General features: G+C 34.5%; 6 protein-coding genes and 1 non-coding gene across 19 annotated transcripts; 3 read left to right on the top strand and 4 right to left on the bottom strand.

Moving 5' to 3' along the window:
• The first annotated feature begins 5,899 nt into the window (after positions 1 to 5,899).
• LOC121255679 (glutamine--tRNA ligase) lies at positions 5,900 to 17,559 on the top strand. Of its 13 annotated transcripts, none has more exons than XR_005938836.1 (23): positions 5,900 to 6,150; positions 6,430 to 6,480; positions 6,812 to 6,883; positions 6,958 to 7,057; positions 7,424 to 7,519; positions 7,891 to 7,952; positions 8,067 to 8,168; positions 8,263 to 8,355; positions 9,210 to 9,362; positions 9,451 to 9,506; positions 10,473 to 10,563; positions 10,645 to 10,731; positions 11,169 to 11,366; positions 11,449 to 11,547; positions 12,438 to 12,569; positions 12,670 to 12,806; positions 12,904 to 13,003; positions 13,078 to 13,173; positions 13,537 to 13,637; positions 13,721 to 13,852; positions 13,963 to 14,052; positions 14,185 to 14,314; positions 17,072 to 17,559. XR_005938836.1 is itself a non-coding variant. In XM_041156141.1 (23 exons), exons 1-23 carry the CDS (start codon positions 6,013 to 6,015, stop codon positions 17,164 to 17,166), a joined length of 2,385 nt encoding a protein of 794 aa, XP_041012075.1. In that variant the 5' UTR covers positions 5,900 to 6,012; the 3' UTR covers positions 17,167 to 17,559. The 13 variants fall into 13 exon arrangements, 11 of the variants coding, with proteins under 11 accessions (XP_041012075.1, XP_041012076.1, XP_041012082.1 ...); XM_041156141.1 differs by having other exon boundaries at positions 13,721 to 13,826; XM_041156144.1 differs by having other exon boundaries at positions 6,008 to 6,150; positions 7,004 to 7,057; positions 13,721 to 13,826.
• A 4,078-nt stretch (positions 17,560 to 21,637) lies between these two features.
• Positions 21,638 to 23,307, bottom strand: LOC121255681 (MYB-like transcription factor EOBI). The gene is made up of 3 exons (XM_041156153.1): positions 22,954 to 23,307; positions 22,734 to 22,863; positions 21,638 to 22,582 (listed from the first exon to the last, which is right to left on the bottom strand). Exons 1-3 carry the CDS (start codon positions 23,102 to 23,104, stop codon positions 21,946 to 21,948), a joined length of 918 nt encoding a protein of 305 aa, XP_041012087.1. The 5' UTR covers positions 23,105 to 23,307; the 3' UTR covers positions 21,638 to 21,945.
• A 4,947-nt stretch (positions 23,308 to 28,254) lies between these two features.
• Positions 28,255 to 31,293, top strand: LOC121254821 (acyl-acyl carrier protein thioesterase ATL3, chloroplastic-like). Its single transcript, XM_041154996.1, has 5 exons — positions 28,255 to 28,555; positions 28,714 to 28,814; positions 30,171 to 30,280; positions 30,833 to 30,928; positions 31,011 to 31,293. Exons 1-5 carry the CDS (start codon positions 28,305 to 28,307, stop codon positions 31,128 to 31,130), a joined length of 678 nt encoding a protein of 225 aa, XP_041010930.1. The 5' UTR covers positions 28,255 to 28,304; the 3' UTR covers positions 31,131 to 31,293.
• Positions 31,294 to 34,494: 3,201 nt separating this feature from the next.
• Positions 34,495 to 37,762, top strand: LOC121254822 (universal stress protein A-like protein). Its single transcript, XM_041154997.1, has 4 exons — positions 34,495 to 34,807; positions 34,978 to 35,069; positions 36,158 to 36,279; positions 37,452 to 37,762. Exons 1-4 carry the CDS (start codon positions 34,603 to 34,605, stop codon positions 37,528 to 37,530), a joined length of 498 nt encoding a protein of 165 aa, XP_041010931.1. The 5' UTR covers positions 34,495 to 34,602; the 3' UTR covers positions 37,531 to 37,762.
• Positions 37,763 to 37,833: 71 nt separating this feature from the next.
• Positions 37,834 to 41,263, bottom strand: LOC121254823. Its single transcript, XM_041154998.1, has 4 exons — positions 41,043 to 41,263; positions 39,671 to 39,737; positions 38,422 to 38,502; positions 37,834 to 38,050 (listed from the first exon to the last, which is right to left on the bottom strand). The coding sequence occupies exons 1-4, from the start codon at positions 41,202 to 41,204 to the stop codon at positions 37,980 to 37,982; spliced, it is 381 nt and encodes a 126-aa protein (XP_041010932.1). The 5' UTR covers positions 41,205 to 41,263; the 3' UTR covers positions 37,834 to 37,979.
• A 982-nt stretch (positions 41,264 to 42,245) lies between these two features.
• On the bottom strand, positions 42,246 to 50,403 carry LOC121255931 (D-xylose-proton symporter-like 2). Its single transcript, XM_041156493.1, has 15 exons — positions 50,151 to 50,403; positions 49,986 to 50,041; positions 49,317 to 49,414; positions 47,741 to 47,819; positions 47,406 to 47,465; positions 47,195 to 47,261; positions 46,977 to 47,101; positions 46,309 to 46,410; positions 45,750 to 46,118; positions 45,626 to 45,673; positions 45,364 to 45,426; positions 44,486 to 44,566; positions 44,061 to 44,159; positions 43,546 to 43,683; positions 42,246 to 42,616 (listed from the first exon to the last, which is right to left on the bottom strand). The coding sequence occupies exons 2-15, from the start codon at positions 50,028 to 50,030 to the stop codon at positions 42,485 to 42,487; spliced, it is 1,506 nt and encodes a 501-aa protein (XP_041012427.1). The 5' UTR covers positions 50,031 to 50,041; positions 50,151 to 50,403; the 3' UTR covers positions 42,246 to 42,484.
• Positions 48,698 to 48,911, bottom strand: LOC121256788. Its single transcript, XR_005939079.1, has one exon. It is a non-coding gene; the product is annotated as a small nucleolar RNA U3 (small nucleolar RNA).
• Positions 50,404 to 54,905: the final 4,502 nt, after the last annotated feature.

Raw genomic sequence — 54,905 nt, 5'->3', positions numbered from 1 at the left:
TTAACACTTTGGAGTTGTTATACAATTAGAGACAAACCCAACACCTTTAAATGTGAAAACATTTAAAATTTGGGGATGTGAACTTGTCCTTTGCCTTTGCCGGGTGGAATCACAAGGTAAAGGTTGATAATTGAGAGGCTAACAATTATGTGCCACGAGATGTAGGGTCCATTAAATAGTTCTCAATAATTTAGTGTAGATAAGTGTTAATGTTTGACTACGTATCTATCTATCTATCTATCTATTTATATGTATCTATCATTGATAAACATAGTGTCTCATCTTCAAGTAACTCTCCACAGACAAACAATGGCATCTAGCCATATATGACTGAATGCCTAAGTTTAGGCAACAAGCAAAGTTCAAAAATATGTCTCTAGGCATCATCACAAGGTGAATAGAATCCGACATTGTTTGGATTGATTGAGCTTGATGTGGAGTGACCTTTCACCTGATCCTTACAAAAAGGTTTTATAAATATTTTTCAATAATTTATGAAAATCGATGGATACTAATTTTTTGAGGTGTACTAGTTAAATTAGGAATTTGCTTGGCAACGTTGGATGTTACTTGCAGAAGAGCAAGACCTCGTGCAGATGCCTCTTTCCCTCATGAACTGCTGTTTTCCCAAGAATTTCATTATTGGTATGTGTGTGTGTATATATATAGATTCTACAAATAGATCTTATGAATTGATGTAGTCTAATGTGATACATTATAGAATAGATTTGACACGTCAATAATTTATAAATTATTTTTATAAAATCTCTTTAATAGATTTTCTACTTCTTGATGGATATATAGATCTTATGATTCTTTTAAGGAGATTGACAGGTGGGCATTGTGGACAAAATTTACTTAAAAGAAAAAATCTTGGGAGTTCTGGGAGGCACTAGTCTCTGTCAGGATGTCCTTGAGACTTCTGCCAGCATTATCATTCCTCGGCCGGCAGGGCACATGTTCAATGACCACTCCGGATCACATCGCCTGTGTTGGATGCATTTGGCATCCCCATGGAAGTTAGGAACAGCTTTTGTTTTTCTTTTACTGCAATGGAGAGGCAAAATTGGCATAGATCTATCTTTCTTTCTTTCTTTTTTTAATTTCTTGATAATCGGATCTCATTCTATTCATTAAAGAATAACATATAAAATTGACTTAAAAAACAAATCAATTATAAACGTTAGTAGTTTCTCAGTATACTTTCGTGATTGATATGGTCTAGTCTAGACGGCAAATCTCTAAAAATCGAAGTCTAAGAGATAGTACAACTCTATCTACAACAGAGGTTGCAGTAACCAAGTAACAAAACTCCATATCCGACTAATCGGAGTATGGAGAAAAACCAACCCCATCATCACCGCCTAAGTGGAAGGGGGACAACACCCTTCGAACCTTAGCCCGAAGGCACTACGTTTTTGAGTTTTTATTTTCTGGAAAATAAAGACAGGGCATAAAATAAACTACATTGTGAAAACAGTATAAAAAGGAAAAAATGGTGCATAAAAAGGCTGTTGGAGGGAAAACCGACGGTCAATTTTGGGAGATCCAAAGTCGCCGGTTCGAGAGCAACCGCGCATTGCAGCGACAGAGGGCTCCTTGGTGGCGCGTGAGGACCACACGCTGGCGAGCTCCGAATTTTTTGACCCGCGCGTGCAGGCTATGCTCCACTCCGGTTGGGGCCACATTTGGTGTCCGTGTAGATCGGTGGCTGGGCAACCTCCTAGTGGGGCGCGTGTTGGCAATTGGGTGCCGAAAAGTCTCGATCGACGATTCTCCATTTATTTGGCTTGAAAAAAAACAAAAAACAAAACAAAACCTAAACACTACACAAGAAGAAAACAGAGAAAGGGAGGGAAGGAGCCTAAGCTCCCTCCCCCTCGAGCCGATTCTGAAGTTTGGGGGAGTTTAGAGAGAGGGAGGAGGGTTTAGAGAGAGAGAGAGAGAGAGCCGTTTCGATCATTTCAAAATATAGGTATCAACACGCGCGGAAGAAAGGTAAAGTAAGGTTTAGATAGTGAGCTAAGATTATGACTGTTCATCCGGGTTGGATTTTTTTCAGTCTCGGGTTCTTGCCCGGAACAACCCGGTACCCATTTTTTTTCATTTCTTTGGATACTCATCATTATTCTCGAATTCCGTTATTCTGATGTCCATGGTTGAAGAATGTTGCCTCTTTTGTTGAGGGTACCAGTTGAATTCCAGGTTGCAATCACATTCATCACGACGTCTCTTACCGAATCTTTCATTCGGATTCTTATCATCATTCTCTAAGAATTCTCATCGTTATTCTCTAATTTCCAAATTGAGGAATGCCTATTTTCATAAAAATGGGGACCAAAACCTTTGAGAGAGGAAATGTGTAGAGCACACGTATCTGATTTACAAGCTCTTCATGCTTCTTTAGGAAATGGATCCCAACACTTTTAAAGACCACAAGCTCTGACTTACATTCAAATCTAAACCTTGAAATGCCCACTTTTTCATAATAACTCATCCAGTATATCTATACATGGTTTGAGTCCGTCTAATAAAAGTTCATAAATTGAGTATATAAGTCCTTCCAATCCGAGCCATCATGGATGCTAACACAAATATAAGCCTTCTCCATTCTTGGGTTAATGATCCCAACTTTAAATCCAAAACAACGTAGAAAACAATTTCATCTATGTCATTCCAATGATGCGGCTGATTAATATCTATTTCACACGAATTACTATCATGGGCCTCCTTGCGATAACTAGGGGTGTAAATTTTAACTGGAAAACTGGACCGGACCGAACCAAATTGGACTCGTTGGTCCAGTTTTGAACCGGTCCGGTTTGGAACCAGTTCCTATATTATGAAAACCGGCCAAACCCAGTCCGGTTTCGGTTCCGTAATTTTTGGGACCGGACCGGACCAAACCAATCCAGTTGGAAAAATATATATATATATATAAATTAATTTTATATATTATACAAAATATTTTTTATATATATGTTTTATATATAATATATAATTATATATTAAATTCATATTATAAATTATAAATTATAACATGAAATGTTAATCTTAAATATGAATATTTGTAATTTGTTTGATTATATATTATTAATATAATTATATATAAAATAATGTTATTATAATTTATAAAATAAAAGTTTAATCTTAAAGATGAAAATTTAATTGATTATATGCTTTAAACATAAATATATATTAAATTATTAATAACATTTTATTATAAGAAGTAACACTTTATTATATGTTTTTTACATTTTAAAAAAAAATAAAAAAATCGGGCCGGACCAGACTGGAAACCGGTAAAACCGAAAGTACCGGTTTAGGAGAGTAATCGGAGCGTAATCGGTTTTAAAAAATGTAATCTTAAATTTTGTCTAAAACCGGACCGGACTAGACCGGTTATACCCTTAGCGATAGCTGAACTAGCTTGGTGGAGTCCTCTTTCCTAAAAATGTAATGCCAATGTCTCTTACTTTAAATGGGTATGCCCGATTTTATTCCTTAGAATGTCTCTATTATACGAATATATATAAAATAAAATAAAATAAAAAGCTAAACAAAATTTTCAAATTAAAAAAGATTTAAAAAAAAATCGGGTATCGGGTTGTAAACCCGAGTTCCGAGTTTAAAACCTAATATCATCTGAGTTTCGGCTTGGGTTTGAAACTCGGGGTCTGGGTATACCTGAGTTCCTGGGCCGAAACCCTGATGAACAGTCCTATCTAAGATGATATAAGTTAAGATAAAAGTTGAAAGTTAAATAAAATATTATTAGAATATTATTTTTTAATATTATTATTGTTTTGAAATTTAAAAAAGTTGAATTGTTTATTATAATTTGTGTGAGAATTTAAAAAAAATTATAATGATTAGATGAGATGAGTTAAGATTAACTTTGAATCGAAACGAGACCGTAAAATATCTACGTGGATATTCTTCCACCATGCCCACGAAGCTATGAACTAGAGTCATGGTACACCCAAATTAATGTGAGCAGCTTATGTTATAAAAAATAAAAAATAAAAAATAAAAAATAAAAAAATAAATTAAGGGAGACAAGGGACATGTGTAGATTGTGGTAGATAGACAGATGACAACAATCATGCTTACTTTTAGTTCCTTTAAAACTCAAATGTTGTCTTCAATTTGAATTATTGGTATTTTGTTATATCACCATTTATCATAATTAAAAATGGTGAAGTATGCACTTTAGAATTTGAGAGATGTGTATGCAATTGCAAAAATGATTGTTAAGATCCGTATCTAAGCCCAAAACCAAAATCATTATAAATTGGTTTGTTTCATTGAAATTTATATGAGTAATGTTATATGCAGTCGTAGAATGTACAAATATCGTGAAATCGTTTTAAAAAATGGTGAGATTTACTATTAAAAAATTATTATTTTTTCATATGAGTCTAGTATTTATTTATTTTTTTTAAAGTGATTGTACAACGCTTATATATTCACGACTGTAACTATTATTTTTTAATTTATATTCATTAAATAATAAGCGAAGATGAAAGAAAATGAAAGTGAGACGACACGATAATGTGAGCATGAGAAGATAGAACAACATGGACGAGATACAAAAGAAGACATCAAAGAAAAGATAATGTAAAGAAGCGTTGATTGAAGAAGGAAGAGAGTGAGCCGTGAAAGAAATATGGCAAGTAGTGGTGAGTCGGGTTCCAGTGACTCGCCCTTGACACTAGATAGATATGTCAACCAATGAGATCCACATTAGTATTCTTATCCATTTCTATGTTCTTGGCAGTGAGACATATGTCTAATTTACAACTTGATCTATTTAGAGAGAATAATTATGAATGGCCATCAGGCCATATGCAATGTGTGGCTAATTATCTTTCGAATGAAAAATTTTACATACCACATTTTCATTTATCTTTTATCTTACTATATTGAGGTAATATTGCCTATCAATTTAATGTCGGCCTCTTTTATTTTTTAAATGAAATGGGATAAGTTGAAATAAAATATTATTAAAATATATTTTTTAATATTATTTTTGTTTTGAGATTTAAAAAAAATTGAATTGTTTATTTTATTTTATGTGAGAATTTAAAAAAATTATAATAATTAAATGAGATGAAATAAAAATAATTATGAAAACAAATGAGACCTAAATCCAAACGGGGCCTAATCTGTCTCACAGGCAAATCACGTGAATTATTTTAGTATTTAAACTAGATATAAATTTACATAACAGTATATATTATAAAGGTTTAATTGAGAAATGAAATGCAGACCGCGTTGACCTGCAGGCCCGTTGTGTTGGGAAGGAAATGGGTTTGCAAAAGAAAATGCAACAAGACGGGTGACCCAAGCCTGCTCAGTCCTGACTCCTCACAAATGTTCAAGCAAGCAACGATATTTCCTCCTACATTCCAAATTTCTCGAGGAAGAAGAAACTCCGAAATAAATTCCTCGCTCCGCCCATAGAATTTAGGATCTCATCTATACCATAACGGATATATAGATTTTGTTTGGATCTTAAATTACTCTTAATTCATTTCAACTCATTATTATAATTTTTTTAAATTTTAACACAAAATATAATAAACAATTCAACTTTTTTAAATTCTAAAATAATAATAATATTTAAAATTAATATTCTAATAATATTTTATCATCTCAACTCAATTCAACTCAACTCACTTCAACATCCAAACACACTCATAATAAAGTCAAGCAATTATATAAATTTAAATTATTCCATTTCGTATAATTATTATAATTTTTTTAAATTTTAGATATAATAAAAATTTTAAAGTAAAATAATATTAAAATTTTATATTATAATAATATTTTATTTCATTTCAATTCACTCATCTCATTTAACAGATAACCAAACGAATCCTTAACGCCCCTCTCAAGATTCTCTCTCTCACCTTTAGGGTTTTTCTGATTTTCCCAACACGCTACACTTTCAGAATTTAGACACGAGGTTTTGGACTGTCCCTAGGTCCGTTACTTTCTGCTAAGAAAATGCCGGTGAAGGACGAGAGCTCTGACAAGGAGAAGTACTTGGACTTGTTTCTGAAGATCGGATTGGACGAACGAACCGCGCGAAACACCGTCGCCAACAGCAAGGTTACGGCCAATCTGGTTTCTGTTATTCACGAGGTATTCGATCCTCCATTTCCACGCGCTTGGAAGTTATTTGCTTCTTGTTAAAAGCTTCTGTCTCCATCTGTTTTGGTTGCCGATAAAATCTGGGGAAATGATTACCGTCTTCCTGCCATTGTTTTCGACTTTAATATGTGTTATCTTAATGCGGTTTGTTCTCAATCAAACGGATCCTTCCATGTTTCGATTACTTCTGTTATTTTCTATTCCGGAATCTATTTGATCACTTTATCTATTCACGTCTTCTTCACAAACCATCGAATTTGTGGGTTTCAGGCTGCTGTCACCGAGGGATGCAGTCGGACGGTCGGAAATCTCCTATACACGGTAATATAAATGTTGAAGCAAGGATTTTCGCTCTGTATGTTTTGGTCAAAGACTCAAAATATATTTTCATGAAAAGTTTTTATCTTGGTTGCTGAATTATAATGTCTCGTAAAATGATAACTGTTTGCATGTGAAAATAATCTCTCTTTTTCCCCCCAATAAAAGTGGTCCTGAATTATGTTTCAGATTCCAATTTCCTTTTTGAAATATCAATTGTGTCAATTTAGTACTTATAGTTCTAAAAATTGGACTATGATTTGCCCCCAATTAACTTCCATCAACACCGGTGCTAGCAATCTTTGACTTATTGCTTTGATCCTATGCGTGACAGGTTGCTACAAAATATCCAGCAAATGCTCTTGTGCATCGCCCATCCTTGCTGCAATACATTGTTTCGTCAAAGGTTTGCCACTAAATTGTCTCTAAAACATCAATCACGAGTTTGAATTTTATTTTAACACTCTTTCTGTTTCACAGATTAAAACTACAGCTCAGTTAGAAGCGGGTCTTTCATTTTTTGCAGCTACTGCATCAGATGATTTTAAGTTGGATGCATTTGAAGAAGCATGTGGGGTTGGTATGACAAAAAAGAGCATCTTTTTGACATGTTTTCAATGTTTAGGATGTTCTATGCCTTGTTCTTAGTGTTTCTTTTTCCCAGATTCGATGCATCAAGTCTGAACATTGGGTTCATTTGCTTACTCTCCTGGGTGTCTCTCTCTGTTTTATTTTTTATAATTATTGTTTACCCTAAGTCAAGTGTGATAAGGTAGTTTAAATTTCTTACTTTTCAAAAAAAAAAATGTGATAAGGTAGTCTTTTTTATTTTTTTGATAACTGTGATAAGGTAGTCTTATCATCATCATCATTATTTTTATTTAGTGTCTGTGGGTTTTTGTTCCTTCTTTGTAGATGTTAATAACTTCATTGGTTTTTCAACCAGGTGTTGAGGTTTCAGCAGAAGAAATTGAACAAGCTGTTAATGAGGTTTTTGAAGAGAATAAGAATTTGATTTTGGAGAAACGATATCGAACTAATGGTGAGTGATTTATTCTCAGGAAACTGCGAGTAATTTATTTATGTACTTTGATAGTATGGTGTTATTATTACATAGATAGTTGTAAACAATGTAACAATTACTCTGGATCATTTTGTAAACATTTGGTTGGCTGTATGGGAGGACTGCAGGGGTGTCATTCTCCATATGCTTGTGTGCACATGCATTACTGGTAGCCTTTATTTATTTGTCCCACCCTCCAGTTCAAGCTTCGCCATTTTATTATTCCCTTCATCATGACATACTATATTCTATATGGTCATTCAAAATATGTGCTTACTTGTATTCATTGTTCTAAACTCTCGACCTATCCCATTTATGCTACACCATTACTATTTTTTTTTTGTCTCTAGTGGGTGAATTATTAGGTCACGTTCGGAAGAGGCACCCATGGGCTGATCCAAAGAGCGTCAAGGTATTATTCTTTTAATTCTATTAGAACTTTTGTAAGGGGTGGATGAAGTTTGAGAGGTTATCAAATTGAATGTCACTAAGACTATTTTTCTTGGCTTGTTTTCCCTCATTGCAGCAATTTGTTGATGCAAAATTATATGATCTACTTGGTGAAAGGACAGCAGCCGATAATGAAAAGACTTCCAAGAAGAAGAAAGATAAGCCCACTGAAGTAGAGGTGATGATGTTGGCAAGTTGTTCTTTTCTTTTTCAAATTTCCCGCTCCCTTTTGTGATGACTGATAGTTTTCTCTTTCCTACATGCTTATGTAGGTTAAAATGGTTGCCGTTGTTACTCCAGAACAGCAATCTGAAGAAGAACTTAATCCATTTTTGATATTTCCTCGACCAGAGGAAAATTTCAAGGTACATTATTGCTTGTTTTTTATTTTATCTTGTGATCCTTTTTTTCAATGTTCATATTTGCTTCTCATGACTTCTTTTTCTGACGATTTTTCAACTACTTAACATACATATCTGTTTAAAATACAAAGCCTTGTTGTTTCCCGGCCCGTAATGTTTTTGTTCATGCTGATCTCCTCCTTTACCCTTATTTGTCATCTTATTCTTCTTGGTGATTCGATCCCAAAGAGAAGGAAGAGATCTTCAGAAAGAGGGTTTTTATGATGGAAATATATAAAATCAGGATTTGGTGTAAAAGGGGCTTTTACACCCTCCAACCAAAAGCTGCCACATCAGGTTTTTCATCATAACTAAGATACTCACCCACATAATCAAAACTTTTATTTATTTTTTTCTTTCTAAAACAATTAATGGTGGCTGCCGACCAACTCCGGTGACCTTTAGGGGTGGCAGCCGGAATACTGATTAAAATTTGTCTTAAAAATAACTGGCATCGGGGTTTATAAGAGTGTTGGGCTCATATTTTAGGACTTATCAAAAAAGGGTTCATATTTTAGGGTTTTAGAATTTTGTTTTATAAAAATTTTAGTTGGTGTGGTTTAGTTCATTACAGAATTGGTATAATCATGATGTGGTGGTGTGTGATTGGAGGTTGTTAAAGCCATTTTTACACCACAACCTGACCAAAGATGCACCTATTTATGATCTGATATAGAATCAAACTTATTTAAATGTTCCCGCTATTCTATATTATCTTGAAAAGGGTGCTCGGTTTGCGGGATTTGATGCTACCTTTCTATATAAGCATATCTGCAGAAGAATTTTAGAAGATATATTATAATTTTCCTGCTTTTCAGGTGCACACTGAAGTATTTTTCAGTGATGGCTCTGTCCTTAGGTGTTGCAATACAAAGGAACTGCTTGAAAAACACTTGTACGCAACGGGAGGGAAAGTTTTAACTCGCTTTCCTCCTGAACCAAATGGGTATTTGCATATTGGTCATGCCAAGGTAAATAATGCAATTTTATATTTAAGTGGGATTAACTTTTTTGTCGACCATGGCCGTTCCTTATTCCAGTTATGTAATGGTTACTCAGGCAATGTTTATTGACTTTGGCCTCACAAAAGATAGAGCTGGAGGATGCTACCTTAGGTTAGAATTTCACATTTTTACTTCTTTGGTACTCCCTCTGTCCCGCAAAAATAGTCCATTTGTCAAAAGCACACGTTTTGAAGTAATTTCATTATTTGTAATTTGCAACAAAACAGAAGTCTCTCGTTAGAAAATATGTCCAAGTATATCTTTCACTTTTGAGCATGGAGAAAAAGAAAGTAAAAAAGTTATTGCCGACTTTTTTATGCGGTGGTGGTGCTTTAGATATTTTCCTTCTTTTTGTTTGTAGAATGTGCATGTTGAAGGCACCTTTGTGTTTTTAGTGTTTCCAATCCAGTTTTATGGCTAGATGTTTCTTGTGCACAATCTTGGTTTGCAACATCTGTGTTTTGTATATTTTATACCATATAATTTTATTTGACCGATCGAAAAAAAAAAAAAAATCGTGGTATAGGCATTGAGTGACATTCTGTCCTCCCATACTAGTGTCTAGCAAGTTTTGGTCGTGCAAATTATAGATGGTTCATTTTTCATTTATCAGAGGTTATAGTTTTATACAACTTCAAGCATTTGTGAAAGCTGCTAGTTGTTGTTATATGTAATCTGGGTTGGTTCACTTTTGGCATGGTAGAATAGGATTGACAAGATATGATTTTTCTGGCAGTCATGGCTGAATACTGGCTCCTCCTTTGAAGATTTTTGTGTCCGTATGTGCAGAGCATAATACCGATAGATGACTGAAAACCTATAATCTTGAACTGAAAAGAAATTCAATTGATTCCTTTAACAAACTAAAAAGATTGGTGTTCGTGCTTGTTAATATGTTAGAAGAGTATTTTTGGGCTTATTGTTTGTTACAATATAATTTAGTCTCCCTTGAATTTTTCATATGCTCTTTATCCACTGAAAAAAAGTAATGAAATTTCCTGCTAAAACATAGAAAAAAGAAAAAAAAAATCCTACTCCCCAAGTTTGAGATTGATACCTGATTTGTGGCACTATCAGGTATGATGACACAAATCCCCAAGCTGAGAAGAAAGAGTATATTAATCATATAGAAGAAATTGTCCATTGGATGGGTTGGGAGCCCTTGAAGGTATTGCAGCTGCTACATTGATAGCAAATCCTTCGATCTGGTGCTCTTGGTTTTCACACCATGTTTTTTCAATTTTTGCAGATAACTTACACCAGTGATTATTTCCAAGATTTGTACGATTTAGCCGTAGAGCTCATACGAAGGGGTCATGCATATGTTGATCATCAGGTTGCTGTTTGGTAATTGTAGAAAATATTATTCTAATTTTTGTTTGCTGCGAATTAGCTCCGTCTCAATGGTTTGATTCAGTGCTGCATCCCCATTACGATTTGACTCATTCAACCCCGCTATTGATTTTTTGGCAATGCGGATAGCATGACTTGATGTATGAAGTTATGGAGTTATGTATAGCAAGATGGGCTCTTGACTACCTTGCATTGGTGGTGGATGAAGAGTTGTAACCAAGGCTGTTTTTTATTTTTTATTTTTTTTATGGGCAGCCAATGCTGCTGTTGAGTTCTATTGTTTTGTGTTTCCTTTAATGGAATTTAATTAGGTAAACAACAAAAGCAGAATCTGACCTAGGCCTTTTTAGATTGCAATCAAGTGATTATTTTCTTAACCAATCTTGATAAAGGTACTTACTTTGTAAATATTTGTTTTAGACACCTGACGAGATCAAGGAGTACAGGGAAAAAAAGATGAACAGTCCTTGGAGGGACAGACCTGTTGCAGAATCATTGAAACTTTTTGATGATATGAGAAAAGGCCTTATTGAAGAAGGGAAAGCGACATTGAGGATGAAGCAAGACATGCAGAGTGATAATTATAATATGTATGATCTTATTGCTTATCGTATCAAGGCAAGTGTGTACAGCTAAATGTCTTTGATTATCAAATTCATAGAAATCATCGCATTCAGTGGTGCTTATTTTATTTCTTCAGTTTACTCCTCATCCACATGCTGGAGACAAGTGGTGTATCTATCCCAGTTATGATTATGCTCACTGCATTGTGGATTCTCTTGAGAATATTACACATTCGGTATGTTGTTTTTGCCTTTGATAGTTATTACTATCTGAATCCTTTATAGATCGAATTTAATATTTTTATCTGCTGGAAAATTTATGTAAGGAACTTGTCTTGCATTTTAAGATAGCTAAGAATTGTGAAACATCCTTCAGGGAGTTCGGTAAGAAATGATGGGTTAGTTTACAAATTAACCTCGATTTTGTATTAGTGATCCAAGAACAGATTTGATTGCTTGGTGTGCTTTGTTATTTATTTCTTGTGATACCCACCAGTTTCTGTAGCTTCCTTAATAATACCTGGATTGTCAACTGCTTGAGATGGATGCCAGAGGATTGTTAGATCTTTTGATAAAGGGTTGCCATATTTGTTCTGGGTTTTCATGGAGTGTGTACTGGATTTACTCAACCTAAGCAACTTTTGTTTTTTCTGACGTGGATAATTGCGGCACTGGAGGTCTTTATCTGCTCTCTAAAAAGAAGAAAATACTTGAAACTATGCCTACCGCACCATTATCCCACTTAGCTGATGTGGCAGAGTATAGTAGTCCATAGATCAATATTTGTTAAATAATATGAAAATCCAAGGGTTAGATCAACTCTTGTAGTCATGTTACTTTATGTGTTGGTAAGTGGGGTTTGTGCTGTTGATCTGAAAACACTGCTGTTTTTTTTTTTTTTAAACGAGAACAGGAAACATCATTAACAATAAAACAAGGGCGGGAAGCCATGCATAACTATTTTTTAAATTATGTTTTTTGCATTTTATCAATTCTGAATGTTTTCATGACTTGGATAGCATTTTATTCTTTTTTTGTAAGAATGGTACTTGATTTTCATTGAACTTTTTATTTATTATGTAAAGTGTATCAACTCTGTTAGTCAACTTGTCAATATTTTATGCAGCTTTGTACACTTGAATTTGAGACACGCCGTGCTTCATATTATTGGCTATTACATGCACTGGGCCTTTACCAGCCATATGTGTGGGAATATTCACGACTTAATGTTACTAACATGGTGATGTCTAAGCGGAAGGTGAGTGAAAACATATTTCTGTTGAAGCCTTAATGATGGGTTATCTTATTGTGCTTGATGAGTATTTCCTATAATAATTGAATATGGTATACTCTTGCAGCTAAATCGATTGGTGACAGACAAGTGGGTTGATGGTTGGGATGACCCTCGCCTTATGACTCTAGCTGGTTTGCGTCGTAGAGGCGTGACTTCAACGTCCATTAATGCTTTTGTTCGAGGAGTTGGGATCACTAGAAGGTTTGATATATGCTTTCTGGGTTTACTTTATATCATACAAAATTGTAATATTTAATGTGTCCTTATTATCATAAATATGCCTTTTCATGTACAACAGTGATAATAGTACAATAAATTTGGATCGCCTTGAGTATCACATAAGAGAAGAACTAAACAAAACGGTACCTCGTGCAATGGTCGTGCTATATCCGCTGAAGGTTTGTTTCTTGTTTTGCATGCTTTTCTGGAATGTCTTAGCTCAGGATACAACTGATCCTTTCTGTTTTTCAAGGTTGTTATCACAAACCTAGAAGCTGGCTCAATAATAGATCTTGATGCAAAGAAATGGCCCGAAGCTCAATCAGATGATGCATCTGCTTTTTACAAGGTGACCTTGTATTCTTTTAAGACGTAAAATTATAGTTCTGTTTTCAGAGAGTAGTACGCTTCTATATAATATTTGAACAATCAGCAAGGCAACTTAACATTATTTGCTGTTAATCAGCTTTGGTACAAGAGTATTTGGCTCATTGTGATAGTTGTTCAATTGATCTTAATACCATCATATATGCTTAGTCTTCAAAATTTCAAATAACTTCAACGCATATGAATTATGAGAACCTTGCTCTCTTTATAAATGTATTAGAATTTTTATTATATTGCCGAGTACATATTAATTCAGAACCAATTGTCCTCCACATTTCAGCTTATAATCTTCTCCTGGTTGTGCTTTTTACTGCTTCTGTTGTAGGTTCCATTTTCCAATACTGTGTACATTGAACGTTCTGATTTTCGAATGAAAGATTCCAAGGATTACTATGGACTTGCTCCTGGTAAATCTGTCCTTCTCAGGTATGTATAAATTGCAAATTTCTATCTCAGTCAGATTGAGCAGATCTGGGCTCAATACTTAGATTACTTTTTTGTTGGTGCAGATATGCATTTCCGATAAAGTGCACTGAAGTTATCCTAGCTGATGATAAGGAAACTATTCTAGAGATCCGGGCTGAGTATGATCCCTCTAAGAAGACAAAGCCTAAGGTTCATTGTTGTGCTGGCTTTGCCCTGTAATCATGAACTTTTTTGAGCACACCAAAACTAAAATTGGTGCTTTTTGGTCAATATTTTTCCCAAGTTATTACCGACCATTTCTTTTGTAAATTTATATTTTATGTAGGGTGTTCTTCATTGGGTGGCTGAACGTTCCCCTGGGGTTGATCCACTCAGGGTGGAAGTCAGATTGTTTGACAAATTGTTCCTTTCGGAGGTTGGCAAACATCTATTAGATATGCTGTCTCCCATCCCTCCCTCTCCCCCCCCCCCCCCCCCCCCCCTTCTCTGTGCGCTTTACTTTCGAAGATGTAATGAGTTCTTATTTGTGCTCCTATTATTGAATCAGAATCCAGCTGAACTTGATGATTGGCTTGCTGATCTGAACCCTCAGTCCAAAGTGGTGATTTCCAGTGCATATGCTGTACACTTACTGAAGAATGCTGTAGTTGGGGACAGATTCCAGTTCGAAAGGCTTGGTAGAGTCCAGAAACTTTTCATTATCGTTTATATATTGGATAGCCTAATTGTGAAATATAAACTAAGGCTTCGTTTGGTACATGGAATGTGCATTCCTATTCTTTTGTTTGGTGACATCATATGATATCTTGGTTGGAATTAGCTCAAAATTCCTAAAATATCATAGCCCCAATTTATTTCCAAAAAAACAGCCCATTGATTTTCTAACCTAAAAAGTAGAAAATAAATAAATAAATGGTCATGGGAGTGGTTGGGCCACCCCGTTGGGTTTGTGTGGGTGATCGGGCACCCTTGAAGATTTTTATTTTTTAAAAAAATTATCTTCTGAAAAAATGGAGGGTTTTTTTTAGAATTTTCAATTCCCATACCCTGGGAATAGCCATTCCACGTCTAAGAGCCCAATTAAACTATGGATCTATTCCATTCCAGGGGTCTATTATTTGTACCCGAATGCGAACATTGCATGGGATATAGATCCATTTGTATATCAAGTTCTAACCTAACTCACCTTGGTAAAAACTCCTATCATTCATTGCTGAATGGAATAAATTTGATCTGAATTTCAATTTTCCAGAGCTTGTAGGAGACATTATTAAGTTGAACTTTTTCTTCCAAATGTTATCTGGCTAGTGTGATCATTTCACCATGTTGTCATTTATTTATATATTAGAATTCCTAAAAAGCCAGATCAATGAAGTGATACAGTCTACTAAAGCCGCTGCAATGTCTCTTTTAGTTTTTATGTCCTTAAGTTGCCCGAAGTTTGCATTCATTCACAAACTTTTTCTTATTGCTATAGCGGTCACTATCTCAAAATGCTTTTGTAAAAGGTAGGCAGATTTTAGATTCTGTTTTAATTGCTAATGAATGTTTGGATGGTAGATTGAAGTTGGAACAAGCTGGTATTCTTATTAAATTGGATATGGAAAAAGCCTACGACCATGTAAGTTGGGATTTTCTTGATTATCTTTTGAGGAGATATGGCTTTGGTGTTAAATGGAGATCGTGGATAAAGCATTGTGTTTCGACTTCAAAATTTTCTATATTGGTGAATGGAGAACCGGCTGGTTTCTTCTGTAGTTCTCGTGGCTTGAGGCAAGGTGACCCCTTGTCCCCTTTTCTTTTTGTTATGATGATGGATGCCATGAGTAGAATGATTGATAAGGCTGTGGAGGGTAATGAGATAAGGAATAATTTAAAGATTTCTCATTTGTTATTTGCTGATGATACCCTGCTTTTTAGTGAGCCTGATTTGGATAATATACATGCTTTAAAAGCACTTTTACTGTGTTTTGAAGCTGCTTCGGGGTTAAGAGTTAATTTATCGAAGTCTGAAATAGTTCCTGTGGGTGATGTTCAGAGTTTATCAGATTCGGCAAACTTACTGGGGTGCAGAATCTCTTCTTTGCCTATGAGGTATCTTGGACTTCCTTTGGGGGTTTCTTTTAAAGCTGTAACATTTGGGACGGGGTGATAGAAAAAATTGAAAGGAGGTTAGCTGGATGGAAGAGGATTTTTTTGTCTAAGGGGGGTAGACTCACTCTTATAAAAAGTACTCTGTCTATCTAGTGGAGCTTATGGGGTTAGTTTGTGGAAATTTATTAGAAAAAGGTTGGGATTCCTTCTCCAATAATTTCAGATTGAAGATGCGAGATGGAAAGAGGATACTCTTCTGGCATGATTTGTGGTGAGGGGATATTGCTCTTAAGCTGGAATTTCCTGCCCTTTTCAGAATTGCAAGGGATCAAAATGCAGCTGTCTGTGATTTGTATTGCAGTAGTAACAATAAGGTTGAATGGAATGTTATTTTTAAAAGGGATGTTAGTGATTGGGAGGTGGATGAAGTTAAGGCTCTGCTGGTTAAACTTTACTGCTCAAAACTGGTCCAAGATAGAGAGGATTGTATGGTGTGGATTCCTGCTGGAAATGCTATGTTTTCAGTTTCATCTTATTACAGAATTTTGTCAAGCCATAGTAGTTGTGTTTTCCCTTGGAAAAGTATTTGGAAAGTGAAAGTTCCTTCTGAGGTTGCTTTTCTGTTGGGTGGTTTCTTTGGGCAAAGTATTGACTACTGAAAACCTTAGAAGGAGAGGTTTGTTTATTGCGGATTGGTGTGTTTTGTGCAAAAGGGATGGAGAATCTGTAAATCACCTTTTCCTTCACTGCGAAGTGACAAGATTCTTGTGGAACGAGGTTTTGAGTTGGACAGGATTACATTGGGTTATGCCCAGGGAAGTGGTGGATTTATTGGTAGGGTGGAAGGGTGTGAAGGCTGTAAGAAGGTGATGAGTGTTTGGAAAATGATTCCTCCTTGTCTTATGTGGTGCATTTGGCTCGAAAGAAATTGGAGATGCTTAGAAGATAGAGAATGTTCTTTGGGAGATCTTAGGGTTTTTTTCTTGAGTACTTTGAGTTCTTGGGCTAAAGCTTTTGTAATGGCGGATAATTTTCTGCATCTGTTTTAGCTTTATGGTGGTAGTTTTCTTTTTTGTTTCTGGAAGTTGTAGGTATTTCCTTTGTATACGTCCTGTGTACTTGGGCCTATTTCTTTGAATAAAATTTTTTACTTGTAAAAAAAAAAAAAACAATTGTAGCTTATTTGAGTCAGTTCTCTTCTGAGTGAATATCTCCCATTTGGGTTTTATGCATAATATAAATGGCTTCCACCATTGTCTAGCCATATTTCTTCCAAGTGAATATGTTTCTGCGTCATGTTTTGGTATTTGATTGTATGCGATTTCTACCTGCAATTCCAGGTTATTTTGTGCTTGATAGAGATTCCATTCCTGAAAAGCTCGTCTTCAATAGAACAGTCACATTAAGAGATAGCTATAGTAAGGGTGGGAAGTAGGTCTGTGCCCTGGGAAACTGCAAGTAAAATACAATTTTGCAAGCGGGAGCAGGGAGCTACCATCTTGCAACTTGCGAGTATTTTGTGCAGGTCAAGTGAGAGGAAAAAAGGTACTTTGTGTGTAGAATAATACTCTACTTATTTATTCATTACAAACTACAAATACGTTATACATCCTGCTTAGTAAGTTGTATGCAACTTTAATCTCGTGCATTGTATATGGGGAAAATCTTTTGAAATGTAATGTCGAAGTTCTGTAATCCTTTATATTTATGCTGGTTCCTTGTAGACCTTTTTGTTTATGTATAAAACGGGTCATGAAGCTTTTCACCTGCCAACATGATGCATGCATTTTATGTCAATATTTATATATAATATTGATTTTCTTGCTTCCTTTTCATATGCATATGATTCATAATTTTCTTTTTATTTGAACCGGCAGTGGTGCTTTATTCTGAAAGTGAAAGTGGCTGCTGTTTTTCATTCATTCCTTTTTTTTTCCTTCTCTTTTTTAGTTGATTTTTCTTGATCTTAATTTGTTATTTTGTTTTGATTTCATTAGTTTACAAACAATCCTGCAATTTCCTCACATTTTGATGTCCACTTGATATGTATAAAACACATTACTCTTGCCTTTATTTTCTTCATAGGGAAAAAAGAAAGAAAGAAGAGAAGCAATTATGTAAATTTCCCGTCATGATTTTTCCCCCAGAGAGAGTAATTATTGCGTAACATTCATTAAAAAATAATATTTATTAATGAATATGTATATGTTGTGTGGAGTTAACCCACAAAAAAGAAAAAAAAAACCGTGGCATTCCAAATCAATCAAACTAAAAAGCAGTTTTAGAAACTACATTAGTCATAAATAAGTTACGTAGGTGGTGTTACATATTTGTTGAGAGGTGCTTGATTAGTGTTATGTTTATTGAACCGGTTGTTTTTTTATCTAAAATATTATTTCGTGAATCAATTTATCGCCTTGTAGGCTTAGGTAAATTACTAGTAAGAATAAATAAGAAAGGGAAGAGCATTGAGTTGTTCTTCTTCAAGTAAGCTTTCTATCTGATTCATACTTATGAATATAAGACTTCGTTTGTTTATACAAATCAGATGAGATAAGATGAAAGTTGAATAAAATATTATTAGAATATAATTTATTAATATTATTTTTATTTTAGGATTTAAAAAAGTTGAATTGTTTATTATATTTTATGTGGTTAACTTCCGAAGGTGTGGTGTACAAAATTGAGGTTTATTCTGTTGGGGTGGGTCCGAAGGGTCCTGCCTTAGAGAGATTTCCTAATATAAAAATAAAAAAATTATGTGAGAGTTTTAGAAAAATTGTAATAATAAAATGAGATGATTATATTTAAATTGTCGATTGGGTCTCGTTGGTCTGGCAAGATTTTTATTTTCAGGTTCACGACACAATATGTATTTTTTTCCTTGTCTTGTGATACAACCTGTCAAGGACTTGGCATAAGCAGGAGAGTTAGATATTCTGAATTGGATCCACAAAAAATGTTTATTTGAATTACCTTATACACGATTCTTCCTGTAAAAAGAATGCATTCGAGATTTACCCCGTGGGAATAGGTCCGATGGGTACTGCTTTGGTAAGATGTGATAAAGCATCCAAATTGAATTCTTATTTTTTTTTCTAAGGCTGTTAAATTGAATTCACTCGTCACTTCTTTATACTATTACATCAAATGAGTACTTTTTCTCCTTTTTCTCTTATAGAAGTTGACATATTTTCTTTTTTCCCCCCTTTAATCCCTCTGGTTACTCTTGTTTTTTCTATGGTAGAACTTGATCTTAAATCTAGACTAGATGAAAAGAATTCCGGAATTGATATGTTCAACGTTTATAAACTTTCCAAGTGGAACAGTAAAAAGCAAAAATCCTTAAATTGATGACAAATGAGAGGAGCCATCGTACTGCTGGTGCTGTCACTAGAAAATTATTTAGAAATTTAGTGCCTTTCACTTCAAGGGACCCACTTCCACGTAAAATAAAAAAGGGTTCACTTTTTTCATCATAAGATCTGTAACTTCATTCTCTTTAAACTCCCAATCATGATATCTACAAGGAAGTGCTTGTCATATTTGTGCTGTATCTTCAAGTGACTTAACATTATGAGGTTAGTACTCATATCATTTTAGGACTCAGAAATAGAAATGTACTCAAAGTAATCACTCATATCAAGCTTATACATGTAAATTAGAATTGACATAACATAGACAATCCCCATACATTATGAAATCATTGGGCCTCACATTCCAAATCTTTTGACTTGGGATACCCTGTGGGTGTGGGTGAGGTTGGTGCTGGAAGTTATGGGATTGGATGGCCAATAAGGGAGGCCGAGAACACTTCTCTCAAGCAAGAAAAATAAAAAAGACTTCTCTTTTTGTGAGAGTTTAGTCTCTTCACGCTTATATGAAAGATTGATGGATTTGATTGAAATGTACTGAAAGGATGGGAATCTAATCTGGTGTGCCTAATCTATCTCCATCCATCTCGCTTTCGTCTAGGTGCCAACTCAGGATAGAAACTTAGAGCACAACTTGGCGCATGTTGAGTTGCCACTTTTTTTCTCCCATGGAAAAGCTACCCTTATGGCCCTGATCTGACGACAACGGTAAGCAAGAAAGAAAACTTTCGTAAACGCACGTCAAAGGTTAATATACCATTCTGTCATGCACGATTGGCGGCTGTAAATAAGCCAGATTGAAGTATAAACTGCATCCCAAAAGTATAAATTCAGATTTCATCCAAGAATTTAGTCTTGATATTGAGATGTTGAAATTTATATCAAATTTTTATTGACGTAAAATGTTTTTTCATTCTTTCTTCCATAAATCGATGAGGATTACTATGGGAAGTTATACTAATGATGTTGTTGTGAGTGCCATTTCCTTCAGGGAGTGAAAAATAGGATGCCATAGTTAAGCCACAGGGCTGGTCAAATTAGGAGGTGAAAACTATATATACCACTTTGGACATTTTCTAAGATCTTTGGCTTCAACTATTTATGAGCAGGGGTTTATCAAATCAGTTGTCTTCCAAGTCGTGGTCATGTCCCTGGCAATCTTTTGAACCTTTGTTTTTTTCCCCCCGCTAGAGAGAACAAAGTTCACAGCACTTCCCTAGAATCACCCACCTTAGATTTGTCGTTATTAGGTTAAATTACTTTTCTTCCTTGAGTTCTATTAAGTGAACTTAGTTATTATCTTCTCTGTTCTGCCAAGACTGAATAGACTAGTCAAAGTTAGCCACCAAGACCAAGTGATGTCTCCAGTGACAAGCACGAACTGATCTTTTAGGGCGGCCCTGTTAAAAGAATGATATTTATGCATTCATTTGCAAAGATTTTTAAGAAATTAACACAAATTCGGGTTTTGAGAACTTTTGTTTGAAATTGACTTGAACTTTATAATTCTTTTTGTTATTCGTTTTGCTTGCAGTAGTACTTCCCTCTCATCTCTGTGCGCGGACTCGATCATTGAAATCACTCACCCTAAGCATATCAACAGCTGTCCTCAAGAATGGCCATTTTGAATCGTGTGTTTCAACTTTCAAAAACTACTTGTTTCTTAACCCCTTTTTAAACGTTTTCTGAAAACCTAAAGAATTAATGGCTATGAACCCAGCTTGCTACTGTGGTAGATATGTAGAAAGGAGGTGTAAAAAGTTGGTTTATGTTAGACTCAAGTCACACAGTAACATGCCCTTTTTATGAGTTTATATTAATTGGATTTGTCTGTGGGCATCAGTCATGCATATGGTGGCAAAATCACTCTTGAAGAATGCTGGCGGGTGCATTCTTGAATTTTTTGTGTTTTACAAACCACTTCTTTTAAAAAATTGAACAGCTACATAAAAGTGGGGGTGTTTTTCTTATTATACATGCATGCTTCAACATTTGAGACCAAAACTGGCCGGGATGGTGGGTATGGGGTCAAATTACTAGAGTTCTGTTACTTACAAGCCAATATATAACCAGGCCGTTATCTAGTCTTCAAGCATGTCCATGTAAGACACAATTTTCTTTCTTTGTTACTTTTTACCATCCATCTGAAAAAAGAAAGTTTGAAACTACCTTTAGAAAGTGACTGCAGATGATTTGGTCTGCTCCAAATTCTTTTGGGTGAATTTTGCCGCTAGCTCATTATACTCAAGCTTGTGTACTCGAATATTTTCAAGAAGAGTAGCATTTTCCGACCCCTTCATGCTTACACCTTCACCACATTCACCGTCCTTTTCTATGAAACATGTACGTATATTACAGGTGCCCACCACAACTAGATGTGACTCCACCTATCTTCTCTATTGGTGCAACTTAACTTCCTCCTAGATCCTTTCTTTGATTGACACTACATAGTTGGTATCCCATATTGGTTTTTCAGTATAGAGGTCAAGTTGCAAATAATTTCAGTTACTTGTTGAAAAGGCACTGATAATAAACCGACAAAAATAGATACATTTGCTTCATCTACTTATAGTCTTGTCCAACTCTTAGAAACTCTGGTACAGAATCACTCACTACATAACTATGCTATGCACCAGTTAAAATTCAAATTGGCTGTAGATTCTTAGTTACATAAAACATCCTTAAAACTATAATATCGGAGTAGTTGAGTTACATCAAGTACTAAATCCTATTCGGATTAGCATAATTAGAACTAGATTGTGATTACTGATGGGTTGAGCCTCACATAATAACGAGATCACCCAAGATGCTCCTCTCAGATGTAAACCTTTAACTGTTTGTTACATATCATTCATGTTCCATAAAGAATCTGCCATGTCATCAGACAGCCAATCACCACCTGCCATATGGCAATCCAACAGAGAGTTCTCATAGATGCCCATTGCTGACATGGGGTCCAGGATGAGAGTCTCCATGTCATAGCTTCTGCTGTCTATGATGTAAGAATCAGTTAAGTTTGTATGGTTGTAGATTGTATTGCCAAAGGCATGGATGGTATCTGCTGCCTGTACAGGAACTTGAGGCTCTTCTGAAATTTTCATGGAATCTGAGCCTGAGGTATAAATAGTTTGGCTTGCGATAGAACTTGAGTTTTCATTGGGATAATTCAAAGTCGGTATCAGCTTGTTTGGTGTAGGAGTTGAGGGTGAAAGCAAAGCAGCTGTTGGATTGGGTGACAGAGGAGCTGAAGAACTCTGGGAATTCATGGATGTCAATGAAGAATTAGAAGTAGGGGAAGGTGTTTGCTCCATCTTCTGTAGCAATCGTGGCATCCAAAAACACTTAACTGCATCAAGAAACCTCTTGCTATTAGACTCAATATTAAGTTGCCGAGCCTGTTTTTGCACCCTTGTTCTCCAATAGTTCTTGATTTCATTGTCCGTTCTTCCAGGTAGATGTTGTGCAATCTTTGACCACCTAGGTTTTTCAAATAAACAGATATGGAAAATGCTGAGTTATTCATGAATTAACAAAAATTGTAAAAACAGTAGTACAATCAAGCAAAAACTCTTCTCAATACAAAGGAAGTCCAGAATACTTTGGGAAGATGACATTTGTAGAAATTCACCTATTACCCCACTTGGAGTGAAGTTCAAGGATCAAGAGCTGTTCTTGTGGAGTAAGGTTTCCACGCTTAATATCAGGTTTCAAGTAATTCAGCCATCTCAATCTACAACTTTTTCCAGTCCTCTTCAGTCCTGAAAGTGAATAAAAACATTGACCCAATTAAAGCAAAGAAAAGAATAAGCTATATCTTATTCATGTGTTAAATAATATATGTTCTTTACCTGCACATTTAGCTAATAGATTCCAACGACCTTCGCCATGGCAAGCAATGTAGTGGATGAGAGTACTGTCTTCTTCAAGAGTCCAGGGACCTTTCCTTAGCTCCATATCTTCTTCATTAGGATTACGAACTTTCTTTGTACCAGCAGGCATGGCTGCTCTCCTTTTGTTTGTTTGTATGTGTCTCTCTCTTCTGTATCTCTGTGTTAAGCGTGCGTGTAAGAGAGAGTATAAGGGGGGGAGGGAGTTATGTGCAAAGTTTCCCTTTTCTTCCCTTTTTCGGTGTTTCAGTTAGATTTGTTAAAGTAAAAGCACAAGAAGCCACGGATTTATAGAATCCAACAGGTTCAAACTACACCTTGTAATTAGGAAAAGTAATCCCCAATTTTAAGTTTTTCCCACATGCTCTACCCTTTTAGAGTTGCCTGATTGAGATCGGTCCTACCCATATTATCCCTAGGCCATGAAAAATACCCATAGAGAGAACTGACCATCCTTAATTTAAGTAATTCTTTTTCCCTCATGAATCAAGAGTGAAGAGATCTCCATTTAATTCTAATTCAATAATAAAGCAAATCACAAGGCCATAATCTTCTGGTTTTCTCTGATTAATTAGTGGGTCCACCATGAATAAGTTACCCAAAAAATGGAGGGACCCAGCATGAATAACGTGTACTTTTCATGCATTGTAAATATTATCCATTTACTCAATGTCTGCATATTCTAGTGTAAACAACCTATATTATAGGATATATTTTGAGGAATGAGGGAGAGAACTGAAGAAAGTCTTGAGAAGAGGAAGAAAGATAAGACCACTAGGGTCCTTGAAAATGTTTCGTCTGTGGGTAGAATTCCTTGCATTTTTGTCGTAGTGCTTGAAATCCATGTAAGAAGCGTGATTGACTAGACATATTATATTACATGATAAACTAAACAACCAAACTTGGAATTATAGGGCATGTTCAGGAGGGGGTAGGGCGGCATTGATTAGTACTGTGGTGATTGGAGGAGAATGATGCATGTTTCAAGCACAGTTAACTTTTGGGTTAACCTTTGTGACTTTGTTTCTCCATCCCCATCAAAGGTAGAGACAAAGATCACTACTACTAAGAATGGTCAAAGAGAATGCATTCTAAATTTGACTGTGCTGTAGATCATGTTGAAATTAGATTGCATGTCTGCAAAGAGGTCTGCGGATTCGAATCTCTCTCACACAGCTTAGCTTGGAGGTAGGAACTGAAAATTGAGAAGCGTTGTTTATCATCCTTTTAATCAGTATTCTGATCACATCATTCTTTTAATGTGATATCAGATGATTGGAAAACTTTGCTTCTCTTCCAATCATTTGATGACACACACACACACACATACACACACACACACATATATATATATATATAACAAGATGATAAGAAGGTGATGATTAAGATGATGATTACAAATAGTATTTTTCCTGTAAATTACCCAAGTTAATTCGGAGGTTCAGGAGTACTAGGACACTTGGAGGGACCATTGAGTGTGGCATGTGGATGATGGTGGTGGGTCTAAAGATTTGGATGGCATGGGAATCAATAATTGAAGGTGCAAGCTGGGGGTTCGTATGAGAGTGTCGAATCTCATGAGTCATGAGGATAGAGTATTATACCATATTGAGTTAAATAGTTCTATCAATGGAGAGATGCTCTGTCACTTAACACTTTTTATGGCATCTCAAAGCTACCATTGCAGCCCATGTGACTTGGTTTTAGATAAAGTAAAAACGTAAATTCTTATTCATAAAATACATTCCAAGGACATGAATATGACAGAATGTTGTCGTATATGAGCCTTCACATTTTTGTTTTTGTGGTGGGAGACTTCTTAGGAACTAAGCCCTATGAAAGAGAGGAGAGAAATGGAAGGTGACGTGGGAACAAGGATGATGATGATGCCTGACTGTTTTTTGTTTGATATAAGTATATGGGAAATACTCTAACGACAAATAAATTACATAAAAATAATCTCACAAACTGATGTAGTATGATGTGGTTAGTCAAATTGTAAAGTTACTTTTATTGTTAAAGTAAATCTAAAAACTACATGAAGCCATATCAGTCTGTGAGATTACTTTTGTATAATCTCTTAGTGACTATAGCATCACTTATATATATAACATATATATATATATATATTTGTTTGTGCTAATATAAAGGGCCTTAATTTCATGTAAGCTGTGAAAATGAATAACTCTTAGAGTTACTGCATTTGTTCCTTCACATAAAAAGGCAAATTAAACAGAATAATAATGTTCTTTTTTTTAAAAAAGAAAAGAAAAGAAAATTAATTACATAAAGATTCTGGTTAACGTGGCAGCTTTTCCCTTGAAAGCCTATTAATAGAAAATGATCAGTACGCATGATTGTGAGAAGAAGTGTGAAGATTTAGAATGTTCTTTTGGAATCGTATAGGGAAGTAGCGTTTTGGTTCCAGAATTTTAGAGTCTAGCCATTAGATTCTAATTCTTCCTTCCCCCCATTTCCAGAAAAACGAATTGGGTTAATTTGATTTAACATTTGATTCCAAACCCCTACTGCTATTGATAGAGTACTCATATCCATGTGGGTATTATATGCCATTTTCATGTCATCATGTGCTGTCTTATGTTAACTTTTCCCCATTTTGGTCATGGTAGAATGGTGCTTTATTTGTCCCAACTGAAGGACAAAATTCGAACTAAAGAAGAAAAAGGAGAAGAAATCGAGGAGAGAAAGTTCATAAAACTGGGTTTTATTTGGATAGCTCATCATGTTTCATATCCATCTATTATATTTCTCTCCCAAAATAACTCTCACAAGTCATAAGTAATCTTTTTGTTTCATTTCTTTCTGTACTACTTTGTCAAACTTAGATAGTATAGCAATCAGAAATGGTGGACTGGACAGGTTGAACATTAATGCCCATTTAACGCCGTATAGAATTTAGATTAATTCTGGCAACTAGTTTTAACAGATAATCGAAAGAGAGAAGACAAGAGATTCGCTCAAAACATAGAGAAAACAACTCTATTTTCAATTGAAAATAATCAAAACTCTCAGAATGTCTAACTAAACCCACAAGCCAGACTAAAATAGCTGTAAATCTAAAAATATCAGGATTTTACCAAAAATAGCAAAATCCTAATAAACACACTAAAAATAAATACGTAAATAATCTTACCAAAGTGGGGATAAAAATCATTTCCTAATCGAGAAACGAAATATTATTATAAAAGGCAAAAAATATCTAAAATTGGAGATTTGAAGGGGAAACAGCTGATTTTGGGCTCGAAAACAATGACCACCAAGCATAGCTGGGTGGCCACAGCGTGCACGCCGAAAAGAACTTTCCGAATTGGGGTCATATGCGTGAATTTGATATCCGTAGCTAAAGTTATGACCAAAATACAGATACGTGCTCAAAATTGTCCCAAATCAAGGAAAAGCCATTGTTTCTTGATGTACTTGCACTAACCTGCCGTCTCAAGGTAGTTCAGAGCTATTAACATGCAATCTGACAACTTAATATCATCTGACTCGGATTCCCGTGTATCACCATTTCGCAGCATTACCTCTTTGCCACAATAGTTCATTGGCCCATAAGAATAATGGTATTTGTGCATCTATGCACAACTAACTAATAGGATAATACTTGTCATTTCATAAAAGATATTAAATTTCTTGTATTTGGATTTCGGGTTTTATATAATGCCCCTCTATTTCAAAACGTACTTGTAAAAAATATTGTATATGTATCACTACTCTTCAAGAATTGATAGCTACATTCTCAACACAGGGATCTGTAAGAACGATTATTTAATACTTAATTTCAGAAATTTGTCTTGTTACCCACTAGCAAAGTTTTTGTAGGATGTCATGGTTCCATGTCCCTCAAAAAGTAAAATGGTGCCCATTGGAACACAATGCTTTGAGGCCTGAGGCTTCCATTGGAACACAATGCTTTGAGGCCTGAGGCTTAGATCAAGTAAGTAGACAAGAAAGAAAGGAACCCTTGAAAGTAATGAGGCTGTTTATTAATACTTAACTGATATGGAAACATAAGTGAAAAACAAAATGAAGAAAATCTTAGGGAAAAAAAAAAAAAAAAAAAAAAAAAGAAAAAAGAAAAAACAACAACAACAACAACTAAAGATTCCATTTCTAGTGGTCGATTGTCATAAAATGTCTCCCAATTACTCAGTTCCCCTCTCATTTGGAACTCTTGCATTTCCTTCTTTTGTGTTTATTGGATATAGGTTGTGTCAAAAAAATAGAATCTAGCAGTCAATATATATATATATATATGAACATGTATAGCTTCTAAAAACAAATTTCATAATAATGTAAAACTCTCTTTATAATCACATAACTATGATCAATTCCAAGCGAAATCTTCAACTTCATCCATTATGTCTTTTGAATTGAGATCATTTCTATTTTTTTTTTTTCTCTATTCAAAATGGATAGTCTAAGGCTGCGTTTGATTCTCAAACTCAACTAAGCTAAGTTCAGCCTAATTTTAAGTTAAGTCTAATATCCAAACACCCAACTTTCAAATTATTAAACTCATTCTAACTCAAAACCTTCTTATACGTAGGACCTACAATCTTTTTCAATTTCTCATAAAAAGTATTAAACTCATCTTAACATCCAAACAAACTTTAAACTCGGTTTAGATGAGCCCTACATAACTCACTCCACTACTCAACTCACTATTATTCATAAAGAACTTAATTCAATTGAACTCAGCTCAACATCAAAATGCAACTCAATTCATCAACAGATAAATAGAGCATTATGGTTGTATCGCATTTAATGTTTCATGTATGATAAATATTCTACAAGTAGTGCTACATGTACTTACATTTTTACCTATAATTTTACTTCAAAATTCATTTTGTTAGTTTTTTTTTAATTCAAATTTTAAAATTCAAGTTTCATAATTTTCAGCATATCAATAACTAACATGCGGAGAAGTCAGTTTTTCGTAAATTTTTTTTTTAAGTACATTTATTATTTTTCATATTCTAAACAATGTCAACCTCACATGAATATTTAATGTTTTATCTTTGTTTGAAGTAGAGAGAGAAATTAAAGGGAAGATAGTTGCTTCTACAATTTTCTTATAATAGCAATCTATATACTTCCAAAAAAAAAAAAAGCAATCTATATATAAGCCCGTGGATAAAGTAGATCAGGCCAATCATACGGGGCCGATACATAAGGCCTAGGCCCAAACATTTTAGGGAAATCTCACTGTATATATGTACAGTCACAGAGATGACAAAATAAAATAGAAAAAAAGATGAAGGCGGAAAAGAACAGTTAGGACAGTTGACATGAATCCTAACGCCAATGCTTCGGCTTCTCCGCTCCGACACCACATGTCGCAGTTGCACGCATCTTCACTTGCCCACCACTCACACGTGGCGATTTCTGCCTCACGTTTCAAGCCTGCTTGGGTCCATCTCCGCCGTGCGTCGGCTGTTTTTCCCTCGACTCGTCCCCTCTTGCAGCTATGTGTACGACCACGCCTCTCCGTCAGAAGCTGCAGCGCACTCCCATTTCTGGATCTCAAAGGTGGCCAAGGGTACCCCACAACTCTCTCTCTCTCTCTCGCTCTCGTCTTTAATTGGAGCTTTTTTGCGGCATTTCTTAAAGATTTTTTTGTTAAATTTCATCAACAATTCGGTTTTTCGTTAAACATACTTCGCTAAATTGCTTTGCAATTATTGGGTTACTTTGGAGAATGGGTGTGTTCTATGAAGTTGAGCTCAAAGTTCGTGATTACGAGTTGGATCAGTATGGAGTAGTGAACAATGCTGTCTATGCAAGTTACTGCCAGCACGGTGAGACTGTTTCTGTACGATTCGTGTTAAAAATATGCAATTTTGGCTGCTTCTTGTGGTTGCAAACATAACTATGTGGAAGTTTTCTTATAACTGGTATTGTGTACGTTAGTTTTTGCAATTGATTGTTATGTTCTGTGTCGATGAGGCATGCATTGAGTGAAATTAATTAGGAGTCTTGAGGCTGTCATATTCCTTATTAAAATTATGAGATTGCTAAAACTGCAAGTGCATATATATGAATGCATAACACCGCTGGGTGAATTAGTTCCAAATTGTTATACTTGCAATTCCTATGTGACAGCTGAATAATTGCACCAATTTTTTTTTCCTCTCTCTGTGGACAAAAACTCTTATGGGTAAACCCTGTCAATTCTAGACGAGCATTCTCCAAGGACTAATACATGTAACTTGGCTTGAAAAGGTTCTTTCCAGGTTCTGTGAATGACTTGAATGACATAGGAGATGTTCCGAGAAATATTTTTGCGTGTTTTGTGGTGGGCTTGAGGGCTGAAAGTTGAAGGTTGAAGACTAGGGATTATGGGACAATGTCTATATGCTTTTTATAAAGAATTGGGTTTGGAAAGACTTGGTGAATTGGATCAAAGGACTACAATAAAGAAGAATGTTCAGAGCTGTGAACAATTGTATGAGTTATTGACATGGACTATGGCCAAGATAAAAAAGAAGAAAAAAGGAAAGAAATCTAGATATATAAGCCTTCCATAAGTCATCGCACTTAATTTAATTATTAAACTTAGAAGTATGAGAAACTTTTTTACATATTCCGCTCTTAACTTCTACGAACAAGCCTATAACTTCTATTTCAGTCAATAAACAAGTTTTTATTTGGATTGGACAAAAGTACACACATAAAAATCCATAAACAAAAGAATATTTTTCTATTAATAATTTGAACAAAAAAATCAATGAGCACTACTGTATCCCACGACTAGTAGTTATAGAATTATGAAACATCGATGACTCTAGATAAATGAAATATAGGAAAAGGATGAAATATTACTGACTTAATTGACTATTGTGGCATTCATTCTTGGAGCAAAAGGTTTTAGGCTCCAAAGAGGACGTTTCTCGTCTAACCATGCAGTATCACACCATCATTGGAAAAGCTTGATTACTTTCAAAAGTTCACCCTCCTCCTTTTCATTCCACTATACCTCAAACTGGATGCTGACCATGAATAAAGGGTGCAATACGATTTCTCGTGAGCATTTGTGTTGCAATGCAACTTTTTTTTTTTGAAAGCAGCTCTTCTACTTTTTGTAGCATTCATGACCGTTGAACATCTTTTGATTTGCTAAAAATTGATGACTTGCCATGTGATACAATAATCAGGTCGTCATGAACTTTTGGAAAGGATTGGCATCAGTGCTGATGCTGTTGCCCGCACAGGGGATGCATTAGCACTATCAGAATTGTCCCTCAAATTCCTTGCACCTCTAAGAGTATGTCTTTGATCTTTACAGCACGCTAAACCTTTTATCTACATACCTATCCCCATGTAAATGTCAGTCTAGCTAGTGATATATTAGCTTAAGATGTTTTTGCAAAGAAGAATGGTTTCTAATAGCCTTAAAACTGTAATCTGCTTGGTATGATTCATGGAGCACTGTGCTTTTACCATTAAAAAATGTCCAAGTAATTCCTTTTGGAAGCAGCTATAATCTATAGTTTTGCAAGTCTAAAAAATGTTAGCCTAGAGCTGGGAAAGCTGTACTTCTTTGGTATTAAAAATTTAAGTTGACATTGCTGAGTGTGGGGCATTGTTATAGGCATACTTTGTTTTGCATCTCTTAGATAAGCCCTAAAATTAGTAGTTATTTCACAAAATTTCATTTCACTTGATTGAAGGATTAGTGAATGCCTTGCCCTTTTGCTTGCTGCAGTTAGTGATCACTAGGATTAGGTCTTGATACTTTATAGCTGAAGGCCATAACCATACTGATATGAGTTTTATTATATATATATATATATCATGGTGTTTCCTGTGCATCTAGAGTGGTGACAGATTCATTGTAAAGGTGAGGGTCTCTGGCTCTTCGGCTGCTCGGCTATACTTTGAACACTTCATCTTCAAACTGCCAAGTCAAGAGGTTTGTTATTGTAGTCCTTAGGGACCAAAATTCTAAACCACTTGAAGGTAGATTCCCAGTAACTTTTGATATGTTTATGCAGCCTATTTTGGAAGCAAAGGCTACCGCAGTTTGGCTTGACAAAAACTATCGTCCTGTCCGTATTCCATCAGAGATGAGGTCTAAATTTGTTCAATTTATGCGCCATGAGGATTCTAACTAATTTTACTGGACACTCCATACCTAGAAAGAATTTCAGGTGTGAGGACCCATTGGTGTATGTATTATCTGCTTGTTTGTTCAAGTTTTTCCCTTGTAAAAAGGAGGGAAAAAGCTTATAGCCAAAAATTACAATTCAGCAAAGAAATTTGTTCGAGCTTGAAAAAGAACTATTCTTTTCTATAGGATTTCATCATGTCTGTGCAGTTCATTTGTTTCTGTCTAATGCAAACAATTTTCTTCTGCAATGATTTGAAGAAGTGAGAGTCTATGGAATCTTTCTGGCTTTCTGAACCCTTTATTCTAAGAAGCCGTGTAATATGCTTCAAAATAATGAGCAAGACAGCTGGGGGCTTCCAAATGGATCTAGTTCTTGTTTCTGTGTGAAGATGGTTCAAAATAATCATAAGCAATATTCTTGATTAGATCAGATTGTGATAGAAACCCTCCCCTGAAATCATTTTTATCCCATGGCTTCGACCCAATACTTTCCCTTTTAAATTTTACTTTGATTTCTTGATGTTTTGTTTTTGTTTTTTAAATGGGTTTTGGCAAATTAGGGCACTTTACTCAACTGAGCACTAGCAATGGCTTATTCATCTTTATCTTCATCTTCATATTTGCATAATATGTCTTTAAATTCATCTACATTGGCTTATGCATCTCTAAATTTTTACATAGCTATGAATAGTACTTCTTCAAGTTTGAAGACTATTCACTCTCTAAACATTATTTTTAATGTTTTTTCGTTCTTTTATCTATTAAAATCAACTTTGTGGAATTTTTATTAAGATAATTTTGATATATGAAATTTGTATTAAGTTGATGATACAAAATGTTTTTTTAATACATATTAATATTTATTAATAAAATTAGTCATTTTGATATATGAAATTGGTAATATTTAGATATATGGAATTTGTATTTTTGAGTACATGGTGCTAATTGTAAAATATATATATATATATAAAATAAATAAATAAAAATTAAAATAATATTATTATTATTTGGTTCAAAGATGCATAATCCAATGTAAAGGTTTTTCTTGATATACAAAATCAATCTTTAAAAAATGTGATTTTGAAGATGCATATAGAAAAACCAATACTACTGCTAAGGTCACGTCCCGGCCTTCAAAATTTCTTCAGCCCAGAATGATTAGAATTCGCATGTTTAGCTTACATGCCTTGAAAGAAATTCCATGAAATGAAATAAGACCAGACATCAAACTAGATTTTGCACAAGAGTAATGTTAGATACAAGTTCTAAATAGACAAGCTTCATACAAGCCTTTTATAAGACAATGGGTCTCACTAATAAATAATAATTTTTTTTACACTTCTTTAAAGTAGGATCTATTTTTTTATAAAATTTTATATAAGGCTTGTCTATTTGAGACTTGTATAAATTATTTGTCTCACAATATGTAAGTAAGATGGAGTCATCCAAAAATGAAAAGAGTAAAATTGTTGCAAAATGAATCAGACTGATGACCAAAGGAACTCAAGTCCATAAATGAAAACCTTTTAAGTCAAATTGGTATAAAGCCCTGGTGAAGCTTGGGCCATTCACCTTGTACTTGTAGCATGCAACAGTGCAACTCATGATGAAGTTGTCACCTCAGCCATACAAGGGAAATCAGTGAGTCTCTTTTGAAGTTTTGAAACTCTGGGCAACGAGTTTCAGCAGCCTGCAGCCAAAAAGCTTTTGATTTTTGCGCATTATAATTTCAATATTACAGATGAAAAAAATTAATACAATCTAAAAATATAAAAGTGGGTAGCACATCATGTTTTTTTTTTTTTTTTTCAAATAAGTAATTAACTTTAGTCAAGGGACATATTATATAAACTATAGATAAAACCCAATCTTAATTGGTGTTTTGTCTGTCACAGGTGAGTTCTATCAATAAATAAATCTCCCTATCAATAGATGCCAAGAAACAGTACTCTACAATACACAGTTGTTGATTTACCAACGTCATTAGTAGTTACCATGGTTTATCTTCTACTACAAAGACAAGACTAGAAAACACAGAACTACTTCAAGCCAACGTAATTACTGAAAAGCATCAGGACTAGCTCTAGAAAATGTAGAAAGACGAGTAGCAACTAACAACTTTACCAAGTGCATAAAATCAAGGAATTAAGAGATGCAGCAATCTATGTAGTCTAACCTCGTTGGGTTATGCAATTTAGATGGGATAAGATCATGAGATGTTTTATTAAAAATTGAATAAAATATTATTATAATATTATTTTTATTTTGGGATTTGAAAATATTAAATTGTATATTATATTTTGTGTAAGAGTTTAAAAAAATTATAATGATTATATAAGATGAGATAAAATAAAATAATTTAGTTTTGTACTGTCCCGTGCAACCAGCAAAACAGAATATATATATATATATATATATATATATATATATATACACGCAATGTTACGTATATATACTCATGTCATATAACTGAAATAACCTGCTATATATATGTATGGTGGCCAGTTTCAGAATTCAATCCAAGATTCCGAGCCTGATCCATCAGCATCTTGTTTTCATGCTTCTAGATGACGGATTCATCAAACTCTCATCAGTCACATCTAGATGCATGGTCTTCATGCCCACAGATTAAAAAAAAAATTAAAAAAATACTTCGGCTAGCTGCTTAACGCCCACAGACGTACAATATACATGTTCAGTCAAGATTTAGGGATAAGATACGTTGTGTTTTCCATCTCGATCGTCGTTTAATGAATTTTCATTTTCCGGAGGGTCAGTTTTCTTTCACGTTACGTTAGCTGCCCATTTCTTTCCTATATATATACTGTCATGTCAACGATATTGTGACGTACACCTTACATGAAATTTTTTTATTACTTAGATGTGGGTTGGATTCGGAGATGAGTTGAAATGAGTTATGAATAGTAATGAGATTGGTTGTGAATAGTAATGAAATTTGTGAGTTAAAATTTATCAATAATAATAAATAGTAGTGAGATGAATTGAGATGAATTAAGATAAATTGAGATGGATTGTGAATACAAACCGAGCCTTAGTAACATGCATGTTGAATAAAATGAATATGTATATATGTATGTATATTAGTAATGACGGCCAGGTTGCAGATGAATATTTAAGGCAAGGGTCCATTGAGCTGGGCAGCTAACACATAGAGAGGATGATCATGATCTGTTTATTGTTATATATGTGAATGCGTCTGCTCCACGTGGTACGACATAACGTAAAACCTTTGTCATATTAATCCAAATGGATATCAAAAAACCAAACAGACAACGCGTGATGTCTAGCTCTAGTACTTTGACTCTTAGTTGGTTTGATTGAGAAATCATTATGGTAATGCGCATCGGAGAAGAATTTAGAAGGATGAGTGGGTGACCACAACACGCTACTATATACAAAGATCTGACGGAAGAACTGAAAGACGGAAAGAGTTAGAGAGAGAGAGAGAGAGAGAGATGGATAATGAGGCGGAGAGAAAGAGCAGTTCTGGGAAGAAGAAGGTGATGGTGGCAATAGATGAGAGCGAGTGTAGCCGCTGCGCTCTCCAGTGGGCACTGGACAACCTTCGCGAAACCATTGCCAATTCCGACCTTGTCATCTTTACCGTGCAGCCCATCGTTGACTTCGGTTACGCTTATGCTTCCACTCTCGGTGCTGCGCGTATGTTTCTCTGATCTCTCTCTCTCTCCCTCCGATTTTCTAATACTCATGCTTGTTCCATATATATATATTTATGATTTTCTAGGTACTACAGATCACATATATATTGTACAGATGGGGTTTATTTTATTTTCTTTTCTTTTCTTTGTCACCCTCTCTCCTTTTTGCAGCTCCGGAGTTGATGAGATCTATCCAAGAAAATCACCAGAAGGTTGCATCAGCTCTGTTAGAGAAGGCTAAGGAGATGTGCGCTAACCACGGGGTATTGTTTTCTCTAGAATTTGCATATTATTAGACATGAACAATCTCTTCCCCACCCCTCAAATAGGTTCATTTTCAAGCCAAATTGTCCAATATATAGCGATTATATATAAACAGGAGGAAAAATAGAGCAGCAATCTCACCTTAAATGTCGTACAGATCAGCTACTATATAATTTAGTGTTGTCATGTCGGGTTCTCGAGTTCATGTTAAATTTAAACGTCGTACAGATCAGCTACTTTAAATTAAACATGCAGTTTATATATATATATATATATATATATATATATATATATATATATATATATATATATATATACTGCAAGAAAATTATTTATTTGTGATCAGTTAATTCTAGCGAAATATCTATTTACAGTCAAAATGAGTGAGTTTTGATCACAAATAATCTTTTCGCCGCAATTAGATGACCACAAAAATCCATTTTTCTTGTAAATTAGATCAGTAGCCTCAATCCTAATCTGCTAATTTTATTTTGGATTCGCAATTCGACAAAAGCTCTCAGCTCTAAATGTGTGGTGGTTTAGTTGTTGTCAAATCCAATTCAGATCTTATAAAGAGTTAATCCCAACTCCACTTATCTGATTAAACGGATTGGACAATTCAAATCCTAAGGGCTAATTTCATTTCAGGTTCGTAGATCTTATAAAAAATTGTCAAGACTCTACTCCTCTATCCCACTATAGGTGATATTCTTTCCCTTTTGGGTACCGAGACAAGCAATATCTCACTACGGTTTATTATTTTATTATTATTTTTTACTTATATTTTACTATTATTTATTACTATTTAATATTTTATTATTACTTTTTCATTATTTTTTTACTACTATTTACAGAATACCTGAAAATAATTCACTGCAATCGCAATCTTAAAATTGGTGAAAACATATTCATCTCTTTACCTTGTAGATTATCCATAGCTTGGAACGTACTTTTTTGCAGATTGAATCCATTTTTTAAGACATACATATTAAACCATTTTAGGAAGATTGGCATGCGTTCCATTGTTGAACTTTCATCTATTTTGGGGCAGTAGGCTGGGGTAATATTCTTTGGTTCCTTGTTACAGATCATACCTGCAGAAATGGTGACAGAAGTTGGGGATCCTAAAGAGACAATATGTGCAGCAGTTGAGAAGCTCAATATTCAATTACTTGTATTGGGCTGCCATAGTCGTGGAGTTATTACAAGGTTGGTAGCCAAGAGTTATCACTCGTTTATTTTCGGTTTATGTATTTACTTTTTATTTTCAAACTGTCCTTTTCACGAGTATTGCATGTTGTTTTCAGTGGTTTTTGGAGGCTTTGTAGCAAAACCCAGAAAATAATAGTTTTTAATTTATTGTTAGAGACAAAGTTCCTTATAGGGGTGTAAAAAAAAAAATGGTGAAAAAGTAAACCAGGGTTGGGTCCGTTACTCGTTTTATTTTTTTTAAAACGGGTCAAAATCGGTTCGGTTCATATTTATATATATATATATATATATATTATAATTTTTTATATTGTATATAATTTTTATATATAATATATAATTATAGATAAAATAGTTTTGTATTATATGATAAATTACTAATTAATATAATATTAAAATTTAAAATCTTATATCACTATAATATATTATATTAACAGTTATACTAATACTATATAGTGCGTATTAAAAGTTATATTAATACTATATCATTATATATTATAATATACTATAATATATCACTATATTATATATTATAATATATACTATAATATACTATGTACTATATTATATAGTACAGAGTATATCAAAACTGAAAAACTGGACCAAAACCGATAAAATTAGAAGCACCAAGTTAGAGAGATAACCAATCCGGAATCACCTTACACCCTGTTCCATACAAATATGCTGAATCTCTGTAGCTGAAAGTCAATTTTGTTAAAATTGAGTAAAAAGGCCAAATGCTTATGCCAAACGAGGATGCTCTAAAAAAAATGAGAACTTTTTTCTTATATAAAAAAATATGAGAGTTTTCTTGCTTATTTATATATTTATTTACTTATATGTTGGCATGTCTTGATTGTGTCCAAGAATACATGTTGTCATACTATCATGAGTAATGATATATTTATACCTCATTTACTATTAATTTACTACTCAGTTATTTTTTTCATTTTAATCTAGACTAAAAATCTCAGAACTTGATATTTTTGCATAATACTTTTTATTTTTAATTTAAATTACATGATTACGTTGCTTGATTGAATTTATTTTCTTTTAAATTATAGAAGAATATCATGTTCTGAAATTTTTAATCATGAAAAATGCGAACAAAAAAAGCCGAATAATTAATTCATTAGCCATGTTCAATTACTAACGCAAGTTTGTTGGAACAGGGCTTTTCTGGGAAGCGTCAGCAATTACTGTGTTCATAATGCCAAGTGCCCAGTTCTAGTCGTTAGAAAACCAGTTTAAAAAGACTGGGCTGTAAATCGTTCCCACCTGCTTTGAAATTGAAAATTGTAATTCTGTGTTGATATGCTTTTTGGCACAATAAAAAAGAATTACGCCTTGTAAAAAGAATTCTGCTGTGTCATTTGATTTGCACTTGGTTGATGTATAGCACCAGGTCTTTCTCCCAAAATTGATTTTGAGACATTTCAGTCTCAAGTTTAGATCTAATCAGATTGATAAATATTGTTCTTCATCTCAAATTCTATTATATTTTCCTCTTCTAGCGTGTTTTCTTTTTCTTCCTCGCATTGTAAATCATAATCATAAGAACAACAAAAGGAGCATTATCTTGTTATCAGCGAATTGAATCTTGCAGGGAAAAATAGGTACAAGAAGCAAAACTATCTCTGCCCCGTGTTCTCAGAAACATTACAAAAAATTGAGTTAACCCGTATGCCTTTCTCATCATTTTACTCTGTCATCGCATCCCTGGAAGTTTCAGCAGCTGCAGCTAATGTAGAAGATTTTCCTTTGCCCTTACCTGTAATACATGCACCTGATATGAATCCATAATTTACAAGCAAATGGTCCATTGCAACTAAAAAAATAATTAAATAATTTTTTTTGTTATTGGCACCGGGTGTTAGGAAACAACGTCCCGACTAATCTCAAGGGTGCATAGGCCCTCGGCAATGAGTTTCCCGCAAATGCACCTCGGGTAATTCAAGGGAAAAATCTCCGAGTCTAATGGACCCTAGAGATTGTTTGCACCCACTAGGATTCAAACATTAGACTTTGTCGAGGGAGCATACCATCAAAACCAAGGCCTTTATCACTTGAGTCAACCCCTAGGGGTTTAATTAAATAACTTGGCACAACAGCAAAGACAATCACCGTATGAGAAGTTCTTACCTCTGCGCTTTAGTTTTTTAAGTTTCAGACTCTTCTTCATGTGGAATGCCGTTGGTGTTCTGTTGGTGTCCTGAGATGTGCCTGCTTCTGGAAATAAACTTAGTAAAAGCTTGAATTTAACATCAAGTGCATTGCAGATAAAAATTATCTACCTCCTGTAGCACTGTTCTAATATTAGCAACAAATTTGAAATTTTCTCAAAAATTCACTATGAACATGTGAAACTCCAACCTCTGCTTGCAAATACAAATAAGGCAAAGGAAAATATATATTGCAAATACAAATAAGGCAAAGGAAAATATATATAAAATTTAAAGTTATATGTTTATAGAATTTTATTTTCTGAAAAGGTAAATGGCACCTCAACTAAAACCAAGTAGTTAAATAAAATACGTCCAACTAATATGGTGCAATTTCAGCAACTGATTCCTAGCTTCTCTGCCTTATGCTATTACACCACTGAGATCAGATTAATGCCCATGGGCAATCCAAATAACAAAGCATAGAGTTATCGGTAAGTCCTTTGATATTACTAGAATGAATTTGAGATGACCAGTCAGAAGTTATTTCAAAATATAGTCCATCTATATAACCATTCGGTAAATTAGAACACATTAATGATGAGCATTCCTACAGTAAGATTAGAAGATTCATTTGAGCCATGGTCATCCGACACCCTTTTAGTTCACATGCAAGTATAAAATCCAAAAACATTGAAAGTCGTTTTTTTTTTTTTTTTTGATAAGTAGCATTGAAAGTCCTATAAGCCTCTAGTATCAATTGCAAAAAGTTTCTAAACAATTTTCACCCAACTCAAGTACTAATTAGTTGTGGTCGCCACTCCATTCACTTTATTCAATCAAGTCGCCATTTGCCACTCACTAAGGAGCCATGATAAGATGCCATGTTTTCCAGAATTTCAGTTACATAATAGACCTCCACAGATGTCTCACTAACCATAGATTTCTTTATCCCTTAATCATTATAACACCCAACCAGGGCTGAACCCACGAATTGATCCTTCATCCCTTATTTATGGACTATGGAGTGAGAAGGTATCGTTTACACCAAAGAACTTTTAAATTTTGAAAAATGTGGCAACATCTCCACTCTGGCAAACCACCTCTTTTTAATTAATAAGTTACATGAAGTGTATCATGAAATGGATGTATACAAATATAACACAAGGGTAAGAATTAGAAAAGCTCAGCGAAAAGTGCGTGCGTGTGTGAGGGTGCTTTGGAGGTACCTTCAGCTGATGCCATTTCCACATCTTCCATGTTCAGTAGACCCTTCTCCACAGCCTCCTTCTGGTCCTACATTTGTTTTTAAAAAATATTAATCTAAAAAGAGAGAATTGCACAACATGCACGGCATAAGGTACATGTTCTCGAACCACAAGTTAGAAGCATCTAAAAGGGGCTGCTTTTTCTATTATATATTTATGCAGCAGAACTCAAAGTTATCAACATACAAATATAATTTTATTTATTTTTTATGTCGGGAAACCTCTCAAAGGCAGGGCCTTTCAGACCCACCCTGCAGAGTAAACTCAGGTCTCATGCACCGCACCCTCGGAAGTTTCCTACACGGAACTGGTTAAATTGCTGAATTTTCAACAGGAGGTGTGACTCCAAATGATTTTTGCATCCATGAGGTGTTGAACCTTGGATCTTGAAGGGAGTGATACCCCAAGACCAAGGCCTTCACCACTTGGGCCAACCCCTTGGGGTTCAAATATAATTATAGAGACGGAATATTCAAATGTTCTCCAACCAACCCATTGGGCCATTACCAATTGGACCAAAACCATAATCTTCCCCAACCCAACCCTAAACCTCAAGACCAAATTCAACCCTTCCAAGTTTTTCCATCTATAGCTGTTGATACCATCTGGGATGTTTCACAACAAAGCCAACAACAATCAACCGAGCCCCTCAGCCCTCGAAAATGCAAAGCTTCTCACACGAATAGCCCAAGAATACTCACATGCCTGATCTCAAAAAAAGGAAATCACGGCAGTTTGGAACCCCCACGCCCCAACTTCCTCAAATTCAACTTTGACACAGCAGTCCGAGAGAGATACGCCATCATAGCAGGAGTACGCAGAAAAAATAATGGGGACATCATTCAATCATGGGTCAAAAGCACTGCAGAGTCCACCCCTCTACAAGGTGAAGCTCAAGCAGCTCTTCTGGCCATACAAGAAGCTCTGCTCCTCAAAGCCACGAATGTTATTCTCGAGGGGGACTCACTTATAGTCCATTATGCACTAACAAAGCAATCATGAGAAGCAGACTGGCCCATCAGAACTTTGTTAGAAGACTGCTTCACTTTACTCAGAAACTTTAATGAATGGACTTCTCTTCATGTTCCCTGAAGTGCCAACTCAATGGCACATGAGCTTGGCTCAAAGGGTGGCAAACACTTCTCAAACTGTCAGCCTATCGCGAGACCCAGTCACTCATAACTCTTTGTATTGGTCTCACGAGGGTTTTGACCCACCCCAGTTTTTCTCTCAGTATCTGAATAGTTCTAATTAATATTATTAGTTATGTTTTATCAAAATAAAATACATATATATATATATATAGAGAGAGAGAGAGAGACAGCAGCCGTACCCTGCGCCATTTTTTCAAGAGCTTGCGCTTGCGTTTGCCCGAGACAGAGAGGGACTGGGGCCTAGTCTTGAGCTTCCCAGTAACAGGATCTCCATGAATCGCTCTCTTTCTATCCGCTATTTGAGCTCTTCGCTTCTTCTGCACCACGTTGAACTTCGCCATCTTCCTTCCAAAACCCTGTCCTTCACTCCCGCAAACCTTTTATTTCTCTCTAGGGTTGCTCTTTCCTGTTGTTGATTAGGCGGGCTTAGGCTTTGCCGCTTTGCTGGGCCCTTCTCATCCCTTTAACCTCGGATCTCTTGTTAATTTTAAGTCGGGCCTAAGCCCATGTTTTAGGACCCAGATCACCCAGTATTTTTACATTGTTTATTGACAAAGTTTTGTTAAGAAATAAATCTATATTGAATTTCTTCTCTACTCGTTAAGATACACTTAAAACTTGATCAGAATAGCTATATAATAATATTTTTCATTTTTTTTTATCTTGTTAAGTTAGAGTAATGTTAGGTATAGTTTTAGGATGTGTAAGTCTGTGCACTCCATTTGAAAAAAAGAAATGATACTTACAGTTGTAAAGTGTGCAAGCGTTACGCAATCTCTTTGAAAAAAAATGAATAAATATGAGACCCACTTAAAAAAAATTAATTTTTTAATAATAAACTCCAATCTTTTTCAAAATGATTGCATATTATTTGTACACTCCACAACTGTATGTAACATTACTTTTTTTAAAAAAGTGCGCGAGACTTACATCCTAAGAATGTATTTAATATTACTCTTAAGTTAAATTAGTTCAATAATATCACTCAAATATTGAATCTTTGGAGATGATTCCGTATTAAAATGTAGGGATGAAAATCATATCCACTGTAATATAATACAATAGCTAAACTTGAGGGAAAAAAGAGAAATCATTTTTATTCGTCAAATTCACGCATTCAATCAAGCCTAGCAAGAAAAGGTCTTTCATCATGTAGTGTCTCCTAGAAATTAAAAGGTCTATTATAAGTCCAAAAAAGAGTTACCCTTATTAAAATTCTCCAAAAGTTATTTCAAAATTTACTTAGAATATTTTTAATTATTCAACATATTCTTTGCATACAAGTAGATTGGCAACAATTTAATTGGGAGGGAGTATAAGAATAATAGCAACAACAACAACATATATTATATAATAGTAAACTTATAAATAAGAGGGAAATAAAAGAGAATTGTTAACGCATATCTTAGGGAATAAAATTGACATGTAAATTCTGTTCCTACGCTCTGATAGGAACAGAATAAAAACATCTGTTTCAACTTGTGACTATTGTTTGGTTACAGACGACGACTTGATTACATACAGCATATGGTTTCTCCCTGCATATCTGAAATTGTGGAGGGATTTCTTAATCCGGGGTTTAAATTAAAACCTCAATATGAGGAAATGGAAGCAAAAAATCCTAAAGGCATTTCGCTTCGATTTCCTCGAGAGTAAGCCCCTTTGTCTCTGGTACCACAAAAAATATGAAGATAAGAGATAACACAGCAATTGCCCCAAATGCATAAAATAATATTCCAGCTCCCAGCCACGCCTGTAATCAAACGTGAAATGATAATGGTAAGAATCTACTGGTGATCATGCAAATTTAATGAAGAGTGTGAAGATCAATGGACTGGTAGAATGGTACGGCATGATAAGGAATACAAGGAATTTATCTGTTTGTGTGCACGTCAGCATGTGCATGTGTATGTAAAACAAATATAGTAACCATGATTTAGCTTTACCTATAGCACCACCCAAAAAGGGCTCGAGGTTTAGTTACATAGAAAAAAATCTGAACATTCAAAGCCCACGGGGAGAGGTTTTTTTGCAAAAACCACCGGGTATAGTTGATAACCCCACGAGGTTTGAGAAACAGTACTTCTATAGACGTGTGTGCTCGCCCAGGCACCCATGTGTGTTTCCATAAGGCACAGTTTTTTTAAGGAAGAAAAAACACCTAATTTCTATGATCAATGATGCCATAACAGACTAACAGAGCATGAAAGGCTAAGATGACAAGAAAACCAGATTCTCTTGGTGCCAATGACTAAATCAGCTAAAAGTATCAAAGACGCAATCACATTCTCAATCAAATGCAGTATATGGATAGTCATGGAAGCTGACAAATAAGTAACGATGATTATAAGATTATCACATGTATCTGAAATAAAAGTGATATGCCTTGGATAGCATCTTCCGGTAATCTTGATGACTGTCTTACTACTTAGAACTAGTTTGGATTCAGAGATGAAATAAGATGGTTTTAGATAAAAGATGAAAGTTGAAAAAAACATTTTGAAAAAGTTAAATTATTTATTATATTTTGTGCAAAATTTTGGGAAAGTTGTAATGATGAGATGAGATGAAACACTTTCTGAATCCAAACGAGGCCTTAATAGAACAAATTCCATATGATGTTAACACTATAAATTTAAAGAACATATGCTGGAAAATAGAATAATTGAAAGGCTTCAGCACCTTCAAAGGAGAGAACGCAAATGTCACCAGAGCATTTGCACCAAAATTCACAAGCACTGCAATGCTGAGTCCTCGCCCTCTAAGGCGTAATGGGAAGATCTCTGAAATCATTAGCCAACCAATAGGACCAAAGGATATCTGCAAGATCAATTTCAAGAATGACATTGCTATGTGCTAAAGAATGAAACATATTTGAAATTTGACCATTTTCATGACTCTGATTGAAGCTTAGGAAAGATCTATTTTTTTCATAGGTAAAGATCAGGAAATATCTATTTCTTTTACCAAGAGAATAGCAGATGGGGGAATCTGCCAATAATTAAAAAATTCTTACCACTACTGCACTACAATAAGGGTCTTCACTATTAACTAATGGAATATCCTCAAACATGAGACATACATAAGATTTTGCATATCTGAATTTTCACCAACAAATGTACAGAAACTGATATATGCACTGTACAATATTCTGGGATGAGAACATCATTAGGGAATAAAATTAAATTTCTGTTTACCTGGTAACACCCAACATAGAGTAGCAGAGCAACTACCGCCACAACAGGTACATCATCCAAGAAAAGGTAATAGGACCCCAGAAGGAATAAAGAGATAACCTGTTACACAGAGCATTAATATGATTTGCCTTCCAAATAATTAGCTCAGAGGTCCATTTTTCAGAAAATTGGAACAGCCATGCCTTTAAATTCCCCTCTTTTTTACTTTCTCTCCCCACCTTAAGGAACCTCCATTTACCACCCCCCACCCCCCCCCCCCCGGTGTGGTTTAAAGACAAGTAATTCAAAACAAGGATCAAATGTGACAACAGCATGGCCATGCAATTTTCAGTATGCATGTGTCAAATGTTGCCTCCATTCATCTCAATGTTTTGGATTTGAAAAATCAACCAACCAAACATCCAAATGGAGACGTACGGACTTACCATCCCAGATACACCTCCAAGTAATAAAGGTCTCCTCCCAAGTCTATCAACTACAAGAACGGCTGCTCCAGTCATGATCAACTACACGAAACAAAAGAACACATACAATAACATTCATCACCCTCTATGAGATAAATTTCAAGTTAAACAACGTACATACATATATTCCTCACACTGATGAGCAAAAAGTAATTAGGATGAAACTTAATGGTAGTTTGAAGCATAGATAAAACCTCAATTACCTATGGTTCCACAAAACTAGAGCCACTTCTACCTTCTATCAGCAATTGACAATACAAAATGGGTGGCAATATGAAAACATAGATGGATACTCCAACATTCCTTCAATTTGGGAAGAAATTATTATCTCCCTTGTATCTTTAATATCAGTTTAGTCCATATCAGTGGATTCTATCAATAAAAAGATGTAACTCAATGATCTTTCCCTTTTTCTTTTGACAAAAGATTAGGAAGCATACTCCATTTCAAGAAAGAAAATAGAAATATACTTTGATCATGAGGAAAGAGGACAAAATCTGAGAGAAAAAGACTTTTGGTAATCTTATAATAACAAAACTAGAGGTATTTTAGGCATTTCATATGATTATAATGGTAACATTAACAAATTGTCTTTGTATAAGAAATGGGTTAAACTGAAGTGTATGCCAAAAATAAATCTATTGGGAGGGTGGTGCGTAAATTTTTATAAAATTCAAGGGAAGTTGAAGTAATTTATCCAAATATTTTGTGCATTAACAAGAGAATTGAGATATTTGAGTCACCAATTTCAAATATTATGAAATTTCTAGGATAATGACATAACTACCTAAATATGCATCTAACAAGGATCCAGTTATTCAAGAAAAAAGAAATGTCACCTTCAATAACCCAAGTAAGATTGAGACGCGTGTCGCATCAGATGCTGCAGAGAATCCTGCACTCTACAAGGCCATTGGGTTATGAGTTAAGTACACTTGACCCAGTAAGGATACAATAAGGGCTCGTTTGGATAATAAGAATATTTCAGAATATCTATTAATAGTAGTGAAGTAGTCTGAGAATATCTAAGAACAGTTGCGTTCCCAACAGGTCCTTACTGTCATTATCCAAGTACAACCCTAGATCTAAATCAAAAGGTACCTGAAGGATTGATGCAGCATAGTACAGTACACTCGGTTGCCCAGTGATCTGTCATCAAGTTAATGGCACGTATCAGTCAGTGTTGGTAGCAATTACTTCTGATCCTTTTAACTAATGAAAATACCTGTTGAAACAAGACTAATCCAGCACCAATTGTAAGGGCTTTCAAGCATTTTCCCTGGAACATTTCCCTGAGAGACAATTCTTTGTTATCACCAAAATATGAAAGCTCAGTCAGTATCTCATCCACTTCTTCAGGAGCTGAGTCACCAATAGCTGGACCCCTAAGCCGGCACAAGCAATTTATTGCATGATTTCTTAATTCCTGCATGTTGCCCTTTCCCTGTATAGCATGTAAAAGTAGCCATCTAGGTGATGCTGGTAGCCACCACATTCCAATTCCCATGATCACTGCTAAGGGGGAACTAGCTCCATACATGTAGCGCCAACCAGCAACAATGTCAACTAAAAGGCTACCAATTCCATAACCTGCCTGCACAAGATTGCAGGTGCTTACCATTATATAGACTATAAGCAGGTACAGTAATCAAATATGTATGTGATGTCTTTATTGAGGAGACAGAAAAGTTATGGGTAAATCCAAGACAGCTCTTGTTGGCTTCAATTCATGTACTGCACACCCTAAAACAAATTCTTCCTCAGTTCAAAGTTGAAGCACTTACAACCATCCCAAGAACTATGAAGAACTCTTTCAAAGAGATTAGACGACCGCGTATCTTACTAGGAGCTGTCTCAGCAATGTACATAGGAGCTGCATGCATTGCCTAAAAAGGAAGATACTGAGAATCAAGTGTCACATATAAATAAAAGAGAAAAAAGCAAAAAATAGAAAAGAAAATATGTATATATATATATATATATATTGACATCTATTTCTTCAATAATGCATTAACGATAAACTCATATCATAGGCAAAGAGATATTCACTTTTCCTAGTTGCCCCTTTCATTTGCAAATCTATTCCCAATTTCCCACCTTAACGTTTCCAAAGATGAGAAAACCATGTGTACACTTTGAATTGAAAAGGGACAACAAATTTTACCATTATTTTTTATGATTAAAGGCTTCGCATAAATATTTAAGGGATTTCGACATTTTCATTATATGTGCCTAGTTGTGCATACACGTGGTGATTTAATTGGAGTTTATAGGAAGCGTCCAAGGACCAAGGTAAATAAGGTATATGCATATTCGTTTTAATATGGGATGGCTGCCCAACATGGACAGGTGATGCATAAATTAATATATTGGAATTTGTATGTGTACATACGTGGGTGTAAGTCTACATAGATTGATTTGTATAAAATGAAATACACGTGATGTTTATTACCAGTCCAATTCCTATGCCAAACACAAAGCGTCCAATGACCATAACAGCCAAGTCAGGTGCTAATGCTGTTACAAGAGCTCCCACAAAGTACAATATAGAAGCTGCAATCAACTCCCTTCTTCTTCCTTTGATTCAAATTCAGCATTTAAACTTCATCAAGACATTGGGAATATCACAGATATCAAATGCATAGATCATATTGTAATAGATAAACTAACCTAGGAAGTCAGCAACATTAAAGGCCAAGATAGAGCCAATCAAGGCACCATATAACGAGCCACTAGTCTGCAAAATTCAGCATCCATGCAATTAGAAACAAAACAAGGGTGCATTCATTTTCCCTAACAGCGGACAAATTTCAAGAAACAACTTCTAGTATTCACTCAGAGGAATACAAAAATATAAAGAACTGCTCAGTTGTAAACTCACTACGAGACCAATCTCCACAGAAGATAAGTTGTACCACGATACTCCACTCAATGTGGCTGACTGCAAGAAAACACGGAGGTTATTCAGGATAAAAAGAATGTCATTAACTTGACTTGATTATTCAGGGGGGGGAAAAGTCATTAATTTGAACTATGAGTTCTAAAAAGAGAAAATTACCATAATAAGCTGCAATTAGTCAATCCTAAGAGCAAGGAAATATATGATGCCTCATTTTTTGCTATTATGATTATTGAGATTTTTTTTTTTTATTAGAAGAAAGAGACTAGGCAAGGCAATATGCATGATAATTCTGCTACAGTTCATTAAAAGCATACCTCTACAGAAATTGTAGCACAAGATGTAGCACCAATGTCATAGCCATATAGTAGTCCTCCGAGAGCAGGGAAGAGAAAACTGAAAATATCATGATACGCATTAATAGGCATATTTATCTATTTTAAGAGCAATCAGTTTGATAGCTTGCTATTAATAGGGTATGAATACACCAGTCTGGTGGTACCCAGCCTGCATGTCAAGCAAGGGATGAAATTTCAAACTTGGCTTCTATGTTTCTCAAAGAAAGAATCGAATAAAATTTGTCACAACATACATTTCAGCACTGGCTATATATATCATCTCGATCCCTACAAATTGATAGCTGCAAAGTTAAAGATGTACCAATACACGGTATTAAACCCCCCCCCCCCCCCCCCCCCCCCCCCCAAAAAAAAAAAAAACACCCAGACACTCCGATTTTAGCACAATTCTCCTACAAGGGCTTTCCATAATCAGCATAACAGTGACTAAGAATTTTCATTATGCATAAACTATATTTTTAAGTATTGTGAATTTGTATTAGAAACACCAGGCACAAATTGTTAACTGATTAATTACTGCACGATTAACATATATACTCGGAGGTGTTAGACCATCTATATAGATAAATCCAGGTTCTATTACAGCTGAAAAATCCAAGTCCTCTTACATTGATGGCAATATTCATGATGACATTTTTTCATTCAAATTACTCGCCCAATGGAGTAAAATCTAAAACATACTTGGTCGGTTTTCCCCATCATCGAAATTTTCTTGTGTTTTCCATGCTGTGTTTATATTGCGCTAGATATGAATATATATTGTGATATCCCATATGATAAGGATAAGGGTAGATGGTTTATAAGATTCCACATTGCTTGGAAATGAGAAGTTCTTGCTCTTTATTTTATTTTTTATTTTTTTTATAAGTAAACTACATAAAATCAAACAGAGCGCAAAATAGATAAGATTTGGGAAGTCTATCATACAACCGTGCGACCATCGCAGCCATTTGGAAGGGTAGCTGAGAACAATCATCTACTGATTCAATGGTCCAAAGACCGCGAATTTGTTATTCACGCTCTGATCGCACGATCATGGTTCATCAACCAGACTTGGATTCCTGTCTCCTTAGAACTCAAGGAAATAGATGTACAACCTATAGAACAGATCATGTTCAAGTAAGGTTGTTTCTTGCTCTTTATAAGGTAACAATGAGGCTCTAATTGTACCATTGACTAGTCCTTTTGGAGTATAGACCATGTGGTTTGGGCCTTCCATTGGAGCATTAAAAATGGTATCAGAGTCTATCTCAACCAGAAATATGGGACTTGAGCCGTCCACCTACGATGGACTTACCCAATGAGTACGTGGTGGTGTACGAGATCAAACATTACTTGGGAATGAGAAGTTCTTGCTCTTTATAAGATTTCAATGGGGCTTCAATTGTATCATTGACTAGTCTTTTTGAAGTATAGGTCATAAGATTTGGACCTCCCATTGGGACGTCACACATATACATAGAGACATGGCAACTTAGAACTGCAAATTTTGAGGAAGAAAAAAATTTACAAAAGATGTTCGATGATTACTCACGGGAGAATTGAGGCAAGAACAGAATAGTGTTCAGAACTGTGAACGCCATTAAGAAGAGGCTCCTCAGCACCGCCAATCTCACCCGAGGACTTTCCTACCTAATAAAAAGAATTAAAATAATTAACTACTTGAACAAAATCTTATGTATCAAAGAGGGAGTAAATTTAGAATTTCTCTCTCTTTTTCTTTGTTCTCTTGCACTTTCTTTGCTTTCAAAAATTATAGAAATAAAATAACACGAATATAGGTATCTTAATTGAAGTTTGGATATACCTCATAAATAATCTCAAAGACTACAAACAAACGAAATTTTCTTTCCCTTTTCTTTGTGTTTCTAAGAAAGCAACAAGGAAAAAGGAAGAGAACTTTCTAAAACTTTTCATTATCATCTCTGACAATAATGGTCTGCAAAAAAGAGTAACAACTTGACACCCAAGTTTTCACCTCAATGGAAACTAATTTCTCGTTCTTTTCTCATCTCATGTTTCCTCCTAGAATGCAACAACCGCCTCGAATTCAGAAAAATTCCCAACTTTTTAACCCTCTGTTTTTTTTTTTCCTCGCACTTCTTTCTTGGTACCCAAAACAGACCAAAAATAAAGAACCCAAAAGAAAAGTTCTCAAAACAAATAAAGCAAATGGGTTTTGGAGCATAAGGGAGTCGAAAACCTTTCCGAGAGACGAAAGCGTGAGCCGCTCAGGATCAGACTCCATGGAATTCCGATCTGAGAGAAATCAAGTAAGAAAGAAACCGAAAAATGAATAAAATGAAATACAATACAAGGAGTATCATGCGAAACTAAAGTCTCAAAAGAGAGATTAAATAGTAAATACGTTTTACAGATGAATGGGAAGGAAGGCCTGAAGGCAAAGTGAGGTCTTTTTTTTGCGTGGGGTTAGATGAAGGGAGCTTATTTGAAAGAGACAGATGTTTTTGGGTCCGGTAGGTGGGAGACCGAGAGAGGAAAATGCAGAAGAAGCCAGAAGGCGAGGACAGAGTCGATCGGAGAGACGAGAATGGGGGTTAGAACGGATGGAGAATTGGAGTCCCAGGAAATTTGGTTGTGTGGTGGCACATGACATGAATTAAAGCAGTTGGCTGTTACTTGTTTTTTCAATCAACCTGAGTTTTGGATAGACATACACAATTACATTTGACAAAAAATTAGGTGTCATTAGATTTTCGGCAATATGATAATAAAATAAGAGTTTTACTATAAATCAATTATTGTATCACACATTCTACATTTATAATTTTTTATACAGTATATAATGTTTTTTATAAAATATATCATGTATGAGTATTTTTTACAAAATGTGAAGTATAAGATGGTAAATAGTGACTTGTGAAAAGAATATTTTATAAAACAAAGGTACCTATTAAATCCAAGATAACCTTAGTTGTATATTAAATACATTTTAAACATTTATAATAAAATATCTTATAATGCAATATATAAAATTAATATTTTTATAAAAAAATTATAAATATAAGAAAAATTTATAAAAATAAAATTACAACCTGACGTGATTTTATATAATACGTTAGATTTATTTTTAATAAAAATAATTTTATAATCTACTATACCGCTTGAAATTAAATCAGATTAAAAATAATATTGCCAATCATTTTATACACATCAGTTGATTAAAAAAAAAAAAAAAAGTGCTAGGCTTTTTCTATTACATCTGCACATGAAACAGACGGATGCAATTTGAACAACATGACTGCATACTTGTCCCTCTGCATCTTCACCAGCTTGTTGGTACAGTTGTCATCCTCCGTGTCCATTCATTTCAGCTTCGTTTTGTTTCTTTGAAGCGGAAGAATAAAATCCATGTACTTTGGTAAAGAAAGACACGTCACTTTTTATAATATTTTAAAATAAATGTTAGTTTTGTAAATTAATTTATAAAAATAATATCATTTTACTAAAACATCCTTATTATAAAATATATTATGTGAATATAATGTGAAACCCATCTCCTGCCACCGCTCAAATGATTAGATTTTGGCCTTTATACATGGTCGCAGCCTGCATTTGCAACAGTCAAGTTTGTCTCTACGAGAATTTAACAAAAATAAATAAAAATTGCAGGAAAAAAAAATAAAAAAAAAAAAAAAAAAAAGTTTTTCTCTATGAGCAAAAATCAACAAAGGGTGGCATTCTCTAAATATCTCTATAAATCAATCATTAAAATATAATATGTTCGCGGGCATGATCGGAAATGAAAAAATTCACAACGAAGAAAAACATTTCTAAGGAGAAAATTGATTGGGGTTTGTTGAAATAATATCACAACACCTCTAATATTATTACATTCTATAGAAAAATAAAAATTGAATCTTTTTAACTATCAATGTTTTTTTAAAAAATCATCTTTTTATAATCCATTTGATATGTTATCAAATGATTCATACGTAACACATAAAAAAAAATTTGAAAAATAGTATTCCTCTATACTATATCCAAACAAGGACGGGGGGCGCATGCAAGTCCCAAAGCTGAAAACTTGTGTCTCGTTACCGTAGGGAACTGGAATCCAATCTGCTTTGAAAGTTAGCAGACTAATGTCGCTGGACCTACTTTTCTGTGGTAATTTAGTTGAAGTTCTTACACTATTCTTGTCGTTCAATAGCAGTTGGATTCGGATTATAAAAATAATAAATACACAATACTTTATACAATAATATTTTAAAATTAATGATATTTTTATAAAATACTTTATAAAATTAACATCATTTTATAAAAATACTCTTATTTTATAATATGTATTGTAAAAAATATTGTATAAAGTGTTATATATTTATCATTACTTTTCAGATTAAATGGTACGCAGTAAACGTAAATGTTAACATCTTGTCCCAAGACTTCACCCGGTGAATTACGGTACAGTGAATACTCAAACATAAGGAAAAAAGAGAGAGAGAGAGAGAGGGAAAACAGGGGGCAAAAGGGGGTCAAAAGACCACATCAACAAGAGGGGAATCATGATGACTACACACACATAATGCCAAGCAGTGGGACAATAATCAAACGGTATTATTCCTCGATAGCTTCCAGTAGTCAGAGAATGAAGTAAAACAGTTTGCTATTTTCTCCTAACCAAACAGGTGCAAAGATTTTCAAAACTTCAAAATGGCACCTACAAGACATTAATTATTCGTGAATACAAGAGACATATCCCAAGATCTTCAGGTTTTACTGGGAACTAGTGTTGGAGGAATAGTTTAAGAGAAAAGTTTATTTGTCCACTTGATTTGTTCACTTGTTTTGACTATTAATCATTTTTTATTTTTTTATTATTATTATTTTTTACTTAATGATTAAGGAAGTAATTTTAAGTGTATTGGTATATTTTTTTACTTTTTTAAAAAATAAAAATGTATTAAAAAAATATGAAAACAAAAAAACAAAAAAAAATAGACTGGGCGGCACGCCCAGCGATAAATGATAGGCAGCAGAATAGCATTGTCCATAGCTTAAACCTTTGTGGATTGCCATGGTTGGCATCTGCTCCAGTCTCTTTGCCTTGGATTAAGAGCATGTCCCTTGGAACGGTGGATATACTCATCACAATCTCTATAAAAGTTTTCCTTGTGCTCGCTCAATCCCATATATATAGGGGGCGGAATTAGTATTTGGTGTCTAGGAGGCGATCGGCAAAGTATGCAATATGTATCAGTATAAGTAATATGTGTTTTTTGCACGTGACTATATAAAAATAATAATTATACGTCATAAAATTATACAATTGTTCTCAGCTTATTCATTTTTTTAATCTTTAAGAAAAATTTATAGATCAAGAATAAAATTGAAAAAGTATCTAATAATATAAAAGTCGTTAAATTTTTATTGTATATTGTATATTACTATTAATAAGTGAACAAAAAAAAAAACATGGGAATAACTAATAAATTATTCACAAAAGAAAATAAAATTCTTCACAAAAGAAAATAAATTCTTCACATACCCTCTATATCTCTTTAGCTAGAAACGTCTCATCAATTATCTAGTTAGATAAATCTATTATCTCATCAATCATCTAGTTAGATAAATCTACTACCTCTCATATGCAAGAATTTTTCAGATTTGTTTTAATCATTAGATAAACTATTTTGAAACTTCTAACTAGTTAACTGATTAATATGTGGTTAAAAACATCTCATAAATTGTAAAGGAAGATTATGTACAGATGATAGGCAAGGAACTCAATGAAGTCGTGAATGACCCAAATGAGAAAAAATAAATTAAAAAAATCATGTGACTATGTAAATTTAGAAAGACAAAAAAAACTTATATGATATAATTGATATGAAACTAAATAAATCACACAATGCACACTAAAGGCAAATAAAGAGAGATAGATATGTCAAATCAAGGCTATTATGTTAATAGACTTAAAGATATTTGAGTTACACTGTCTGATCTCCAATATATATATATATATATATATATATATATAAATGATTTCCATCTGATCAATCTACACGTGTACGTGTGAGATCGATCTTTATATAATTTGGTTAAATATTACTTGTAGGTAGAAGAAACTCCATACACGAGACTGTGCAGCACAAAGAACATCTTAACAGTAAATGGGGAATTTCCTGGACCAACACTACATGTTCACATGAGAGGAGATACCATTATCGTTGATGTTCATAATATATAACGGCAAATACAATATAGCTATTCATTGGTAATTATCAGTACTGATCGATCATGATCTACGTTCATTTATTTTGTTGTTTAATGTGGTACGTACAGTACTACTACTGGCCTGTTAATTTGCTGTGTTTGTATGTGAGAGTGAAGTTTTCCCAAATTAAAAACAATATTATATTATATGTGTATGATATCATCACTTATTCTAAAAGTTTTATTTTATGAGAAGAGGTAAATTTAATTATTTATATTATATCTTAACACTTCCTTTTACGTGTGGACCAAACTTCTCCTTAATGGGTGGTCAAATATATGTAATATTTAATTAAATGAGATATAGTATAGAGTTAGGTCAGTTCGAACTCAGAATCTCTGCTCTAATACCATATGAAATCATCATTTATTTTAAAAACTTGAATTTATAAAAAGATATAAATTTTATTATTTATTTTATATCTTTAAAAATATATATTGCAAGCATATTGGTGTAAAATAGTCGAGGAATCCATGGGCGTACGATACTCCTGAATATATCACAGTGTCCAATACAACCGAGTGGCAATTTTAGTCAAAGATTATATTTTCCACAGGAGTTGCGCTTTAGGCTGAATGGGTGTCTAATGTGTATTCGCACGGGCCAATAGGAATATGCCACGTAGGCATTTCATGAGAGAGTAAAATGAAGTGAAATGCACTAGATCTTATCTTATAATAAGAAGAATTACTTCTCTTCATCTCTCTTCCCCTCCCTCCCAGTTCATTTAAAGTCTCAGCCAAACACAAAATCACTTATATCTCTCCTTCCGAATCTGAGTTCATTTATCAGCCAAACACAAAATCGTCTCTCTCATTCTCTCTTCCTCTCATTCTTCTTCCAAAATCTGGGATGCTAAACACAAAATTACTTCTCTCGATAGAA

This window comes from Juglans microcarpa x Juglans regia, chromosome 3D, assembly GCF_004785595.1.
Source record: "Juglans microcarpa x Juglans regia isolate MS1-56 chromosome 3D, Jm3101_v1.0, whole genome shotgun sequence".
NCBI classification, from domain to species: Eukaryota; Viridiplantae; Streptophyta; class Magnoliopsida; order Fagales; family Juglandaceae; genus Juglans; species Juglans microcarpa x Juglans regia.
This window is presented reverse-complemented; position numbering and strand designations above follow the sequence as displayed.

What these genes read in the sequence shown, in the direction of transcription:
- LOC121254823 (XM_041154998.1), bottom strand. Translation starts at nt 41,204, where the DNA reads ATGGCGAAGTTCAACGTGGTGCAGAAGAAGCGAAGAGCTCAAATAGCG. An exon ending in TCTTGAAAAAATGGCGCAGG is followed by an intron (nt 39,738 to 41,042) that starts GTACGGCTGCTG and finishes AAACAAATGTAG; the next exon opens with GACCAGAAGGAGGCTGTGGA. An exon ending in TAAAAAACTAAAGCGCAGAG is followed by an intron (nt 38,051 to 38,421) that starts GTAAGAACTTCT and finishes CATGTATTACAG; the next exon opens with GTAAGGGCAAAGGAAAATCT.
- LOC121254822 (XM_041154997.1), top strand. Translation starts at nt 34,603, where the DNA reads ATGGATAATGAGGCGGAGAGAAAGAGCAGTTCTGGGAAGAAGAAGGTG. An exon ending in AGATGTGCGCTAACCACGGG is followed by an intron (nt 35,070 to 36,157) that starts GTATTGTTTTCT and finishes TCCTTGTTACAG; the next exon opens with ATCATACCTGCAGAAATGGT. An exon ending in AGTCGTGGAGTTATTACAAG is followed by an intron (nt 36,280 to 37,451) that starts GTTGGTAGCCAA and finishes TTGTTGGAACAG; the next exon opens with GGCTTTTCTGGGAAGCGTCA.
- LOC121255679 (XM_041156141.1), top strand. Translation starts at nt 6,013, where the DNA reads ATGCCGGTGAAGGACGAGAGCTCTGACAAGGAGAAGTACTTGGACTTG. An exon ending in TGGGTTGGGAGCCCTTGAAG is followed by an intron (nt 10,564 to 10,644) that starts GTATTGCAGCTG and finishes CAATTTTTGCAG; the next exon opens with ATAACTTACACCAGTGATTA. An exon ending in TGGTGATGTCTAAGCGGAAG is followed by an intron (nt 12,570 to 12,669) that starts GTGAGTGAAAAC and finishes ATACTCTTGCAG; the next exon opens with CTAAATCGATTGGTGACAGA.
- LOC121255931 (XM_041156493.1), bottom strand. Translation starts at nt 50,030, where the DNA reads ATGGAGTCTGATCCTGAGCGGCTCACGCTTTCGTCTCTCGGAAAG. An exon ending in CGCTTTCGTCTCTCGGAAAG is followed by an intron (nt 49,415 to 49,985) that starts GTTTTCGACTCC and finishes TCTTTTTATTAG; the next exon opens with GTAGGAAAGTCCTCGGGTGA. An exon ending in TTGGCATAGGAATTGGACTG is followed by an intron (nt 46,411 to 46,976) that starts GTAATAAACATC and finishes CTTCCTTTTTAG; the next exon opens with GCAATGCATGCAGCTCCTAT.
- LOC121254821 (XM_041154996.1), top strand. Translation starts at nt 28,305, where the DNA reads ATGAATCCTAACGCCAATGCTTCGGCTTCTCCGCTCCGACACCACATG. An exon ending in TGCAAGTTACTGCCAGCACG is followed by an intron (nt 28,815 to 30,170) that starts GTGAGACTGTTT and finishes TACAATAATCAG; the next exon opens with GTCGTCATGAACTTTTGGAA. An exon ending in TCAAACTGCCAAGTCAAGAG is followed by an intron (nt 30,929 to 31,010) that starts GTTTGTTATTGT and finishes ATGTTTATGCAG; the next exon opens with CCTATTTTGGAAGCAAAGGC.
- LOC121255681 (XM_041156153.1), bottom strand. Translation starts at nt 23,104, where the DNA reads ATGCCTGCTGGTACAAAGAAAGTTCGTAATCCTAATGAAGAAGATATG. An exon ending in TCTATTAGCTAAATGTGCAG is followed by an intron (nt 22,864 to 22,953) that starts GTAAAGAACATA and finishes ATTCACTTTCAG; the next exon opens with GACTGAAGAGGACTGGAAAA. An exon ending in CACTCCAAGTGGGGTAATAG is followed by an intron (nt 22,583 to 22,733) that starts GTGAATTTCTAC and finishes TGAAAAACCTAG; the next exon opens with GTGGTCAAAGATTGCACAAC.